The 72089-nt window shown below is 45.5% G+C and overlaps 1 protein-coding gene and 1 pseudogene across 2 annotated transcripts; both read left to right on the forward strand.

Moving 5' to 3' along the window:
- Window positions 1-3531: 3531 nt before the first annotated feature.
- On the forward strand, window positions 3532-33790 carry LOC308640196 (ruvB-like 1; the record flags this gene model as incomplete). Its single annotated transcript, XM_081312188.1, has 5 exons — window positions 3532-3593; window positions 6600-6684; window positions 7667-7753; window positions 12926-13058; window positions 33633-33790. The coding sequence occupies 5 exons, from the start codon at window positions 3532-3534 to the stop codon at window positions 33788-33790; spliced, it is 525 nt and encodes a 174-aa protein (XP_081168314.1).
- Window positions 33791-47797: 14007 nt separating this feature from the next.
- LOC308640197 (zinc finger protein 521-like) lies at window positions 47798-58150 on the forward strand (annotated as a pseudogene). The gene is made up of 3 exons: window positions 47798-47899; window positions 47985-48056; window positions 54046-58150. The product of its transcript is annotated as a zinc finger protein 521-like (transcript).
- The last annotated feature ends 13939 nt before the right edge of the window (window positions 58151-72089 follow it).

Genomic DNA, 72089 nt, shown 5'->3' on the forward strand with positions numbered 1-72089 from the left:
TCTGTCCCAAGAATTGCCCCTCTTTGCAGGAAGCTTTAAGGTGGTTCATTTGTCTTTGGCTCTCTGAACTGCCCTTCCCCCTTCAGCCCACCTGTGTTCCACTTTTGGGCCACCCCACCAAGAATTTCTTGGCCTAGTTCTGGGCCTAGTCAAGGATTCAGGAAGGAGAAAAAAAAAGAAGAAAAGGCATGAGAACAAAGGAAGCCTAGAACACAAAAGAGGACAGAAATCCTCTCTTCTTCGGACACCAGTGTTATCGTTGTTTACCAGTGACGAGTCCTTGCTTTCCCAATGTTGAAGTATAACACCAGAGAAGCACGCCGTGGCAAGGTCAGAGTGGAAAGTAGAAGTTTATTAAAGGACAGCAGAAAAGACTTATTTGGGAGGAAGAAGGGGACCCAAGAGATGGTATCCATGGAAGGGCGATGTCTTCCTCTTTTTATTGCTAAGGTTTTCTTTTAGCTTTCCTGCATTTCTGTCACTGTTCCTGTCCTTTGTTCTGTCATCTTTCAGTGATGGAATGTAGGTGGGAAGGCCTGAAGAGTGGGGCACACGTGGGCCAAAGGTAGCTTTGTGAATCCAGCAAGAAGAGCTGACCAGATTCCCTCTAAGAGTGGAGGAATGTAAGAAAAAAGTTCTCACATCTGTTGAGAATTATCCTCTGAACTATTTAACCAAGTATTAGCTTATCCTGTCCTTGGATAAGTTGTATCCAGCAAAGAGATGAGAAAATTGGGAGGCTATTCTTTTAAATTACATCAGGAGGGGACTTGTTTCTGCTGCAGAGCTCAGAGGGTTCTGTCTGAGAAATCACATCACCATCAGCACACTCAAAGACCGATTTGAGTGCTTTCACAGGGATAATAGATGATATATAGATATACAGATATATAGATATAATAGATATATGATATATAGATGTATGGATCTATAGATAGATAGGTAGATAGGTAGGTAGATAGAGAGATATATATAGAGATTGATATATAGATATAGATATAGATATAGAAAAAACAAGAGGCATTGTTATGCTTGAATTCGGGACCCCCAAAAGACCACTGGAGACCCAAGATCAATGTAAGCAGAAAAGAGTTTATTGTGAGCTAGCTTGGTTCTCTGCATGCACACACAGCAACTGGTGATGCTGAGAGGCCCCGAGCCCAGTTTTGCAGCAGTTTTATACATTCTTTGGAGAAGGCAGGGACCCCCCCCATACATCACAGCAACTCTTAGCAAATCATCACACACAGCGAGAAAATCAAATGACTGTAAAACATGATTAGCACATTCACTGGCGGGAACAAGTTGGGTAAGGGTGATTGGTCAGTACAAAAGGGGTATTCATTTGAACTGATTGGTTTAAGCCAAGAGGGCTGTACGTGCTGAACTACATGGTTTCCCCACATGTTATCAACCACCATAAACTACTGGGAGGGTCATCTGGCATCCCAGGTATTTTCCTGTCTCATGCTGATTGGTGGCTGCTAGGGGGTTGCTATGGTTCCCCACCTAGCCTGACTGAGTCAGGGACACCTGGCTCAGCATATCTCTCCTGTTATTTCTAGATAAACAACTTAGCAGGGTGGGAATGTGCCTAGGAGTGCTCTGTGGGTTTTTCCAAGGACAAAGGTGATGTCCCTTCCTTGGACAGGCTTTGCTCTGAGGTAGAGGCTGGTTTTTCAATATTTTAAAATAAAGTGCATGCATGGCAGGCTGTCTGACCTGAGCCAGGGCTATAGCAAGCATGATTATGGAAGAAGAAATGGTTTGTGTCACCATCACACAGAAGTTTCTAATGGTTCTTCTGCAGGGACATCACCTCTTATTTTTCCAGAGACCCTGTGTGAAGACTTCCAGAGCTGTTGAGAACCTCCAAGGACATGCTGCCTGTCCCAGCCCCCACTTTGAGTGCAGATTTTCTTCTTTCTTGGCAGGATGGTCCAGAAAGAATTTAGACAGAAAAGGCTGGCCAGCCAGCTTCCACTGACAGATCAGAGTCGTTGCAAGGCCACCAGGCCTTGGACAGAAAAGTTGGGGTCCAGGATTCGAATGCTGCTAATGGACCCACCTTCTTTCCTGTTCCTCTTGTGACCACCAAAAGATAGGAGCAGGTTCTATGTCCCTTTCCATGACACAGGTAGGCCCTCTTCCAGTCCCACCCAGGCTGCATGGGAGGTGTCATTAACACTAGAGGGAGTTGGAAGTCTTCCATGAATGCCTTCTGTGACCCCAATACTAACCTATTTGTGCCTCAATTTTCACATGGGTCAAAGGAGCTGGATAAGATGATCTTCAAGGCCCTATCAACTCTGCACATAATAGTGTTTGTTCCTAAGATTCCCTGGATTTTTTTCTGACAGATTTTTTTCAAGAAGCAACTTTCTCTTCTTCTCCCAGGGAAATCTTAGCCACATGTTTCTGAACTGTTCCACACTGCCTTCTCAGGACTAATTTCACTGAATCTTTGCTTTTTTTCTCAAAGCCCTGGTGGCTAGAACTGGTAAGGTCTTGCCCCGGGACACACTGACCTTTATTCCCATGGAACTTCTTCTGTGGAGGGGGAAAGACAAAGGTGCCCCCTCTCTTTGAGCAATGGCTCAGTCCTGGGCCCCAGGCTGGGCTCTTTCATTTGGGTTTGTTAATTCATTAAATTTTCAAAGCATCTCAGAGCCACAGAGGAGTCAGTTCAGATGAGGAAACTGAGGCTCAGAAACCATGGCTTGTGCAATCTCCCAGATTAAGAAAAGTTTAAGCTGGGAATCCAACTGCATCTGTTTGGCCCTAAAGCCAGATTCTATCCTCTGCATCATGTAACATCCTGCCTTCTTCTTGGAGAAAATTTCTGGGTCAAGGACAGGGTGGTCAATTAGCAGAGAAGGGAGAGCACAGAATGTTGCTCTGAAGACATAAATACATCTCAGGTAAACAGGGAAGGGAAAAGGAGACACTCAAGTCTCAGAAACTGGCAATAATTCACTTGAAGCCAAGGTTCCTGGCACGTGACATCACACCCAGTCTGCTCCCCACCCAGATTTGTCAATCTGACTCTTTAGAGAGGACTTTGTACCAAATCCTAGAAGAGCCCAAATGGCAGAGTGCAATGTGCCATCATTTCCATCAGAGAGGAGCTGTGAGAATTTGGATAAGTTTCTCCCATGCTCAGAAACCTTGTTTTATTTTCATGAGTAATGAGTGTGAGACTCTGCACCTATCTCAACAGATTATGGTGGGCAGCAAAACTGAACAGACTTCCCTGACTCAGATGTAAAAACATATTATCGTCTTTCACTCACAGTACCCACACATCTCAAGCATCACCTGTGGCAATACCTGGCAGACATTTTTGAATCTCTAGCTGTCACCAACTTTGAACAGTCCTTTAAAGCTTCATGAGTATTTCCATACTTTCAAGTCTGTAATTCACCCAACAGACCTCTAAGTAGGAAGGGCTGTTCCTGTCTTTGGCTGTAGTTCATAGATTTAGAAACTAAGGCCCACCATTTATGGTTCCCAGCTTGTTGAAGGGTTGACATGGAGTTGGAGCCCTCTGTCAACATTTCTCCATCTTCTTGTCATTTGGAGAGAGCAGGCTAGTAAGGACATCTCTACAGCCATCTGTGGTCCAGATGTGCCAAAAACCCTCCTCGGCCCCGTGTCCCTGCACACTGGCCACGTACCTGAGTTTGAAGCCAGCCTCAGGACTGAGCATGGAGGTTAGCACACAGGTCAGCCCTCCTGAGGCCACCACACCCTGAGGGCTGCTGGTCTTCTTTCCTGTTTTTTTTTTTTTTTTTTTTTTGTGTGTGTGTGTGTGTACTGGGGACGGAACCCAGGGATGCTTCACCTCTAAGCCCCATCCCCAGCCCTATTTTGTATTTTATTTAGAGACTGGATTTTGCTGAGTTGCTCAGGGCCTCATTAAGTTTCTGAGGCTGGCCTCCAACTTTTGAGCCTCTTGCCTCAGCCTCCCAAGCTGCTGGGAAGACAAAATGCACCACCATGCCCAGCTCTGAGGATTCATGGACACCTGTAAATGTACCATGATGCTACCTTGAGTGGGACTCACCCACAGAGCACTAGCCTTTATAGGCATCTTCCTCCACAGCACACCCCCAGGTCCCCTTCTTTCCCACCAGCTGGGCACAGTCCCTGGGGACATGACTGCTGGGAAACTGCCTGCAGAACTGGATGATTTGGAATTTGTTTTTCATGGTCATAGGATCCTGGCTTATTTCTCTGTCTTCAATGCCATTTTGAAACCGAGGTGGTTCAGAGTTCTTTACAAACAGCCAGTCATGAACTCAATTTCATTAAGGCCAATTAATCCTAAATTCTTTATAAATTTGCCCAGAGGAAGTTAGTAGACTTTCCACTTTAATTGGATTTGGGGCTTTAAAGACGCTTTCAGGAGTGAAATGGAAATTTCTCTTTTCTCAGAGGGGACCTACCTTGCCAGCGATTGCCATTAACCCCGTGTGTTCCTCAGTGGGTCATACACCAACTTCAGAGCAGACCATCAGGCCTCCAGCTGAGCTCTCTGTGACCCCCCGAACTGAACAGATCTGCTAATGCCACACTGAATCAGAGGTGGAGGAAGTCTGACGCGGTGGCAGAATCTCATTTCAGCAGGGCACAATGGTACTCGTCTGTCATCCAGGTGGCTTAGGAGGCTGAGGCAGGAGGATGGCAAAAAGTTTTAGGCCAGCCTCCACACCTTAGTAAGACAGTGACTCGAAATAAAAACACCAAGAGAGCAAGGGATACAGCACAATGGTAGAGCATCCCTGAGTTTGCTCCACCACAATCAATGAGAAAACCTGCCGCTGAATTTGGTTTACTAACACCAGATTTTTGTGAGAAATTTTGTGTCTATGTTCATGGGGATATTTACTTGGGTTTTTGTTTTGTTTTTTCTTGTAGAATCTTTACCTGATGCTGTTACCAGGATGACGCTGGCTTCATGGGAACATATTAGAAAACATTTCTTCCTATTTATTTATTTATTTGGTAAAGGTTTGAGATGCATTTTGTTTCATTCTTTGTTTTGGCACTGGAGTTTGAATCCAGGGGTGCTTATACTCAAAGCCCCATCTCCAGCCTCTTTTTATATTTTATTGAGAGACAGGGCCTAACTGAGTTGCTTAGGCCCTCATTTTTTCTGAGGCTGGACTCTAATTTGTAATCCTCTTGCCTCAGCCTCCCCAGCTGCTGGGATTACAGGAGTGCACCACCTTTCCTGGATGGTGTTCATTCTTTAAATATATCATAGAATTCACAATTGAGTCAAGCCATTGGGTTCTGGGCTTTGTTTTTCTTTCTTGGAAATCCCTTGCAGATAACCATAACTTTTTTTTTTTTTTTGGTACTGGAGCTTGAAAACATGGGTGCTTAACTACTGATCCACATCTCCAGCCATTTTATTGTTTTATTTTGAGATTAGATCTCACTAAATTACTGAGGCTGGCCTCCAACTGGAGATCCTCCTGCCTCAGCCTCCTGAGCCCTGTGATTACAAGCATGCACCAATGTGCGCAACTGAGAAAAATAAATAACATCTATTTTGCTTTATCCACCATTGTTTTGAGTCTCTCCATTAATGCAGTTATACTAACATTCTAACTAATACAACATTAGATCATCACTTGCACAGCTGTGAGTGTTCAGCTGAGGTCAGAGGACATGATGACACAAGGGCTCCTGGGGAACCATGAGTGACTTTCTCCTCCTGAGCAGCAGTACAGAAGAAAAGGCAGGCTTGATCCTGGGCTTGGAGGTTCAAAGCTCAGATGGGACAGAGGTCAAGGCAGGAAGGGAGCAGAAGAGTTAAAAAACAAGTGACTGAGGGCCTCAGTCTTGGGCTGGAGAGAAGAGAGGTGGAAGGACTTAAGGTGAAAGTTGATGGGAGTGAGAAACTGAGAGGTGGCAGAGATGGATTGTCCAGTGCATTGTTCTGGAAGGTAGTTCTCTGAATTATCATTGGTGTATGTTTCATTGCATTGATCTGGCACTTTAGTACCTATTAGTGGATAAAAATATAATTGAAGCCAGGCACAGTGGCATATGCCTGTCATCCTGGTGACTTGGGAGGCTGAGGCAGGAGGATTTCAAGCTGTAGACCAGCCTCAGCAACTTATTGAGTCCCTAATCAACTCAGTGAGACCTTGTCTGTAAATAAAATATAAAAACAGGTGGGTATGGGGCTCAGTGGTAAAGTGCCCCTGGGTTCAATCCATAGTATAAAAATAAAGACCATGGATTCAACAGTGTGTGTGAGTGTGCAGGTGGGTGTTTTCTAGAACCTTCTTTGAATTCATAAGAAGTCTTATCTAGAAGCTGGTTTGTAGACTGTGTACCACATTCCAAAATTAAAATTAAAATGGTAAATATGTGTTCTCCACCTTCATTATGTAAAGCAGTAGAGGGAAAGAGGCAAACATCAACTAAATAATGATGTCAATGATCCGAATAAAATAATTACATTTCAAAGTCAGACTAGAGAGGACAAAGAAATCACATGGGCACCAGCAATCCCCCAGCTGGACTGGATCTCAGGCGTGTTTTCAACCTCCTGTGAGCTCATTTATCATTGTGCCACACAGCCATGGGCAGGGGCTGGGGCTCGTGGAGAGTGCCCTGGACAAGCAGGCGGCCGTGGGGCTCCTGGGCCAGAAGAACGCACGAGAGGGGCAGCGGGCTGGGCCAGGGGGGCACGGGGGAGGGGGCCGCGGGGACCATCCAGGAGTTTGCCCAGACTCAGTGTCACTTTGGTGCCCGGACTTTACCAAGGGGCACTGCCCGTGGAGCCACACTGTGGCCCTTTTTTGTGTTTATTCCAAGACAGGGTCTGGCTGAGCTGCTGAGGCTGGCCTCCACCTTGCAGTCCTCCTGCCTTAGCCTCCAGGTGCCCTGGGATGATAGGCCTATGCCACCATGTCCTGACCAAGCATTCTTTTTCCAGTCAGGTCTACTTTTGTTAAGTGGCAACTGTATCAAGTCCCAGTACTTACTGTATATTATTATTATTATTATTATTATTATTATTATTATTATTATTATTATTTTGCAGAAAATAATGACCCATCCATTGGCCACCAAGTTTAGTAATGACAACTTAGGATTTGCACTCCACCGCCTCTAAGCTGCTGGACCCTAGAGTCATGGCCAGTGGTCTCCCTGGAGGCTGAGCAGCTACAGAAACCTGCAATTTATATGAGCTGTTGATTGTGACCTTGGAGCCTCCTATTAAGAGAAAGGGCCAAAGAAAAGCCTCTGGTTTCTTGTCTATGTCTCTTTATTTGTGGTGGAGGATGTCAGGAATTGAACTTGGGGAGTCCTCAACCCCGGAGCCCCTCCCCAGCCCTATTTTGCATTTTATTTAGAGACAGGGTCTCTCTGAGTTGCTCAGGGCTTCACTTTGGCTGAGGCTGGTTTTGAACTGACATCTTCCTGCCTCAGCCTCCCATACCTGGGATCACAGGTGTGGGCCACTGTGCCTAGCAGGCTTTTCTCTCACACCTCCACTGCCAGGGCATCCACAGCAGTGCCTGGAGGGTGCTGGTGCCCAGGGTTAGTTGGACGAGTCTGTGAATCATTTGGACCAGGGACTTCATTTTTTTTCCTCACTGAAACACAGTAATAGTGACCATTTCTTCCCTCTGTGCTGCAGGCATGTGGCGACATAGTAGAGTTCATCAAAAGCAAGAAGATGGCAGGAAGAACCATGCTGTGTGCGGGACCTCTGGGAACTGGAAAGGTCCTTGTGTTCTCGTTGATTTCTGCTGCCCAAGAGGACGAAACTCACGTCGTAGCCAAATGGAATGCATCTTAACTAGTCTTTGTTTAGTGACATGGGTCACATGTGTGTTTAAGAAAGGAATCTAATCTCAAATTCATACTTCTAGAATAAAAATCATCCTGGCCAGAGGGGGAGGAGAGTCCTCTGAGGAGTCTGGTCGCTGGGATGGTCCTTGAACTCTTTCAAGTCTCCTTTGCTTGGGAAATGCATCTCTTTTTCTTTTCTTTTCTTCTTTTTTTTTAAACCAGTGATTGAATTTGGGGGCACTTAACCACTGAGCCACATCTCTTTTTTGTATTTTATTTAGAGCCAAGGTCTTGCTAAAGTTGCTAAGGGCTTTGCTAAGTTGCTGAGGCTGGCCTCCAACTCGTGATCCTCTGGCCTCAGCCTCGTGAGTGGTACGATTATAGGTGTACACCACCGCACCCAGCTAAGAATCCCTTTCTGTTGGTCCAAGGCCTCCTAAAAATTTGTGATGGGCTGTGGCTGTGGCTCAGTGGTAGAGCGCTCGCCTTGCACATGCAGGACCCTGGATTTGATCCTCAGCACCACATAAAAATAAATAAGTGAAATAAAGATATTGTGCCCAACTACAACTAAAATATAAATATTTAAAAAATTAAAACAAAGATATTATGTCCATGAACAATTTAAAAAAATATTTAAAAAATCTTCTGTGGCACATTATTGGAGGAGCAAAAATGAGTCAGCCAGTATTTTTTCGAAGGTGAACTTTGCCCACCACTATTTTGGCTATGCACATGATTGACAAATAACAAAAACACACTTTTGATCTTTAAGGGGCTTCTAGTGTTTTCCGGGCAGAGAAACAGAAAGTCTCCTGATGGCACAAAATGGCTCAGTTGAGTGCTGAGCTTCAAACTGCTGACTGATTTTAAATGCTGGAATTGGGCAGAGGGTTTGATAATTCTTCTTCAGAGTCAGGCTTTCCAGGGCACAGAAGAGGACACACGGTGGAGCTTATTGGGATCTGCAAGGGAATCGGCCAGATCCTCAGGCTTCCCAGAGCTCCTGGTCTGGGCATGGCTTGTTCTCTGGAAGGGCCTCTTGGCACAGGAGAGTAGGAGCCTGCACTGTTGTATGTAAAGAAGTGGGCTCTTACCAGGGGTCGTGGCCCCTGACTGTCATCTTATTGACTCTGGAGGCTGAGACAGGAGAATCACATGTTGGAGGCCAGCCTCAGCACTTTCACCAGGCTCTAAGTGACATAATGCAACCCTGTTCAAAAATAGACACCATAAAGTTCTGGGCTGCATCTTGGTGGGTATTGATTGATGAGCTGGGAGGCCTGGGGCAGGCTCCTGACCTTTCAGAAGCAGAACCACAAGCAGGTATGAAATAAAATCTTGAATTCTAATTTTGAAGTTGTACATATGGAGTTGCCAGGGTGTGTTGTGTGCCGTCTGATGGTGGATGAAGAATTCCTGTGTCTGGGGGAGATTTTTGAGGCTGGAATGCCATACAGTGTGCACTTACAGGAACATTAGCTTGTCCAAGTCGTCTTCCATTTTTTTGGGGTGGGAGCTTACCAAGAATTGAACCTCAAGAATTGAACTCAGGAACTCTTGACCACTGAGCCCCATCCTCAGTACTTTTTGCATTTTATTTAGAGACAGGGTCTCACTTAGTTGCTTCACTTTCACTGAGGCTGGCCTCTAACTTGTGATCCTCCTGCCTCAGCCTCCCAAGCTGCTGGGATGACATGCCTGCGCCACAGCACGAGCATGATAGCTGTTTCCTTCAGTGCAGTTTTTCTCTGTTATTTGGTACTTTTTGTCTTCAAAGTGTTGCTCTTAAGAAGTCTGATTTTCAGGGTTGGAACCTTTCTTTCTGGATGTTTTGGAGGTATTTTTGGATAGGGCACCCTCCCCTGATTTCCATTTCTTGATGTCCCCAGGGCTTTCTGAGTCTCACTGTTTAGTGTTGTTGGTGTAAACAGTCACTAGCTCTGAACCCCTGAGCTGTGGGCTGTTCCTGTTCTCTGTGTGCTCTTTCTGGAAGTCCAGCTAGGTGAGATTAACTCTGTAGTGATTTTCAACCTCTCCTGGTTTTGCCCCCCAAGAGATATTTGCCAGTATCTGGAGAGTCGTACCTTGTGGTTTTCAAAATCTGGTTGGAGGACTCCTGTTATCCAGTGTTAGAGGCCAGCAATGCTGCCAAGCAACCTGCACTGCAAGGTTGTCCCCAAAAAACAGAGGAAAGACTGAGAAATCCTTTTTTTTTTTTTTTAGCTACCAGGGATCAAACCCAGGGGTGCTTAACCCCTGAGCCCCGTCCCCAGCACTTTTTGTATTTTATTTAGAGACAGGTTCTCGATGAGTTGCTCAGGGCCTTGCTAAGTTGCTGAGGCTGGCCTCCAAAGAGCCATCCTCCCACCTCAGCCTCCCAAGCTGCTGGAATGACAGATGTGACCCCCACTCCCAGCTCTCAATTTCTTAATCCATAAAATACAATTTAGCGGGCTGGAATTGTGGCTCAGCTTTAGAGCACTCGCCTAGCATGGGCGAGGCCCGGTTTGATCCTAAGAACCACATAAAGATAAAGGCATTATGTTGTGTCCATATACACCTAAATCAGTTATATCACTTGAGTCACCTATATCAGTTCAATACTTATTGCTAAGGGGAGGGGTGCTTAACTTTATAATGGCTTGATTTTTGAGCATTTTTTAGATTTAAGTTCTTCCCCTAATTTGGGCCTGGAACAAAATTAAACTTGTTTTGAAGAAAAAAATTAAAAATAAATATAAGTAATGTGACCCTGTTCAAAAATAAACACCATAAAGATCTGGGATGCATCTTTGTGGGTATTGATTGATCAGTTGGGAGGTCTGATAATATTAAAATATCAAAAAAATACAAGTTAAGCTTTCAAGATGACAAGCTATGGAAATATCAGTGAGATTTATAGAGCTCCATAGGAAAGGGAAGATATTTGTGCCTTTCTTAGATGAGTTTTTTTTAATAGTATCATATTTTTTTAGTTGTAGTTGGACACAATATGTTTGTTTTATTGATTTACTATTATGTGGCACTGAGGATGAAATACAGGGCCCCTTACATGCTAGGCGAGTGCTCCACCTCTGAGACCCAGCCCCATCCCAGCCCCTTTCATGAGCTTTTAATTGAAGAAATCTGGACAGACATGGAGCCATTCTTACCCAAGTATTTATCCTATTTGGATGCAAGGGTAATGGTCACCCCTTCAGTATTAGGTGGATGGAGGAAGGGATGCTGTTCAGTGGGATGTGATCAGTCTTTCTACACTGGAAACTGAGAATGGGGAGTTGGAGGCTGTGAAAGAACAGGGAAGAGTCATTCTGGGTAGAAGGTGGACATGAAAACCAGGCATAGTGGCTCACACCGGTGAACAGCAATTCAGGAGTATGAGGCAGGAGGATCTCAGGGTGGAGGTCAGCCTCAGCAGCTCAGTGAGACCCTGCCTCTAAATAAAAATGTTGGGCCTGGGGCTCAGTGGTGGAGCAGCTGCCTGGCCCATACAAGGCTCTGGGTTCCATTCCCAGAACCAGAAAAATAAAACAGGTGTTCAGAGCCACCTGTGGCCTCCCCTGGGCCTTGTGGTGTTGGAATCGCATCCCGCTGTGCTCCATTTTAGACATTTTCCCTTTGCTATTAGAACACATGCTTTGGGCTTGCCAACTCAGGTGACTAACCATTCGTGCAGCAAGGTAAGCATCATGACTTGCTCAAGCCCAAAGATGTGGTGCCCTGTCACTAAAAGAGGGCCACTGTGTCCAGATCAGGTTTCTCAAAAGAAGCCAAATAGCTGTATTTCTATATGAAAGATCCTAAGGTTCAAAAAATGGCAAGAGCTGGGCACAGTGGCACATGCCTTTAATCCCAGTGGCTTGCTTGGGAGGCTGAGGCAGGAGGATAGTGAGTTTGAGGCCAGCCTCAGCAAAAGCAAGGCCTTCAGCAACTCAGGGAGACCCTGTCTCTAAATAAAATACCCAATAGTGCTGGGAATGGGGCTCAGGGTTTGAGTGCCCCTGGGTTCAATCCCCCCACAAAAAAGCCAATTTTAAAGGCACATCTAAGACTACATGGTCCCAACCAAACCATCCTGCAGGCACCTTATTGGCTCCTTATAATCTAAACAGTATTTTAATTTGCCAGGTGAGGCCATCAGCATCAGTAATACTGTGTGCTCAAGACCACACTGGAAAACAGGGAGAAGATCAGAACTAGATCCAGCCTCTGCCCCACGGGCTAGTGGATTTTGCCTGACAGTGATCACTGATCATCCCCAGGTTGGCTGCTCAGAGGTTTCACCAAAGGGTATTGAAAAGAAAAATCTAAGAGGAGCCTTCCCTGGGCCATCTTTGAAGCAGTAGCTCCAGTTGACCTTGTCCCAGCAGCTTGGGAGGCTGAGGCAGGAGGAACAAAAGTTTGAGGCCAGCATCAGCAACTTAGTTAGGCCCTCAGCAACTCAGGAGGCTCTGTGTGGCCCACACACCTGGGGTCTGACCTCATTCTCATTTCAGAGATGAGGGAGGATGAAATGGCACTCAGAGGCCATGGCATTTCCCAGTCCTGGGCCCACTTAAGAGCATTTGCTTTCCATAACTTGTTATTTGATGAGATGTCTGTTCCATCTGGTTCTCTTTAGCATCTGCCAACTGAATTTAGGGTACTGAGCATCAATTTATAGTTGAGCACAGGGCATGGTAAGGGGGAGCTTGTGCAGACCAACCCACCACTTCCAGATTTGGTCTCACATATTATCCAGTATTCACCGACTGACTTTTTAACATAAAATGAAGGTCATGTAATAAATCCTTCCTGATTTGTTAGTGTTATTTATTTATTTGGTCCAAGGGATTGAACCCAGGTATGCTTAACCCCTGAGCTCCATCCCCAACCCTTTTATATTTCATTTAGAGACAAGGTCTCAATGAGTGGCTCAGGGCCTTGCTAAGTGGCTGAGGCTGGCCTCCACCTTGCCATCTTTCTGCCTCAGCCTCCTGAGTCTCAGGGATCACAAGTGTGCGACACCATGTTTAGCCTCTTGAATAAATTTTTTATAGATGGCTTTGAATTATGTTTTCAAGGCTATAAAATGAAAACCTTTACTTTCTTGCCTCTGTAGAAAGCCCTGGCCCTGGCAATTGCTCAAGAGCTTGGGAATAAGGTGACTTTCTGCCCCATGGTGGGGAGCAAAGTTTACTCCATGGAGATCAAGAACACAGAGGTGCTGATGGAGTACTTCCACAGGGCTATCCGTGAGTGTCACGTTGGAGTGACAGATGGCTGTTACTTCTCAGGTGCTTTGAATCCTTTCATCTTAAAAATGCTTCTGTGATGTGTTGATTGGACTGCTCATATTATTTTGGTGCTGTTGACAAGACAGGCAAGAGCAGCCAGCCTACCTTGGGAGGCTGAGGTAGAAGGATCACAAGTTGGAGGCTAGCCTCAGCAACTTAGTGAGGCCCTGAGCAACTCAGTGAGACTCTGTCTCTAAATAAAATATAGAAAGAGCTGGGGAAAGGGCTCAGTTGTCGAGGGCCCCTGGGTTCCATCCCTGGTACCCAAATAAATAATAAATAAATAAAAAGACTAAGAAGTCTACTTGGGGAGCTTTTCATTTAATGCTGAAGGAAAGAAAATGCAGTGGAAAGGTGTAGCGTTTGGAAGTGGGGAGATGTCATGGGACCCTGTTTCACCCCCCACAGCCATCTGATTTCCTGGTGGCTGGCAATCTGTCTTCCTGCGGTGCCTCTCTGTGGGACTGGCTCTGCCTTTTGATCTTCCCCAGCAGGTCCCTGTAAGCACTCAACTATGGGCTCTCTCTCTCTCTCTCTCTCTCTCTCTCTCTCTCTCTCTCTCTCTCCCTCTCTCTCTCACAACCATGGCTGCTGAGCCACCCCAGCCCCTATGTGTCACTTATGGTAAACTGAAGAGTTCTAATTCTGAACTGTGTCCAAAAGCTAAGCTTTGTGTCACATTGAACTTAGGCTTTTTATTTTTATTTTTTTGGTACCAGGGATTTAACCCAGGGGCACTTCACCCCTGAGGCCCGTCCCCAGCCCTTTTTGTATTTTATTTTATTTATTTATTTTTTGTAACAATTTTCTTTTTTTATTGTTGGTCGTTCAAAACATTACATAGTTCTTAATATATCATATTTCACAGTTTGATTCAAGTGGGTTATGAACTCCCATTTTTACCCCGTATACAGATTGCTGTATCACATCAGTTACACTTCCATTGATTTACATATTGCCATTCTAGTGACTGATGTATTCTGCTGTCTATCCTATTCTCTACTATCCCCCTTCCCCTCCCATCCCCTCCCCTCCCCTCCCCTTTTCTCTCTCTACCCCCTCTACTGTAAATCATTTCTTCCACTTGTATTATTTTTCTCTTACCCCTCCTTTCCTCTTATATGTAATTTTGTATAACCCTAAGGATCACCTTCCATTTCCATGCGATTTCCCTTCTCACTCCCTTTCCCTCCCACCTCTCATCCCTGTTTAATGTTAATCTTCTCCTCAAGCTCTTTGTTCCTACCCTGTCCTTGGTTACTCCCCTTATATCAAAGCAGTCATTTGGCATTTGTTTTTTAAGGATTGGCTAGCTTCACTTAGCATAATCTGCTCTAATGCCATCCATTTCCCTCCAAATTCTATGATTTTGTCATTTTTTAAAGCAGAGTAATACTCCATGGTGTATAAATGCCACATTTTTTTTTAATCCATTCATCTATTGAAGGGCATCTCGGTTGATTCCACAGTCTAGCAATTGTGAATTGTGCTGCTATGAACATCGATGTGGCAGTATCCCTGTAGTGTGCTCTTTTAAGGTCTTCAGAAAATAGTCCGAGAAGGGCAATAGCTGGGTCAAATGGTGGTTCCATTCCCAGCTTTCCAAGAAATCTCCAAACTGCTTTCCAAATTGGCTGCACCAATTTGCAGTCCCACCAACAATGAACAAGTGTACCCTTTTCCCCACATCCTCTCCAGCACTTGTTGTTGTTGGACTTCATAATGGCTGCCAATCTTATTGGAGTGAGATGGTATCTTAGGGTGGTTTTGATTTGAATTTCTCTGACTGCTAGAGATGGTGAGCATTTTTTCATGTACTTATTGATTGATTGTATGTCCTCCTCTGAGAAGTGTCTGTTCAGGTCCTTGGCCCATTTGTTGATTGGGTTATTTGTTTTCTTATTGTCTAATTTTTTGAGTTCTTTGTATACTCTGGATATTAGGGCTCTATCTGAAGTGTGTGGAATAAAGATTTGTTCCCAGGATGTAGGCTCCCTGTTTATCTCTCTTATTGTTTCTTTTGCTGAGAAAAAACTTTTTAGTTTGAGTAAGTCCCATTTGTTGATTCTAGTTGTTAACTCTTGCGCTATGGGTGTCCTATTGAGGAATTTGGAGCCCAACCCCACAGTATGTAGATCATAGCCAACTTTTTCTTCTATCAGATGCCATGTCTCTGATTTAATATCAAGCTCCTTGATCCATTTTGATTTAAGTTTTGTGCATGGTGAGAGAAAGGGATTCAGTTTCATTTTGATGTAAAAGGATTTCCAGTTTTCCCAACACCATTTGTTGAAGAAGCTATCCTTCTTCCATTGCATGCTTTTAGCCCCTTTATCAAATATAAGATAGTTGTAGTTTTGTGGATTGGTTACTGAGTCCTCTATCCTGTACCATTGGTCCACCCGCCTGTTTTGGTACCAGTACCATGCTGTTTTTGTTACTATTGCTCTGTAGTATAGTTTGAAGTCTGGTATCGCTATACCGCCTGATTCACACTTCCTGCTTAGCATTGTTTTTGCTATTCTGGGTCTTTTATTATTCCATATGAATTTCATGATTGTTTTATCTATTTCTACAAGAAATGCTGTTGGGATTTTGATTGGCATACATTGAACTTATAGAGAAATTTTGGTAATATCGCCATTTTGATGATGTTAGTTCTGCCTATCCATGAACAGGGTATATTTTTCTATCTTCTGAGGTCTTCTTCTATATCTCTGTTTAGGGTTCTGTAGTTTTCATTGTATACGTCTTTCACCTCTTTTGGTAGGTTGATTCCCAAGTACTTTATTTTTTGGGGGGATATTGTGAATGGAGTAGTTGTCCTCATTTCCGTTTCAGAGGATTTGTCGCTGATATACAGGAATGCATTTGATTTATGCGTGTTGATTTTATATCCTGCCACTTTGCTGAATTCATTTATTAGCTCTAATAGTTTCTTTGTATACCCTTTTGGGTCTGTTAGGTATAGAATCATATCATCTGCAAATAGTGATAATTTAAGTTCTTCTTTTCCTATATTTATGCCTTTAATTTCTTTCGTCTGTCTAATTGCTCTGGCCAGTGTTTCGAGGACTATGTTGAACAGAAGTGGTGAGAGAGGGCATCCGTGTCTTGTTCCAGATCTTAGAGGGAATGCCTTCATTTTTTTTCCATTCAGAATGATGCTGGCCTGTGGCTTATCATAGATTGCTTTTACAATATTGAGGTATGATCCTGTTATCCCCATTTTTTCTAGTGTTTTGAACATAAAGGTATGCTGTACTTTGTCGAATGCTTTTTCTGCATCTATCGAGATGATCATATGGTTCTTAGTTTTAAGTCTATTGATGTGGTGAATAACATTTATTGATTTCCGTATATTGAACCAGCCTTGCATCCCAGGGATAAATCCTACTTGATCATGGTGTATATTTTTTTTTAATTTTGTTTTTATTGGTTGTTCACAACATTACAAACCTCTTGACAAATCATATTTCATACATTAGAATCAAGTGGGTTATGAACTCCCATTTTTACCCCAAATACAGATTGCAGAATCACATCGGTTACACATCACATTTTTTACATACTGCCATATTAGTGACTGTTTTATTCTGCTACCTTTCCTATCCTCTACTATCCCCCTCCCCTCCCCTCCCGTCTTCTCTCTCTACCCCATCTACTGTAATTCATTTCCCTCCATGTTTGTTATCCCATTCCCCTCATAACCTCTTATATGTAATTTTGTATAACAATGAGGGTCTCCCTCCATTTCCATGTGATTTCCCTTTTTTTCTCCCTTTCCCTCCCGCCTCATGTCTCTGTTTACTGTTAATCTTTTCTTCCTGCTCTTCCTCCCTGTTCTGTTATTAGTTGCTCTCATTATATCAAAGAAGACATTTGGTATTTGTTTTTTAGGGATTGGCTAGCTTCACTAAGCATAATCTGCTCTAGTGCCATCCATTTCCCTGCAAATTCCGTGATTTTGTCATTTTTTAGTGCTGCATAAAACTCCATGGTGTATAAATGCCACATTTTTTTATCCATTCATCTATTGAAGGGCATCTCGGTTGATTCCACAGTCTAGCAATTGTGAATTGTGCTGCTATGAACATCGATGTGGCAGTATCCCTGTAGTGTGCTCTTTTAAGGTCTTCAGGAAATAGTCCGAGAAGGGCAATAGCTGGGTCAAATGGTGGTTCCATTCCCAGCTTTCCCAGGAATCTCCATACTGCTTTCCAAATTGGCCGAACCCGTTTGCAGTCCCACCAGCAGTGTACAAGAGTACCCTTTTCCCCACATCCTCACCAGCACTCATTGTTGTTTGACTTCATAATGGCTGCCAATCTTACTGGGGTGAGGTGGTATCTTAGGGTGGTTTTGATTTGCATTTCCTTGACTGCTAGAGATGGTGAGCATTTTTTCATGTACTTGTTGATTGATTGTATGTCCTCCTCTGTGAAGTGTTTGTTCATGTCCTTGGCCCATTTGTTGATTGGGTTATTTGTTTTCTTATTGTCTAATTTTTTGAGTTCTTTGTATACTCTGGATATTAGGGCTCTATCTGAAGTGTGAGGAGTAAAAATTTGTTCCCAGGATGCAGGCTCCCTATTTACCTCTCTTATTGTTTCTCTTGCTGAGAAAAACTTTTCAGTTTAAGAAAGTCCCTTTTGTTGATTCTTGTTATTAACTCTTGTGCTATGGGTGTCCTATTAAGGAATTTTGTGCCCGTCCCCACAATCTGTAGATCGGAGCCAACTTTTTCTTCTATCAGACGGAGAGTCTCTGATTTGATTTCTAGCTTCTTGATCCACTTTGAGTTGACTTTTGCGCATGGCAAGAGGAGGGGATTCAGTTTCATTTTGTTGCATATGGATTTCCAGTTTTCCCAACACAATTTGTTGAAGATGCTATTCTTTCTCCATTGCATGTTTTTAGCTCCTTTATCAAATATAAGATAGTTGTAGCTTTGTGGATTAGTCTCTGTGTCCTCTATTCTGTACCATTGGTCCACCCGCCTGTTCTGGTACCAGTACCATGCTGTTTTTATTACTATTGCTCTGTAATATAGTTTGAAATCTGGTATCGCTATACCACCTTATTCACACTTCCTGCTTAGAATTGTTTTTGCTATTCTGGGTCTTTTATTTTTCCATATGAATTTCATGATTGCTTTATCTATTTTTTTTTATTGGATGTTCACAACATTACAAAGCTCATGACAAATCATATTTCATAGATTAGAATCACTTGGGTTATGAACTCCAATTTTTACCCCAAATACAGATTGCAGAATCACATCGGCTACACATCACATTTTTACATACTGCCATATTAGTGACTGTTGTATTCTGCTACCTTTACTATCCTCTAATATCCCCCCCTCCCCTTCCCTCCCATCTTCTCTCTCTACCCCATCTACTGAAATTCATTTCCCTCCATGTTTGTTATCCCATTCCCCTCGTAAACTCTTATATATAATTTTGTATAACAATGAGGGTCTCCCTCCATTTCCATGTGATTTCCCTTTTTTTTTCTCCCTTTCCCTCTCACCTCATGTCTCTGTTTAATGCTAATCTTTTCTTCCTGCTCAGCCTCACTGTTCTGCTCTTAGTTGCTCTCATTATATCAAAGAAGACATTTGGTATTTGTTTTTTAGGGATTGGCTAGCTTCACTAAGCATAATCTGCTCTAGTGCCATCCATTTCCCTGCAAATTCCGTGATTTTGTCATTTTTTAGTGCTGCGTAATACTCCATGGTATATAAATGCCACATTTTTTTATCCATTCATCTATTGAAGGGCATCTGGGTTGATTCCACAGTCTAGCAATTGTGAATTGTGCTGCTATGAACATCGATGTGGCAGTATCCCTGTAGTGTGCTCTTTTAAGGTCTTCAGGAAATAGTCCGAGTAGGGCAGTAGCTGGGTCAAATGGTGGTTCCATTCCCAGCTTTCCCAGGAATCTCCATACTGCTTTCCAAATTGGCCGCACCCATTTGCAGTCCCACCAGCAGTGTACAAGAGTACCCTTTCCCCCATATCCTCACCAGCACTTGTTGTTTGACTTCATAATGGCTGCCAATCTTACTGGGGTGAGGTGGTATCTTAGGGTGCTTTTGATTTGCATTTCTCTGACTGCTAGAGATGGTGAGCATTTTTTCATGTACTTGTTGATTGTTTGTATGTCCTCCTCTGTGAAGTGTTTGTTCATGTCCTTGGCCCATTTGTTGATTGGGTTGTTTGTTTTCTTATTGTCTAATTTTTTGAGTTCTTTGTATACTCTGGATATTAGGGCTCTATCTGAAGTGTGAGGAGTAAAAATTTGTTCCCAGGATGTAGGCTCCCTATTTACCTCTCTTATTGTTTCTCTTGCTGAGAAAAAAACTTTTCAGTTTAAGAAAGTCCCATTTGTTGATTCTTGTTATTAACTCTTGTGCTATGGGTGTCCTATTAAGGAATTTTGAGCCCGTCCCCACAATCTGTAGATCGGAGCCAACTTTTTCTTCTATCAGACGGAGAGTCTCTGATTTGATATCTAGCTCCTTTATCCACTTTGAGTTGACTTTTGTGCGAGGCAAGAAGAGGGGATTTAGTTTCATTTTGTTGCATATGGATTTCCAGTTTTCCCAACACCATTTGTTGAAGATGCTATCCTTTCTCCATTGCATGTTTTTAGCTACTTTATCAAATATAAGATAGTTGTAGCTTTGTGGATTAGTCTCTGTGTCCTCTATTCTGTACCATTGGTCCATCCGCCTGTTCTGGTACCAGTACCATGCTGTTATTATTACTATTGCTCTGTAATACAGTTTGAAGTCTGGTATTGCTATACCACCTGATTCACACTTCCTGCTAAGAATTGTTTTTGCTATTCTGGGTCTTTTGTTTTTCCATATGAATTTCATGATTGCTTTATCTATTTCTACAAGAAATGCCATTGGGATTTTGATTGGCATTGCATTGAGCCTATAGAGAACTTTTGGTAATATCGCCATTTTGATGATGTTAGTTCTGCCTAACCATGAACAGGGTATATTTTTCCATCTTCTAAGATCCTCTTCTATTTCTTTCTTTAGGGTTCTGTAGTTTTCATTGTATAGGTCCTTCACCTCTTTTGTTAGGTTGATTCCCAAGTACTTTATTTTTTTTGAGGATATTGTGAATGGAGTGTTTTTCCTCATTTCCATTTCAGAAGTTTTGTCGCTGATATACAGAAATGCCTTTGTTTTATGTGTGTTGATTTTATATCCTGCCACTTTGCTGAATTCATTTATTAGTTCTAGTAGTTTTTTTGTAGACTCTTTTTGGTCTTCTAGGTATAGAATCATGTCATCCGCAAATAGTGATAATTTAAGTTCTTCTTTTCCTATTTTTATGCCTTTAATTTCTTTCATCTGTCTAATTGCTCTGGCCAGTGTTTCGAGAACTATATTGAATAGAAGTGGTGATAGGGGGCATTCCTGTCTTGTTCCAGATTTTAGAGGGAATGCCTTCAATTTTTCTCCATTCAGAATGATGCTAGCCTGAGGCTTGGCATAGATACCTTTTACAATGTCGAGGTAAGTTCCTGTTATCCCTATTTTTTCTAATGTTTTGAACATAAAGGGATGCTGTACTTTGTCAAATGCTTTTTCTGCATCTATCGAGATGATCATATGGTTCTTCTCTTTAAGCCTATTGATGTGGTGAATAACATTTATTGATTTCCGTATATTGAACCATCCTTGCATCCCAGGGATGAATCCTACTGGATCATGGTGCACAATTTTTTTGATATGCCTTTGTATCCGATTGGCCAGAATTTTATTGAGGATTTTTGCATCTAGGTTCATTAGAGATATTGGTCTGTAGTTTTCTTTCTTTGAGGCGTCTTTGTCTGCTTTCGGAATCAGGGTGATGTTGGCCTCATAGAATGAATTTGGAAGAGCTCCCTCTTTTTCTATTTCCTGAAATAACTTAAAAAGTACTGGTATTAATTCTTCTTTAAAGGTTTTGTAGAACTCCGCTGTATACCCATCCGGTCCTGGGCTTTTCTTGGTTGGAAGTTTTTTAATTGCTTCTTCTATTTCATCTATTGATATTGGTCTGTTTAGGTTGTGAGTTTCCTCCTGACTCAGTCTGGGCTAATCATATGACTTAAGGAATTTATCGATGTCTTCACTTTCTTCTATTTTATTGGAATATAGGTTTTCAAAATAATTTCTAATTGTTTTCTGTATTTCTGAAGCGTCTGTTGTAATATTGCCTTTTTCATCCCGTATGTTAGTGATTTGAGTTCTCTCTCTTCTTCTCTTCGTTAGTATGGCTAGGGGTCTGTCGATCTTATTTATTTTTTCAAAGAACCAACTTTTTGTTTTGTTAATTTTTTCAATAGTTTCTTTTGTTTCAATTTCATTGATTTCTGCTCTGATTTTAATTAGTTCTTACCTTCTGCTACATTTGCTATTGTTTTGCTCTTCCTTTTCTAGGACTTTGAGATGAAGTGTGAGCTCATTTATTTGTTGGTTTTTCCTTTTTTTGAGGAATGACCTCCAGGCGATGAATTTCCCTCTTAAAACTGCTTTCATTGTGTCCCATAGATTCTGATATGTTGTGTCTGTATTTTCATTTATCTCTAAGAATTTTTTGATTTCCTTCTTTATGTCTTCTGTAACCCATTGATCATTTAGTAACGTATTGTTCATTGTCCATGTGATGTAGAATTTTTCCTTCCTTCTTTTATCATTGATTTCCAGTTTCATTCCATTATGATCTGATAAAGTGCATGGTATTATCTCCACCCCTTTATATTTACTGAGGGTTGCCCTATGGCATAATATATTATCTATTTTTGAGAAGGTTCCATGTGCTGCTGAGAAAAAAGTATATCCACTTGATGATGGTTGATATATTCTATATATGTCAGTTAAGTCTAGGTTATTGATTGTGATATTGAGGTCAATAGTTTCTTTATTCAACTTGTGTTTGGAGGATCTGTCCAATGGTGAGAGAGGTGTGTTGAAGTCACCCATGATTATTGTGTTGTGGTCTATTTGATTCTTGAACTTGAGGAGAGTTTGTTTTATGAACGTCGCAGCACCATTATTTGGTGCATAAATATTGATAATTGTTATGTCTTGTTGGTGAATGGTTCCTTTTAACAGTATATAATGTCCTTCCTTATCCCTTTTGATTAACTTAGTCTTGAAGTCGATTTTATTCAATATGAGAATGGCCACGCCTGCTTGCTTACGAGGACCGTGTGCTTGGTATATTTTTTTCCAACCTTTTACCTTGAGCCTGTGTATGTCTTTTCCAGTCAGATGTGTCTCCTGGAGGCAGCATATCAATGGATTTGTTTTTTTAATCCATGTTACCAGCCTATGTCGCTTTATTGGAGAGTTTAAGCCATTAACGTTTAGAGTTACTATTGATATATGGTTTGTACTTCCTGCCATGTTTGATTATTTATCTCTTTTTTTTCCCCTAATTTAGTTTGTTTCTCCATGATTAGCTTTCCTCCCATCTTCTGTCTTTACTGAGGCACTTCCCGCTGATGGTTTTGGTTATTGTTTTCCATTTCTTCCTCGTGTAGAGTTTTACTCAAGACGCTTTGCAATGCTGGTTTTCTGGCTACAAATTCTTTTAGCTTTTGTTTATCATGGAAGATTTTTATTTCGTTGTCGTATCTGAAGCTTAATTTTGCTGGATACAGGATTCTTGGTTGGCATCCATTGTCTTTCAGTGTTTGAAATACATTGTTCCAGGATCTTCTCGCTTTCAGCGTCTGTGATGAAAAATCCGTTGTCAACCTTATTGGTTTACCCCTAAATGTAATCTGCCTCTTTTCTCTTGTAGCTTTTAATATTTTCTCTTTGTTCTGTATATTGGATATCTGCATAACAATGTGTCTTGGCGTTGGTCTATTGTGATTTTGTGTGCTCGGTGTCCTGTATGCATCTACAATTTGTATATCTGTTTCATTTTTTATTTCTGGAAAGTTTTCTGTAATTATTTCCTTCAGTAAGTTACCCATTCCCTTGGCATGAATCTCTGTGCCCTCCTCTATCCCGATGACTCGTAAGTTTGGTTTTTTTATGTTATCCCAAATCTCTTGGATGTTTTTCTCGTGATTTTTTACCAGCCTATCTGAGTTGGCTAGACTCTTTTCAAGGTGATATATTTTGTCTTCATTATCTGACGTTCTGGTTTCTACTTGCTCCACTCTGTTAGTGATACTCTCGATTGAGTTTTTAATTTGGTTTATCGTTTCCTTCATTTCTAGAATTATTGTTTGATTTTTTTTTAAAAATCTCTATCTCCTGATAAAGATGCTTAACTTCTTCTTTTATCTGTTTTTGTAATTCATTTTCAATGTGATCTTTAAGGTTCCTTTCCATCTGTCTAAGGTGTTCCTTGAGTTCTTTATTGTCTTTCATTGTTTGTACTCCTTTTCTTCCTTGCTTTTTTATGCTCATGATACTTCTTGTTCTGTTTGACTGTTGAGTTACTGTTTACTCTTATAAGTTTATTTGATGCTTGGGAGGAGAGGTATTAGAAAGGAAGGGAAGAAGTCACTAAAGACAGCAAGTGTAGGCAGGTGGAGTTCAAGAGAGGGGGAATAAGAAAGTTGAAAAGAAATGAAAAGACAAAATGAAAAAAAAGTGAGAAGAAAGAGAGAAAAAACGAAAAAATAAAAATTTAAAACAAACGAAAAAAATTATAATGGTAATAAAAAATGGAAATTGAAGTTTAAAAAAATAATAGTAATAATAATAGAATAAGAAAAATTAACAAAAAAATTGAAACCATTAGTAAGAATGTTAAAGAACACAACAACATCAACTATAAAATGTGAGAATAAAAAAAATAAAAATACTAATAATAATCATTAAAAAAATACTAATAATAAATGCAGTCATAAAGCTCGATTGACTTCTCTTCCAGTGGGTGGAGCTATGCTCACTGGGCCAGGCTTCTCCTCTTGATAAGTGGGAGCCAATCACTCTGCCTCAGCTCTTCTTCCCAGACTGTGCGAGTCTCCAGTCCTGAATGCCTGGGTCCTTCTCTTGTGGTTCCTCAATCCAGGCCCCACTCGCCTGTGAGGCTTACCGCATTACTGTCTACACGTCGGGTCTGCTGCTCCTGGGAGCCCTGTTTTCATGGATGTCTGGGCACACCCTTTCTGTTTGCCTCCCTCAGGCCCTAAGTTTGTAGGATTTGGGGCTGAGGACCCCCAGCGAATTTGTTTGCCCTCAGGTAGCAACTCCCCTGGTAGGTGGTGCAAGGGACCTCTGTTGTCAGCCCTGGTGGGGGCGATAGCCGGGATTTCTGTGCTGCTAATCCCACTTCACTCCTGATTCCCTGGGTCTAGCTATGGTGCTCTGTTTTTTTTTTTTTTTTTTTTTTTTTTTTTTTTTTTTTTTTTTTTACCTCTGTGAGATCAGGTGGGCCGACTAGTTATTTCAGCTGGGTCGTTAGTGCTGAGTCATGAGAATCAGGCGATCCGGGGCTTAAATGCAGCAGATACGTGCTCAGTGTGTGTTTTCTGAGGGGCCCAAAGTGTACGCCCTAGCTCCACGTCAGCTCAGCATTGCCTAGTGATCCTGAGCAAATAGGCTTTAAATAGCAGCGCCGCCGCGGCCTCCGCTGTTCCTCGGCCCGGTGCCTAGCTCCCAGGGCCCAAGCGGCTGCCGCCGCGGCTCTCCAACCTCCTCCTCCGGAGCACGGGTCCTCTCCCAGGGGGATGCCGAATGACCCAGCCTTCGGAGGACAGGTCTCGGCACGCTGCCCAGTTCTAGTCTCTAGATGCGGCAGCTAGGCCGTGTAGACAGGGCCCTCAAGACAGCATGCCGAAAGCAAATGGCGGCTCCCGCGAAGTGGATTTTCGGCCCCGAAACCCCACCCCAGCCAACAATTTCCGTCCATTAATTCTCCCTGTATAGACAATATTAAAAAAAAAAAAAGGGCGGGGGTGTACTGAGCTATCTTAGCCTCAGGTACTTAGGATCCACTGCTGATTACCCATTCAGCTTCTCTGCGGGGAGCGAAGTGGAAGAGGAAGCAGATAGGTGCAAAGCGCCCGTGGCTCTGAGCAGAAAAGCGTCCGGGAGCCAAGCGTCTCTTTTTCAATCTCTTTGTTTTTACTGCTGTTTGGCCGGGTGGTCCACTACAGAATAATGGTGAAAGGAGCTCTAACAAGCTGCGCAAAGACTCGATTAAAGCCTCTACTTTGAGCTCCAGGCTCAGCACTTCAGCCACCCCCGTACGTAGCCCAGTTCGCTATTTCATAGAGGCTTGGTTAGATTCCCTTCACGTTGCCTCCTGGGCTAGGCGGGCAGGGGGCTGTTTTATGTGTGGGCAGGGGACACTTCTCGCAGCGCCAGGTCCCGCAGCCGGGGGCCATTTGCAGAACCGGGCAGGCGGCAGGGACCCTTCTTGCCGCGCCAGGTCCCGCCGCCGGGGGCCGTTTGTAGAACCGCGCGGGTGGCGCCTGCAGCCGTTTGGCGGCGGCTGGCAGCGGGACTAGTCCTCTGCACCGCGTCGCCAAGATTCACTCGTCTGGGACAAACTGTCACCTCTAATAGACTTACTAATTTCCGGCAGGTCTCTTTTCAGCGGAATTTTGCTCGAAGTTCATCAGTAGGTAGAATCTGGGTGTATTAATGGATCTTTTTGATCCCGTTACTGTAGAGATACTGGACGTGCTGCTTCCTCGCTGGCCGCCATCTTAGGATCGTGCTTTATCTATTTCTACAAGAAATGCCATTGGGATTTTGATTGGCATTGCATTAAACCTATAGGGAACTTTTGGTAATATTGCCATTTTGATGATGTTAGTTCTTCCTATCCATGAACAAGGTATATTTTTCCATCTTCTAAGATCCTCTTCTATTTCTTTCTTTAGGGTTCTGTAGTTTTCATTGTATAGGTCTTTCACCTCTTTTGGTAGGTTGATTCCCAAGTATTTTATTTTTTTTTTTTGAGGATATTGTGAATGGAGTGTTTTTCCTCATTTCCGTTTCAGAAGTTTTGTCACTGATATACAGAAATGCCTTTGATTTATGTGTGTTGATTTTATATCCTGCCAGTTTGCTGAATTCATTTATTAGTTCTAGTAGTTTTTTTGTAGACCCTTTTTGGTCTTCTAGGTATAGAATCATGTCATCCGCAAATAGTGATAATTTAAGTTCTTCTTTTCCTATATTTATGCCTTTAATTTCTTTCGTCTGTCTAATTGCTCTGGCCAGTGTTTCGAGAACTATATTGAATAGAAGTGGTGATAGGGGGCATCCCTGTCTTGTTCCAGATTTTAGAGGGAATGCCTTCAATTTTTCTCCATTCAGAATGATGCTAGCCTGAGGCTTAGCATAGATAGCTTTTACAATGTCGAGGTAAGTTCCTGTTATCCCTAGTTTTTCTAATGTTTTGAACATAAAGGGATGCTGTACTTTGTCAAATGCTTTTTCTGCGTCTATCGAGATGATCATATGGTTCTTATCTTTAAGTCTATTGATGTGGTGAATAACATTTATTGATTTCTGTATATTGAACCATCCTTGCATCCCAGGGATGAATCCTATTTGATCATGGTGCACAATTTTTTTGATATGCCTTTGTATCCGATTCGCCAGAATTGTATTGAGGATTTTTGCATCTAAATTCATTAGAGATATTGGTCTGTAGTTTTCTTTCTTTGAGGTGTCTCTGTCTGGTTTAGGCATCAGGATGATGTTGGCCTCGTAGAATGTATTTGGAAGTTCTCCCTCTTTTTCTATTTCCTGAAATAGCTTGAAAAGTATTGGTGTTAGTTCCTCTTTAAAGGTTTTGTAAAACTCTGCTGTATACCCATCCGGTCCTGGGCTTTTCTTAGTTGGTAGTCTTTTGATGGTTTCTTCTATTTCCTCTATTGTTATTGGTCTGTTTAGGTTGTCTATATCTTCCTGACTCAATCTGGGAAGATCATATGACTTAAGAAATTTATCGATGCCTTCACTATCTTCTATTTTATTGGAGTATAAGGATTCAAAATAATTTCTGATTATCTTCTGTATTTCTGAAGTGTCTGTTGTGATATTGCCTTTTTCATCCCGTATGCTAGTAATTTGGGTTCTCTCTCTTCTTCTCTTCGTTAGCATGGCTAAGGGTCTGTCGATTTTATTTAGTTTTTCAAAGAACCAACTTTTAGTTTTGTCAATTTTTTCAATTGTTTCTTTTGTTTCAATTTCATTAATTTCAGCTCTGATTTTAATTATTTCCTGCCTTCTACTTCTTTTGCTGTTGTTTTGCTCTTCTTCTAGTAGGATTTTGAGATGAAGTATGAGATCATTTATTTGTTGGTTTTTTATTTTTTTAAGGAATGAGCTCCAAGCAATGAATTTTCCTCTTAGAACTGCTTTCAATGTGTCCCATAGATTCCGATATGTTGTGTCTGTGTTTTCATTTAACTCTAAGAAGTTTTTAATTTCCTCCTTAATGTCTTCTATAACCCATTGATCATTCAGTAACCTATTGTTCATTCTCCAAGTGATTCATGATTTTTCCTTCCTTCTTTTATCGTTGATTTTCAGTTTCATTCCATTATGATCAGATAAGTTGCATGGTATTATCTCTACTCCTTTATATTGTCTAAGAGTTGCCCTGTGACATAACATATGATCTATTTTTGAGAAGGATCCATGTGCTGCTGAGAAAAAAGTGTAAGTACTTGATGTTGGGTGGTATATTGTATATATGTCAGTTAAGTCTAGGTTGTTAACTGTGTTATTGAGTTCTATAGTTTCCTTATTTAACTTTTGTTTGGAAGATCTGTCCAGTGGTGAGAGAGGTGTGGTGAAGTCTCCCATGATTATTGTATGGTGGTCTATTAGACTCTTGAACTTGAGAAGAGTTTGCTTAATGAACATAGCTGCACCATTGTTTGGGGCATATATATATTTATGATTGTTATGTCTTATTGGTGTATGGTTCCCTTGAGCAGTATGCAGTGTCCCTCTTTATCCCTTTTGATTAACTTTGGCTTGAAATCTATTTTATATGATATGAGAATGGACACTCCTGCTTGTTTCCGCAGTCCATATGAGTGGAATGAATTTTTCCCAACCTTTCACCTTCAGTCTATGTATATCTTTTCCTATCAAATGCGTCTCCTGTAGGCAGCATATTGTTGGGTCTTGTTTTGTGAGCCATTCAACTAGCCTGTGTCTCTTAATTGGTGAGTTTAAGCCATTAACATTTAGGGTTATTATTGAGATATGCTTTGTTCCTCCAGCCATATTTGTTTATTAATGTTACTAAACCTGATTTGTTTTCCTCTTTGATTACTTTACCCCTTTACTGTCCTACCTCCCACTGTTGGTTTTCAATGTTATTTTCCATTTCCTCTTCCTGTAATGTTTTGCCAAGGATTTTTTGAAGAGATGGTTTTCTAGGTGCGAATTCTTTTAACTTTTGTTTATTGTGGAAGGTTTTAATTTCATCTTCCATCCTGAAGCTTAATTTCGCCGGATACACGATTCTGGGTTGGAACCCATTTTCTTTCAGTGTTTGAAATATGTTATTCCAGGATCTTCTAGCTTTCAGAGTCTGTGTTGAGAGATCAGCTGTTATCCTGATTGGTTTACCCCTAAATTTAATCTGCTTCCTTTCTCTTGTAGCTTTTAAAATTCTCTCCTTATTCTGTATGTTGGGCATCTTCATTATAATGTGTCTAGGTGTGGATCTCTTATGATTTTGCACATTCGGCGTCCTGTAGGCTTCTAGGATTTGGGTTTCTGTTTCATTCTTCAGGTCTGGGAAGTTTTCTCATATTATTTCATTGAATAGATTGTTTATTCCTTTGGTTTGGAGCTCTGTGCCTTCCTGTATCCCAATGACTCTTAAGTTTGGTCTTTTAATGTTATCCCATATTTCTTGGATGTTCTGCTCATGGTTTCTTAGCAGACTTGCTGAGCTGTCTATGTTCTTTTCAAGTTGAAATACTTTGTCTTCATTGTCTGATGTTCTATCTTTTAAGTGTTCTTCTCTGCTGGTAGTATTGTCAATTGAGGTTTTAAGTTGGTTTATTGCTTCCTGCATTTCTAGGATTTCTATTTGTTTGTTTTTTATTACCTCTATCTCCCTGTGAAATTGATCTTTTACTTCCTGGATTCGTTTATGTAGTTCCTTGTCAAAGTGATCTTTCATTGTCTGATTTTGCTGTCTCAAGTCTTCCTTGAGACTCCAGATCATCTGAAGCATGTATATTCTGAACTCTTTATCTGCCATTCCCTCTGTTGCAGCTATTACCTCTTCTAAAGTTGAGTTGACCTGCATTGCTTGTGGTCCTTTCTTTCCTTGTCTTTTCATACTGCTTGCGTTTCTTTCTGCTTGGTGAAACTGTTGTGTTTTTGAAATTTTCCCCCTATTTATTTATATTGCTCTTGTATAGTTGGGAGATCTCCCTTGCAGGGCAGGTAGTGGCTGTGCTCCTCCTCTAATTAGGGTGATCTATCTACCACGCTGGTTGGTCGCAAGTCTGCCCACCCTGCAGGTGCAGGTGGCGGCTCTCCTCTGCCCCCACTCCAATTGTGGTGACGTAACTACCACGCCCTCGGGTCATTGGTCCTGATCCGGATGTGGGCAGCAGCTCTGCTCCGCCCCTACTCCAATTGGTGTGACGTGTCTACCACGCTGGTCAGCCTCTAAGCCTGTTCCACCGGTGGGTCGCAGTTCTGCCTACCTTGCGGGCTCGGGCAGCAGATCTGCTCAGCCCCCACTCCCAGTGGGGGTACCTGACTGCCTCTCCAACGGGTCACTGGGCCTTTTCCGGACACGGGCGGCGGCTCTGCTCCACCCCCACTCCAACCTGTGTGACGTGACCACCTCAGTGCCACTTGTCCACCACACTGGCAGGCTGCTGGGCCTGTCCTGCCAGTGGGTCGCAGGTCTGCCTACCTTGCAGGCTCAGACGGTGGCTCTGTAAAGCCCCCACTCCAAATGGGGTGATTAGGCTACTGCGCCGTCGGGTTGCTGGTCCTGTTCCAGGCGAGGGCGGCTACTCTCCTTGGCCCCAGCTGCAGTTGGGGTGTCGTGATACCACGCCGGTTGGTCACTTGGCCTGCTCTGGGCGCTGGCGGCAGCTCCACTCTGCCCCCCAGGCCCCCACAGCACCCAGCAGGACCCGGACCGAGAAGCAGTCCCCGCAGGTTCCCCAGCCCCAGGCCAAAGCAGCCCTGGGAGCCCGAGCCCGGCCGCTCCAAACTCTCCCAGCTCGGTGCATGCTCCGCTAGGAGCAGGCCCAAAGACGCAGTCCCCGTGGGCTCCCCAGCCCCAGGCCAAAATTGTTCCAGGAGTCAGAGCCCAGCTGCCCCTCAGTGCATGTTCCACTTGGAGCTGGCCTCAGCACGCAGTCCCCGCAGGTTCCCCAGCCCTGGGCCAAAGCAGCCCTGGGAACCAGAATCCGGCCGCTCAAAGCCCAGCGCATGCCTTGCCAGGAGGGAGCCCCGAGGAGTATTCTCCTCAGGTTCTCCAGCCCCGAGCCTGAGCGATCTGTCTGTGAGACGCAGGCAAATACCAGCCTGAAATCACCTGTCCCGTAGTTGAATGAGCTGAGATCAGTAGAAAACAGGGATGATTACATCAGCTCTCCAAGATGGTGGCTGCTGTCTTCCTCCGTGGTCCAACCGGTGTCGAGAACCAAACTGGACTGCTTCTCTCCTCTGTCTCAAAGCCGAAACTCAGCACTAAGCACGGCCATTGCACCAGTGGCAGGAGCCCCCAGAATCTGCATCACTGTACTCCCGCTCCGGTACCTCGCCGCTACTCAGCGTGCAGCGCAGACCGCGGGGCGGTCCGCCGACCAGGCTCTGCTACCCTCAGTGCGGAGAAATCGCCCGTGACCGAGCCCCCGCAGCCGAACCCCGCACGATGTAAATCCGTCCTCTAGATTCTGGAGCACCTCAATTTCACTGGAAATTCCCAACAAGGTAGTTTTCAGCCATTTCACCTCGTCTTTCTCCCGCACAGTGACGCAGCGCACTGGGGTGATGCACTCCCATCGCCGCCATCTTCCCTTCCTCCTTTTTTGTATTTTATTTAGAGACAGGGTCTCCCCAAATTGCCAAGGCTGGCCTCCAACTCTCAATCCTCCTGCCTCAGCCTCCTGAGCTGCTGGGATTATACGTGTGTACAACCACACCTAGGCTTTACATTTAAAATTTTTCTCTCTATTGTTTTTTCTTAATTTATCTTTTTCTTTTCCCTTTTCATTTCCTATTTTTCAGGGTCTCACTATGTTCCCCAGGCAGTCCTGGAACTCCTGGGTTCAAACCATCCTCTTGCCTCAGTATCCAGAGTAACTATGGCTAAAGATGTGTGCTATGGTGCCTGGCTTACTTTTCCTTATTTAAACATGTGCCAATGATTTTATTTATCTCAATAATTAAACATATGAACCATATTCCAACAGCTCAGGAGGCTGAGGCAGGAGGATAGAAAGTTGGAGGCCAGCCTCAGCAACTTAACCAGACACTGAGCAACTCAGTGAGATGCTGTATCTAAATAAAATATAAAAGGGGCTGGGTATGGGGCTCAGGGGTTGAGGGCCCTGGAATTCCATTCCTGGTACCAAAAAGAACCAAAAACTGTGACCAATAAGATATCACAACCTTTCAAATACCTGGATATTATTATTTTTAAGAACTTAAATTTAAAAAAGGAAACACCATTTTTCTGGGCTGGGACAGGGGCTCAGTGGCAGAGCACCCACCTAGAATGTGTGGGGCCCTGGGTTCTATCCTCAGCACCACATAAAAATTAAAAAAAAGGTATTATGTCTATGTACAACTTAAAAAAATAATTAAAAAAAATTTCTGTGAGACAAAAACTTGATAAAATGGCCTTCACACAGATGCTTGTGTGGCTCAGCAGGAACTGAAATGTTTCAAAATTTGAATTAGTATTGGTCACCAGGCACATTTGATGGGAGTCGCCCTTGGGATTGGGGGGGTGGGGACACAGCAGGGGCTTTTGATGGCAGCTGGTGAGGAGAAATTTCTAGATCCTGCCACAGAATGAAAGGGCAGGATGTGGCCTCCCCTCAGACAGGAGCCTTCTGTCCCTGCACTTTTGAATTCCTGCAAAGCTGCAGAGGGAGGGGGAGAAGGTCATCTGTCCCCATCTGTGCCACTCCTTTGATGTGATAAAGGTCCCTGTCAGGGACTTAGAAACCTGAGCCAGCAGATGAAACCTGTGTCCTTTGTGCTGACATGGCCAGAGACAGCATCTGCAGCCACTCTACTGGCCACCAGCTGGGCCCACTGTCCGCCAGGCCTTTCTTTGTCTACTTGTCACCATCGAGACACTTCCAGAAAAATATGAATGGTTGAGAGACGGGGATGCCTTTCTTCCCCTCCTGAAGGAATTTCATGTCACTGTCCCCTGACAGTGAGTATGGGCAGGCATTCCATTTGGAGGAATTTCCTCTTTGCAGAATAGAAAAGGTTCTATTAAAAACATCAAAGTAGGCTTAATAGCCCAGAATTTTCCAAGATTGACACAGTTTTCTGATACCTTTATGTTGTCTGGCTAATTTCTTTCTTTTCTTTTTTTTTTTTTTTTGGAGCGGGGATTGAACCCACGGCCCTCGAACCCTGAGCCCCATCCACAGCCCTATTTTGCATTTTATTTAGAGACAAAGTCTCCCTGAGTTGCTCAGGGCCTCAGTGTTGTGGATGCTGGCCTCTAACCCATGATCCTCCAGCATCAGCCTCCAGAGCTGCTGGGTCTCGAGGTGTGCACAGCTGCTCTGGTCTTTGTTTGGGAAGTTTGTCTTGGTGTTCAGGAGCTGGGAATTTGGTCCATCAAACACAGAATGTGGCTTCTCTTTTGGGTGTCTTCCAAAAGCCCCATTTATAGGCTCTCAGGTGGACCGCAGGCAGAGGAGAGCTGGTCCTTAGCTTCCTGTCTTGATTGTCCTTGTCCTGGTTGAGTTTCTGGAGAAGAGAAGGCAAGGGATGGCTTGATAAGATAACATCCCCCTTGAACAGTGAGAAGTGGCCTGAGTGTCTGATCCTGTGGTCATGTGTCTCTGCCTTTGGGACATTTCCCTATCACCTCACAGGGAGCCTGATGGCCACCTGCCAGCAGAAGTCCTCTGTGGCCTTCCCATTTGTCAGGAGAGCAGTGACCCTCAACTCTTCCTTTTTTTTTGTTGAGGAGGGGCAAAGGGATTGAACCTGAGGCATCTAAACATGGAACCACCTCCCAGCCCTGTTTTGTATTTATTTGGAGACAGGGTCTCACTAAGTTGATCAGGGCCTCACTGAGTTGCTGAGACTGGCCTCCAGCTCACCATCCTCCTTCCTCAGCCTCCCAAGCTGGGATGACAGGCGTGGGCCACAACTCCCTGTAATGTCACTCTCCACCCATGGTGGTGTCTCCGCATTGTATATTGGAGGGTGACTTCTCAGTTCTTGTGCTTTTTGTGTTTGAGGTAAGATGGTTGTTGTTGGGGAGGAGATGGATGTGAAGAGAAGGATGGTTCCGCTTCTCACCATGTCCCCATTGGCCGTCCCTCCCAGGACTGCAGATAAAGAGGCTAAGGAGGTCTACGAGGGGGAGGTGACAAAGCTGATGCCATGTGAGACCAAGAACCCCATGGGCAGCTATGGCAAGGCCATCAGCCACGTGATCATAGGGCTCAAGACAGCCAAGGGCACCAAGCAGCTCAAGAGGAGTCCATCCTGAGCCCTGTCCTCAGCACTGTGGCACTGGGCAGGTAGTGTGACCTCTGTGTTCCTCTTTCCTTGGCCTCTGCACTGTTCATGCCATATGGGACACTCAGGATAACACTGTGTAGTATAAAGTGACACCTTGTAGAGGGCTTGGACATAGGTCCCTTCATGAGGTAGCTCTTCCTTCTCTCATTGCTCCTGGGAGTTGTGTGGTGAAGTCAAGAAATTGCTTCTGCCATCTCGTCCCCCACATGATGACCATTGGGCAGCCAGGCACATTGGAGCATGCCTGTCATCCCAGCTGTTCAGGAGGCTGAGGCAGGTGGATCACATGATGGAGGCCAGCCTCATCAACTTAGTCAAGGCCCTGAGCAGCTCAGGGAGAGCCTGTCTCTAAATAAAATAAAAAATGGGGCTGGGGACAGGGCTCAGGTGTCTGTCACCCCTGGGTTCAATTCCCAATTCTGCCCCTTCACCTCCCCAAAAAGTCAAAGTGGACATAATTTTTTTTCTTTCTTTTTCATTATGTTTTTACTCATCCACTGTTGTTATGATTGACTCACACTAGTTCTGTACCTGTCCCCTGTTGCCTGGCCAGGTCCCTAGGTGTAGGCTTGGGGAGGTATTTTACCTGTGGCTCCTCACAGCTGTGTGCCCGTGTGTGTAGGCACCGTGAATCTCATTTCCCCTGTTTTCTTGATCAAGGCCTCAGGCTCAGAAAGAGGCTCCACAGTCATTCTGCGTCCAGTGTTTGGGGCAGGATTATTGCAAGTCCTCTGGTGCTGGGTGTCCCCTGTAAGTCTTCTGAGCTCTCTGGAACTCAGTTTCTCACCTCTAGACCACTATCCATCCACCATAGAATCTCTCCATCTTTGCCCCTTTTAAAATTTGATGGTTCTTTGATTCTCTGAAGTGGTTTCTAAGTCACTGCTTTATGGAGATCATGAATATGTCACTTCTTCCAAGGGCTATTTCTCTGTTTCCTAACGGGGCCTTCGTCTCAGGAGCTTGGCTCCGCAAACCTCTCTCTCTCTCTCTCTCTCTCTCTTTAATTCCTCACCACATCCTGTCCACCCTGTGTTAATGAGGTTATGAGAAGTTGGCCACTTCTCCGGGATGACACCTTGAACCAGTTCATCTGGAAAATCAACTGTATAAAGTGCCAGAGATGAAAAGAGAAAAACTGTCCTCTTCAACGTAGGAGAGAGGACACAGGAACACAGTGGAAACTTGAGCCATCCATTGGTCTGCTCCATCCAGCTTCTCTAAGAAAAGAGCCTAATGGAGAAGAGGAAAATCATCTTCCAAAACAAAGGTGGTACCCACCTCTGATCCCAGCAGCTCGGGAGGCTGAGGCAGGAGGATAGCGGGTTCAAAACCAGCCTCAGCCAAAGCGAGGCCCTAAGAAACTCAGTGAGACCCTGACTCTAAACAAAATGACATACAGGGCTGGGGATGGGACTTGGTGGTTGAGGGCTCCTGAGTCCAATCCATGGTAGCTCCAGCCCCCCCAAACCAAAGTCTTTCTGGGCAGTTTCCCACATGGATGAGATATTGGGACAGAAGGACCTCAGGTGCATTGTGTGGAGTTGTGAAGTGTCTGAATTTGAAGGAGGCTTGTGAATCCTGGCCTGGGGACTCCCCAGCCCTGACCTTGTTTGCACAGTGCCCCAAGGAGGCCAGAGAGGCTGGGCCCTGGTGAGCTCCTGGCAGCTCTGTTGGGGTGCAGTTGTGAACACAATCCACCCATTTTAAGTGTGTGTGGCCCGCAGGATTTTAATGCATAACATAGTTTACACCCCCATCTTATTTCTAGAACATTGTCATGACCTTCCAAGGGACCTCATTCCCATGAATGGCCAACTGCTGTCTCTCCCCCTGGCCTGTGGCCACCACATACCTACTTTGTTTCTGGATTGACCTTTTAGGGGCCCTGTCCCATCAAGGGAGCCCTGCACTGTCCATGTCGTGTCCCCTGAGCCCCCGTTTGACTCTGGACTCTGTCTGAGAAAGAGCTCACATGTGTTTCCACAGGGTGGCCATCTGTAACAGCTGCTCTGAAAGCTCAGCCTCAGGACCTGTCTGCCAGCCAGGTCCCGAAGAGGTTGCTGTGCTTGCGTAGTGCACACCCCTGGGGAAGAGCAAGGCCCTGTCGAGCACCGTCACTCTGAGATGTGTGTGGTCATCCTCAGGGGCCGGAGGGCACTAGGATTTGCTTTTTTTAAAGAGAGAGAGAAAAAGAGAGAGAGAGAGAGAGAGAGAAAGAGAGAGAGAGATAGAGAGAGGATATATATATATATATATATATATATATATATATATATACACACACACACATACATATATTTAGTTTTCCGTGAACACAACATCTTTGTTTGTATGTGGTGCTGAGGATCAAACCCGGGCCGCATGAATGCTAGGTGAGCACGCTACTGCTTCAGCCACATCCCCAGCCCCTAGGATTTGCTTTTTTTGTGGTCCTGGGGCTCAAACCCAGGGCCCTGGCCATAGAAAACTAGCGATCTGCAACTGAGCTGTGTCCCAGCCCCAGGGCCTAGCTCTGTGGTCTAAACTGGCCTCCAGCTGTCACATAGAGGAGGAGACCAAGGCCCAGAGAGCTGGAATCACAAGCCACGTCAAATGCAGCCTCAGGTGGCTAAGCAGGAAGCTCTGGTGTCCCTAAGCCAAGGACTGGAGCTGCAGTGGTGATCCTGGAGGGTGCCGTGGGGCATAGCCACGGACACATGTCCCCTCTAAGGGCAGCTGGGTCCCTGTGAGAATGCTCCTACCACTTTGCAACCCCTGAAGGCAAGGCAAGGAAGAGTAATGGTGACGTTCTCTTGTCCCCTGCAGGCACACACGGTCACCCTGAGGTTCACCTCCTGGTGTGCTAAACCCTCAGTCCAGGCTCTTGTGCCCTGGCACATACCTTCATACCCACCCACTCCTAGGGTCACTGGCTACCTCAGGTGTCTGTCTGTCTCTTGTGTTTAGTCCTGTGAACTGAACCCATAGTGCTTAAGCAGGGAGCCAGAACCCTGTCCTTTTTATTTTGCTTTGTATTGTTTTGAGAGTCTCCCCTTGCTAAGTTTCTGAGGCTGGCCTCCAACTTGGCAATCCTCCTGCCTCAGCCTCCTGAGTCCCTGGAATGACAGGTGTGCACCGCTGTGCCTGGCCCCTCAGGTCTCTTATGGAAAGGAGCCTTCCCTCGGGGTCAGAAGGAACTGGAACATGCATCATGGATGTCTGAGTCCCCCTTTGTCTGGTTTGGTTTGGTTTTAGCTGAACCCCAGCATTTTTGAAAGTCTGTAGGAGAAGTGAGTAAAGGCCAGGGACATCATCTACATGGAGGCCAACAGCGGGGCTGTGAAGGTATGCTCCCCGGGGACAGTGGCACGCCAATGTGTCTGCCAGAGGGAGACCTGGGTGACCAGGGCATCACTTTGCTCAGCGGGGATGGGTGGGGGAAAGTCAGCAGCTGTCCCTTTACCTAAGTCACCATGGTTTTTCTCTGTCTTCCTCTCCCAGTGACTTAAGCAGGCAGAGTGTGCAAAATCCAAACCCTGTGGGGGACAGGGACCAGACAGCCTTTATCCCTTCCCACTGCACCAGGCGGCATCTTCCATCTTCCTTTATCTCCCTGGTGTCCCTCCCTGAATACCGAGCCTGGGGACACTGCCAGGTGGCTCCTCCTGTATCTGCTGCTGTGTCCCATGGTGGCTGCACATCCCTGGTGCATGGATGAGCCTAAGGCCTCATGTCACCCATAAATCACCACCTAGAAGAGCCCGGGCCCCTGGCTCCAGTGAGTCCCCTGGATGCTCCTTTATCAGGAGTGAAAAGAAAGGGGAGAGAATCTTCCAGAAAGTTTCAGGTGTTGCCCGGGTGGGTATGGGAGCCCAGCATGGCACCAAGCTGCGGGGCGCAGACAGAGGGCACCATTGGGGGCCCCAGGTGGGCAGCGGGGACCTTTCTGTCACTGAGCTCTGTGTGGTCCCAGTGCCCCGTGGTGTGCTGGCAGAGGCAGGGCAGGTGCGACTCCTAGGCCACAGAGTTTGCCCTGGAGGCTGAGGAGGACATGGCCTGCCCAAGGGCAATGTACAGAAGGAGGAGGTCATCTAGGATGAGACGTTGCATGACCAGGACGTGGCCCACGCCAGGCACCAGGGACAGGCCCTGCTGGTCCAGCGCATGCCCAAGGCCCTGGGAACCAGTTGTCAGGGCTGTGCTGTCCTCCTGGAAGCACTCTGGGAGGCTCAGCAATGAGCACAACATGAGCTTTGGCCCCTTTGTTCCAATGTCCAGATGCTGTCACAGCTGATCTCTGGGCATTGTCTGCCCCTGGCTCCCTGCCAGCCTTCTGGGGGCTTCTCTCCACCTTGGGCTGGGGGTTCCTGCTGGGACCCTTCACAGGGCTTCAGACAGCCTCTTGGAGGCTCTGGCCTCTGCAGATCCTGAGCCCTGAGTCCTCCAGCTCCCAGCTGGTGCTGCTCTGGGCCCCACTGGACAGAGTCAGGTTTGTGCTTCATCCTGAAGTGGGCCTCCTCCTCCCCACCAGGAATGGGCTTTCTGCTGGGAATCTGGTTTTGCTTTTTGTCCTTTGAACCTTTGCCCAGGAGAGGCAAGAGACTGTTGGGATTGGAGTTTCATCCTACCTGGCCGGAGGTTTTTTTTTTTTTTTTTTTTTTTTTTTTTTTTTTTTTTTTTTTTTTTTTGTACTGAAGCTTAAACCCAGGGGTGCTTACCCATGGAACCCCTTCCGCAGCCCTTTTTATATTTTATTTAGAGACAGAGTCTTGTTGAGTTGCTCAGGACCTCACTAAGTTTCTGAGGCTGGCTTCCAACTTGTGGTCCTCCTTTCTCAGCCAATCAAATTGCCAGAATTTTTAAAGATATGTGCCACCACGCATGACTCTGCTTGATTCTTGCAGGTCAGGGGAACCTCAAGGGGATCCTTCTGAGTTCAGGAGCCCCTCATCCTTTCTAGGGGAGCTGTGCGTGGCCTGTTCACCTCAGGCTTCCAAGTTGAGTGACATCAGGGACCCGCAGGAGGCAGGAGGATGGGCTTTGGTAGCTGCCTTAGAAAGTCCTCTCTCCTAAGGGGGGACAAGACATCCTGTCTATGATGGGCCAGTTGATGAAGCCAAAGAAGACAGAGATCTCTGGGAGGACACGTGGTGAGGCCTGAGCCTGGAGCCGAGTTGAAGCCCAGCCTCTGACGTGGTCCTGGCTCTGAGCACCCCCCACTGCATGGTGCTGAGTCTTCACTCCCTTTAGAAGCCGTGGCCACACTGTGTGCTCTGGCCCCACTGAGGTCAGCATCTGTTTCCTTTGAGGTCCTAGAAAGGTATCGACTTTGACACAAGGCCATGGGTCTTCCTTGCTCCTTTGTGGACTTATTTATTTATTTTATTCTGGTGATTGAACTTGTGGGGCCCTCGACCACTGAGCTCCATCCCAGCACTTTTATTTCTTATATGCCTGTTTTCTTTGTTTTTTAGATGAGGGTACAGGGATTCAATTCAGGGGTTCTTGACCCCTGAGCCCTGTCCCCAGCCCTATCCTGTATTTTACTAATAGACAGGGTCTCAACTGAGTTGCTCAGGGCCTTACTAAGTGGCTGAGGCTGGCTTCCAATTTATGATCCTCCTGCCTCAACCTCCCAGGATGCTGGGGTTATAGGCGTGTGACACCACACTTGGCATGATTCTTGTTTTAAAATGATGACATCAAACCTGGAATGGGTCCACTACCCAGCCTGGGGTCAGAGAGCCAGTAGGAGAACCAGCCTGCAGGGTTGGATCTGGAGGGAAATGAGGTGTGGAGAAGAGAGCAGGTGGCATTTCCTGCACTGGCTGGGACCTTGTCTGAGGCGAGATCAACAATGTGGTGAACAAGTACATCGACCAGAGCATGTCCGTGCTGTTCGTGGACGAGGTGCACATGCTGGACATCGAGGGCTTCAACTCCCTGCACTGAGCTTGGAATCTTCCATTTCTCCCATCGTGATTTTTGCCTCCAACCAAGGCAATTGTGTTATCAGGTAGGTGTTGCAGGTTGTCCCTTGTCCCTGGGCCTGTCCCCACCCAAGACGTCACAAGTCAGGATGGGATGAAGGGAGTGCATGTTGCCCCTGGGAGGAGACAACAGGGCGACTGAAGGCTGCAGCTGCCCTGTCCTGATGGGCAGGGTCTCCACGGACCTCTGAGGCTCGACATTCCTGTGGGGAGCAAAGGCCTGAGGGGGTGGGGCCAAGCTGGTGACCTGAGTGTCAGCTCCCTCACACTGGCTCATAGGTGGGAACACAGGTTTTTCTGTGAATTTGTTCTCCTTAGCTCCCCCGTGAAAGCAGTGTGCATCCTGCCATGTCACCTACAATGGGGTGTGATTTTCATTCCTGTGGCTGGCCCTGCTGTGGGGTGTCCCTGGTTGTGTTCCTATGTGAACATGGAAAAGTGACGTCCATTCATTTCCCTTTCTCCCAGTCCCGCCCCTGCCTTCCATTTGTCTCATTGAATGAAATTCTATTCTCTTCCTCCACCTCTGCCCACTATCTACTTCTCCACTCTGGCCCATGTCCCCACACCCTGGCAGCTAAGGTCCTGCCCATGTGGGGGATGCCTCCATGTGCTCATGCACACTGTGCTCAGCCTACTGGGGAGGAACCTTCTGGAATGGCCAGCTGTCAGTGGCTGCCCCCTCCCACTCACTCAGTGGCCCTCTAACCCTGAGATGATGGGCAGTGATGGGGATAGGCTGAAGGGACCAGGAGCCAACAGAAGGCTCTCAACGGCCCAGCTGGAACAACCTGAGCAAACAGAGAGAGTCGTTCTGGGTTGTCACCCAGTGTGCAGTGATGTGAGTCACACTGACATTAGAGGAACTTGGTTAACACAGGGGCTGGGCTCGGCCACCTGTGGGTTCCAAGTCAATGAGGTAAATGTGCACCCCAGCACACTGAGCCCATGACGCCACCCTCCACAGATGGACAGGAGAGGAGGGACCATGTGGTCTGAAGCATCCTCTCAGCCCAACCAGGAGGTGGTCAATGCCAACTGGACATGTCCACAGCAAGTGCCTCAGCAGACACAAGGGTATAGTGGACTCCCCAAACCCAGGGTCCCTGTCAGGCCATGAGCTCAGCTGAGGGTCATGAGCAGAGCACCTGACCAGTCCTCCCCCAAACTGTTGAGGTCATGAAAAACAAGGGCCATTGAAGAAAAGGTCACAGCCCAGAGAAGCCTCTAGAGATGGGATAATAAGGTCCCTGGCTGGTATTTTAGGACAAAAAAAGGGGCATCAGGTAAAAAGGAAGGCGGTGGGTGCAGATGGTGACTGGGTGCCAACTACAAAGGATGATGGGTGACACACAGGAATGCACTGCCACCATCACACTGCTCTGCAAATCTAAAACAGTTCTAAAATTCTAAGTGCCCCCCTTGTGGCCCTGGTCATCGATCCCAGGACCTCACATGGTTGTAAAATGTTCCAAGAAGCCGTTGCAGTGGGGCTTGCCTGTCATCCCAGCAGTTCCGGCGGCTGAGGCAGGAGGATTGCAATTGGAGGCCAGCCTCAACAATTTAGCCAGGCTCTAAGGAACTCAGCAAGACCCTGCCTCTAAATAGAATATAAAATAAGGCTGAGGATGTAGCTCAGAGGTTGAGTGACCCTGGGTTCAATCCCTGACACGCCCCCCAAAAAATGGAAGCCGACTGGCCGTGAGAGCCAAGCGCAATCTGGGCCGCACCCCCTCCCTTGGTGCGTGGAACTGGCCTCACTTAAGTCCTGGGTATTTGGAGGTTGATGCACGTCTTCAGATTTGACCTCTAAGGGCAGGTTTTGCCCCGGCCCCTCTTCTGACCCAGGCCTCAACCTTTCCCAGAAACAGGCCAGAGGCTGCAGTGACAGCAGGCCCCAGCTGTGGGTTAGGACAGAGATTTCCTGGTGACCAGAGGGGTCTTCTCATTCCTGCTCCTCAGGTGTCCGGGAGGTGGCCCACTGGCTCTGGGCAGAGGTGGCCCTTGGTGGGCAGGTGGGTGGCCAAAGGGCCTGATGACCACATTCATTTCCCAGAGGAAGTTTTGACGAGTGACGATCGCCCAAGGTGGGCAGTGTCTCCATCCATTATGGGCAGGACACAGCCTGGGTGGGAACAGGGGATTTGTCACATCTTATTGCGCTGACACGCCATCTAGCGGCCATGACAGCATCCCCAATTTTTGCACCATTTCAGCTTGAGCCTGAAAAATGGTTGTGATGTTTAGGTGAAGGGGGGGTGGGAGGAGGGCGGTGGTCCCCGGAAATGTTTGAGGTGGTCACAGCTGGGCCCAGGCTCTTCGGTGCCTCCCAGCACGGGATTGGGTGGCCCAGCAATCCCAGCTTCTTGCCAGCTCTCAGGGGCCCCTGTGGGAGTGGGAACGCAGGACAGGAAGGGGCTTTTTTTTTTTTTTTTGGCACCAGAGACTGAACCCAGGGTCCCTTACCAACTGACCCCCGTCCCCAGCCCTTTTTATATTTTATTTAGAGCCAGGGTCTCTCTGAGTTTCTCAAAGCCTCTCTAAGTTGCTCAGGCTTGCCACCCACTTTTAATCCTCCTGCCTCAGCCTCCCAAAATGCTGGGATGAAAAGTATTTCCAATCCAGCCAGGCTCCTTTCTATTATTGAGCCTCAGTTTCCCCGTCTGTAAGATGGGCCTCTGTCTCCTATCACTCGAGGTGTGTGATCATATCCCATGGACCTGGGAGGTGATGTGTGATCAGCCACCCAAGCATCCCGGATTGAGAGGAGCCCCCAATCCGGGCCCCTCCTGGAAGAGGACCTGGCAGTCTGTCAATAAGGAGACTCTCACCGGTCAGCTCCAACCTCCCCTCCCAGATGCTGGGCTTAGAAGAAAAATCTCCATTTGGGGGATAAGAACCGGAGGCCTGAGGAGGGCCCCAGAGCCTAGGATCAGACCAGGGGAAGTCACTGGCTCCACCCAGTGTCCCCACTGGGAGAAAGACCCTGGGATGCTGCCCCAGGGCTGCACCGAGGGGAGGGAGCAGCGACCTTCCTCTGTCCCAGGCCTTGGGAAGCAGAGCCTGGGACAGAGGGCAGAGGCCATCCTTCTCCCCGCTCACCCATAGGTCAGCACTGTGCCTTGGCCCCTCCCCAGGGTGATTCACCAAACTAACACCTCCTATTTGGAGGACTGCACGCAGACTGCAGGGTGAAGGAGGCCACCGGCGGGGCCTCTGTCACCCTCCTCACCACAGCAGGCGGTGATTAATGGGCGGCTGGTGGCCAGGCGATGGATGCAGCTGTCACTGTGCCCAGCTGTGTTGACTCCCGGCCCAGCCCCATGAGATCAATGGGCTGCAGCGGCTGGGCCAGTGATAAGATGGGTCCATGTAAGCCCGACAATTGCCTGCTCCATCACCTGCCCTCGTTGTCACCGTCACTCCGCAAGTGGGCAGATTGGCGCCTTCAGAGTCACGTGATTCATGGGAACACTGGTGGCATTGGAGAGAGATGTCGCTGTACCCTGTGCGGGACGCAGGGGACACAGGGGACGCAGGGTGGCTGTAGGCCTGGGGACACGCAGAGGGACCCCTAGAGCTCGGGAACCGTGCAACGCTCATCCAAGGACCCAACGAACTTCAGCAGGGGTGGGGGCGGGGGTGGGAGCGCAGTGACAACCAGGCAGGCTTCCCGACCCCACCGCTGCCTGCGCGAGACTCAGCCACCATCCTTGTCCCTTGTGGACCACTTTCCCCATTGCTTAGCCATTGGAGAACGTCAGATCCCAGCCGGGCGCCTGTCAACCTAGACTGGAGGCTGAGGCTAGAGGATCGCAAGTTCGAGGCCAGACTCCGAACTTAGTGAGACCCAGTCTTAAAAATTGAAAAGGGATGTGGTGTGGTGGCCAGCGCCCCTGGGTTCAGTCCTCGGCACCCGAATTCTGTCGCAGGGGGTCTCCACCGCAGGGGCGAATCCCACACCCACTGCACCCGCTCTCAGCCACCAAGAGGCAGCTCTGGCCGAGGGCCCCCAGCACTCTTCACCCTAGGCGGGAACTTGTCGCACTCAGGATGTGGTGGCGATAAGCTGCCAGGGTCTCAGGGCTCCCACGCACCATACTCCACTACTGTGCCGTTCCTCCAGGAGACCGGGGAGACCCCTGAGGTGACCTGACCCCTAGGCAGTGTCCCTGCAAACCAGCGGCCTCTTGGCTTCCCGAGCCCAGTTCGACCCGCGTAGCAGCAGCAACGGCCACCGGGCGGGGGATAGCCCGGCCCCCTAGAAAAGCCGAACTGCAAGCGTGGACGAGGTGGGGACCTCGGCCTGGTCATCTGGGTCTCAGGCAACCCGCAGCAGAGACGTGCTATCCCCTCCTCGCGGTTCTCACGGGCTCTGCCACTGCCTCCGAGAAGCGACGCGAGGCCAGTGACGCAAGGCTGCAGCACCCCCTCGCGGACGCACAGGCACAGCGCGGTCCCGGCTCTGCCCATGCCCTGAGCACTCCCCCCGCCCCCCCCCCCGGGCGTGGCCACACGCGCCCAGCTCTTGCGCCATCCGCTCCGCATCAGGACCACAGCAAAGCATAGAGAGGTGCCCCTGGGGGAGCCGTCCAGGAAGGCCACTCCTGCAGTAGTTGTGCGCAGGCTTAGGGGTGGGGTTTGGCTTGGAATATGGTTAATGTTTAAGAAAACATCGGAGGAGCCGGGCGCGGTGCGGCGAGTGGGGTGTGGCTGTCATCCCAGCGACTCTGGAGGCTGAGGCAGGAGGGTCGCCAGGTGGAGGCCAGCCTCAGCAACTCAGCGAGACCCTGTCTATAAAGAGCTGGGACAGGTCGGCTGGTAGGCGCCCCTGGGTTCAGTCCCTGGGACCACAACCCAGGAAGGCACCGAAGGGGTTCTCAGTGGAACTTGCCTGGTGATGCCTGCCCTCTGCCTCTGGTCCCCAACCACAAGCTACCCAGGCCTCCTCTCTGGAGACCCCAAACCAGATCAAGGCGTCTGTCCAACATTGACTTTGAGACTTATCAAGTGCAAGGCTGAAGAATCTCCGTTGAACCCTAAGATCCTGCCGTCAGGCACTCCCTGTCATCCCATCATCCTCTGCGCTGTGCATGCCAAGTCCAATGTCCTGTGTTTTGGAACTGCACACGCAATACCTCAGTCCCTGAAGACTTCAAGATACACGCCATCACCGGGTGTTCAGTGTATTCTCTTTAATTTTTAGGGACTGGAGATTTAGCCAGGGGTGGACGATCACGGAGCCACATCCCAGCCCTATTTTTTGAGACAGGAGTTTGCTAAGTTCCTGAGGCTGGCCATGAACTTGTGATCCTCCTGCCTCAGCCTCCCAAGTTGCAACACCTGTGTGTGAAACGGCAAAAGGCAGGTCGCATTTTCACCAGGACTGTGCTGAAGGATCAAATGGGTAAATGGGGCAGAGAGTCTGAAAGGTGGACAGATTTGAGAGTTCCCACAGCCATAGGCTAGGTCTCATCATGAAAATACACTGAAGTTTCAATGCAAAAATAAAGTTATCCTAGTGCAACTTACCGCCATGCTGGCCAGAGAGAAGGCCAAGTTTTTCAAGGGTACCAGGACTTCACTCTGCCCACACTCAAGGACAGCTGCAGTGTAAATGGCCATTTCTGTCACTGTTTCTTCAAGGCTGTCAGCACCAGGGCAAGTGCTCAGCAAAGGCAGAATGTTGGCCACGAGGGATGCTGCCAAAGGCCTGACCTCCGGAGGAGAAAGGATCCTGCTATCTTCAATTAACCTGCTCACAGCCTCACATTGCTGACACAAAAGAAGTTTTTCATGTTAGGATATGTCAAAAAGGAATACTATGTGAATTTGGGGTTTTCTCTTTGAAAGTCACCCATTTCAATACTGAGTACACATCAAATATCAAGGTAAATACAATTAAAGTATCACTAATGGAGAGGAAATTCTTCAAGAAAGAGAATTTTCATATAGAAACACAACAACCACATTCCTGTACAGATCTTGATACTCTGTTTTGGTAAACATTAGATAATGTTCCTGAATCTGTAAGGTTTGGGTTAAACAGAAAACAGTGCTTCCACACAACTAGGGTACACCCTCTATTCTAGATAGGAAATTACGAAGGAGGGCATAATTCCTATTATCCTGATAAGAATAAAAGTTTGTGACTTCTACTATGCTCAAAAAGTCCCTCCCAATCATGAGACTGAAAGGAAGCCTCAATGTGTCACTCACCTCTGGCTTAGGGTGGAGTTTTGCATTGTGAGAACAGTGTAGAGCAGCCATTCTCTGAACAGCGCCAGCAGCATATAGACCACCTGTTGAGCTCTGGAGCTTCTGCAGGCCTGGGGCAGAGCATGGAGTGGGCATTCAGAAGCTACACAGCACTACCAGAGAAACCTTCCCTGGGCCATACACCATGGGCCTCCACGCACAGGACTGGGGCTACGAGTTCATAAGACTTGCTCAGGTTAACCTCAGTGCACAGGGGTGAGACAGCCATGATGGAGCAACAGAAGTCAGCACCTATTCTCCTCTGACTACTTCACTGGTCTTGGAAATGTTTCCTGAGAAGAGATAGAAATTTCTATTTTCTCTTCCTGGCATGAGGCCAGGATAAATAGGGACTCAGAAAGCAAGACCAGAACAATTTAAAGATTAGAATCCTGGGGCTGGGGATGTGGCTCAAGAGGTAGCACGCTCGCCTGGCATGCGTGAGACCCAGGTTCCATCCTCAGCACCACATACCAACAAAGATGTTGTGTCCGCCGAGAACTAAAACATAAATATTAAAAAACTCTCTCTCTCTCTCTCTCTCTCTCTCTCTCTCTCTCTCTCTCTCTCTCTCTCTCTCCCCTCTCTCACTCTCTCTTAAAAAAAAAAAAGATTAGAATCCTGGGGCTAGGGTTGTATCTCAGTGGTAGAGTGCTTGCCTAGCATAGGTGAGGAACTAGGTTTGATCCTCAGAACCACATAAAAATAATTAATTAAATTAAGGTATTATGTCCCTCTACAACTAAAAATATTTTCTAAATATTAGAATCCTAAAACTTTGTATCAACATCAAAATAGACTCATAAGCATATATGTGGATTGTGAATTACATAGCTATACATTTTGCTAATTGTGCTGACGTGTTTCATTCACTAGGGAGGCCATGGGTATCTGCCTCCTGGCACATAGTGTTACTCTAGGGGCTGTTCAGAGGATTTCTCCACAATACCTGCATCCTTTGATACATCAGGGAAGATAAAGGTGTGAGGGGCTCCACCTGGCATCAGGGAGAATCTTTCAGGCCATGGAGGCCTTGCACCAGAGCATGGCTTAGCCCACTGCATCACAAAGTGCCTTGTACTTGTCCCCATGCACCAAGTATCAGTCCATCTGGCCTGTGTGGTCCTTCTTCAGCCCAGGAGAAGAGGGTTAGTCATGGTTGGGTGAGGTGGGGTGTTCTGCAAAGACCCTTCCCCATAGGTGAAGAAAGATGGCAGGCACCATTGAAGGCTAGAGGCAAATGACCTGGAACTCCCTGTGGGGCCCAGGCATGACAATCCTGGGGGTCTTCAGGAATATGGCCTCAAAAGGGATGGAGAGCCCGAGGAGGAGGGAGGCCGACCCTAGATTTGCTTGCTTTCTCTACACATGGTACCATACCATGCAAGGAGACAAAAACATGTCATCTCTGAGTCCCAGTTGGTCATCTTAAAAATGCCAGGATTTTCAGTGCCATTTCTTAAACTTCAGGACAGTTAGAATTTACCAGTTTCAGACTACTGGGAATGTAGAAGCCTGAAAGCCAAACTCATTGCACTTGTCTCAATTCTTACCCACCTCTGCCTGGCAGAGACACCAAGACACAGCCTGCAGGCTGTTACCATTTAATTTGCTGGAAGCAGATATTGAAAGAAATAATACTCATTCACTTTTCCTATATCCAAGTCAATTAGAAGTGAAGCCTAAATAAAATTCAGGTAAACAACAAACCAGAAACACATGTGAGTGTGCACACACATGTGTCCATGCCTACCTTTGCCCTACAGCAGATAGCCAAAACCTACCCTGAAGCAGAGACCAAGGACCAGATGCCTGCCTTTGTCCTGCCTGCTGTGAGGGCTGGGAGGGTGAGGAGTGGTGCCTTCCACTTGCCTGCTCTTGCAGGGACTTGCATCTCACCTGTGCAGTGATCCCCTTGGGAAACACCCACAGACACCGATGGCCCTGCCTGGAGAGGCTCTGCACAAATTCTATCCTGTGCAGTTTCGCGAGCCTCCGGACCAGGTATGCACAGTGCCAGTCCTTCCCTGTCTGGGTTCAGAACTGCTCTATGCATCACATTTGGTACTGCTCTCCCTCAGTCAGCTCTGAGAGTGCAAGGAGAAAACTGGTCAGTGACTGGGGACTGAGGGCCTTCTTCTGGGGAACTCAGTATAAAAACACCCAGAAGAGGGGAACATGGTAAGGGCCAGCAAGATCCTTGACAGTTTCTGTCCTTCTGAACCTGTAGCTAACTTCTTCAAGGTAGAGAAGACCTGCCTGAGCCCTCTTGAAGCTCCTAGAGGAGGTCAGAAGCTCTGTCAGGACACTGGTGGGTTCGTGCAACCTCCTGCAGGTACTCGACCAACTCCAAAATGGCAAGTCTGTAGGAAATGACCTTCCTCCCTCTGGCAGTCGAGTTTATTCCTTGTGCAATAAGCACCGGTCTTCTCATGAATTGAATCCTAAGGAACAAAGAAAAAGAAAGAAAAGAATATTATTATTTGTAACAGGCAAGTCCCCAACTTTCTAAAATTGCCAGTGAGAGTTAAAGGGAAAATAAAGGCCATCATTGTAGATCTGATTATAAATTTTTTGAATCATAGTAAACAACTGGAAAAAAAACAAATCTATAAGGAAAAAATGTGTATAACCTTAACATTTTTGAAGAAAAATATGAAGACATTAAAAATAAAAAGGATTCATCATCTTGCCAGCTGGGAATGACCATTGCTAAGCGTGTGGTGTACTCATCCAGGCTGTGGTTTCTTCTGCTCTGCACTTACATGCACATGTCAACATAGTCAAACACTGTTTAACAATAGGGACTCCTGCAAGAATGAATCCTTAGGGAATTTCACTGTCATGCAAATATCAGACATGCAGTGATGGAAACATCACCAAGTGACTTGTGACTGTGTGTGTGACATATAAGGGCAAAGCAATGTCTTTGAAACTTCTTTCTTTTCCACATGGAAAAGAAGCATCTGTTAATTATACTGAATAAAGCTGCATTCTGTCAGTTTTCAGAAACTCTGCTACTGCCTAAACCATATGGTTCAGATGTTTTGCAAAATAAATCAATAAAGAGGCAGCCAGCTTACTTCTAGGCAATTGATGAAGAGCATGTAGAGTTTGGTCTTACCTCTAATGATGAACACCTTCTTCTCTAACAGGGACAAGTAGGCCTGGATGTATTCTTTCACAGCATGGAAGCTGTGAAAAGAGAAATATTATTCCTGGTGATGTCAGGATGGCAGAATCACCCTACCAAAAAAAAAAAAAAGAACATCTATTAACCAATCATCTGCCCATATATTTCTCTGTGTGTATAAAGGTAAAATACAATATAAAGGTGTAATACAATATGTAGGTAATAGATTTAACACTTTTCATTAAAAGTATGTTTGCACAGTCTTGGATGAATATGAAATTCCATATTACAGAGAAGCTTTTCTCAAACATTTTGGTTTCAGGCCCAATTACAGGCTTAAAACTTACTGAGAGCTGCAGAGACTTTTTGTTTATTTGGTCAAACCTACACAAGCCAGAAAACAAAGACAAATGCTGAACAATTTCACTTAGGTGAGGTACCTGTGGCAGTCAGAGTGACAGACAGAATGTAGAGTGGGGGGTCTGCCAGGGCTGGGGAAGGGCTAGGGAGTCTGTGTTAGGTGACAAAGGTGAGGACACTCTGGAGCAGGATCTGGTGGTGGTGCAATACCCAGTGTTTGATGTCGACAACTACACATTTAAAAGTGGTTACACAGTGCATTTTGTGTTATGTATATTTTAGCACATTTTAGAAAAAGAGCAGCAGTGGCCCAGTAGTGGGGTGCTGGTTAAGGACATTAGGGATAGCACAGAAGGGAAAACCAGTTCCCTGTGACCTGTGGAAAAATTGCATGACAGATAAGCCACAAGAATTGGCCTTCCTAGCATCTTTCTCTGTAGCTTCCCTACCTGCTTAACACCTCTGGTTGCCATCTCTAACCCTTCTGTCAGAACTGACAAGAAGACTTGAATACCCATCATGTACTGACTACTTTCATCTTTCCAATATCCAGGGAGTGTAGTCTAACTGGAGAAGGCAGCTCTGAAGTGGCAGCCTGCAGGAGGTAAGACTTGAGGCCCCTGGCAATCCCTGAAGTTGCACTTAAGCTCCCAACCACAGGAGGAGAGCAGCAAAGATCAATGTAGGGCAGCAACCTTTCAGGCATCGCATAGCCAATGAATGGCCCTGGGGATTCCCTGGAGCTGGAAGGGGCACACAGAACAGAGACCAGTGTACACCACAGGCTTCAAGCCTGAGAACTAACTGGCCAGCATCTGTGGCTGTGGTTACTTGCACAGGGATCGTATTAAAAGGAAATGAACCAGAAACTTGTGAAGTTTTTGAGGTCATTAGATTGAGGAAAAAGTCTCCCACTACCTACAAATATGCCCATGCCAGCTTGCAGAGCCAGAAAACCCATCTCTCAGCTAGCAAGCTTCTTGACCATTGGAGACCACACTGGACCTGGCTGAGTGGCCAGTGTATCCCCAGAGATCTGAGGGTCCTGGATGGGACAGGAAAGACTTAGAGAGAGCTTTGTCCAGGCCATATGGGAAGATGGTCCAGGATGCCTGTGGCCACAGGGACACACACACACTCCTTTCCACCATTTTTCTTTACTTTTCCTTAAAGAACCTCTGTAACAGCAGTTCACGTCATGCTTTAAAGATAGCTTTACTGCTCTAAAGCAGGCCTGTTTTTTTCTCCTCCCTGATCTCCCTAATCTCTCCTTCCTAATTTCTGGGAAAATAGGATTTCCCTGAATTGCCTCTTTAAAAAACCCTGTGTTCCCCCTTAATAGGGAAATCACAGCCTCTGGGACAGAGACCCTTGTGTTTCTCCTTTGCTAGCAAAGCAAAAAAAAAAAAAAAAAAACAAAACAAAACAAAACACTTCTTTTTCCTTTTTCTAAAATAACAACAACAAAATGCCTCTTAAGTTCCATGGCACATAAGCACATTCTGTGCAAGTTTTCCCACTGCCTTTCAACTAGATGCGGCCAAGGGACTTAGTTTAGGGCAATGAAATATGAGCAGGTGTGTGTGTGTGTGTGTGTGTGTGTGTGTGTGTGTGTGTGTGTGTTTTGGGGCTATATTCTTTTTTTTTTGTACTTGGAACTGAGCTCAGGGGCACTCAACCACTAAACCTAACCCCCAGCCCTACTTTGTATTTTATTTAGTGACAGGGTCTCACTGAGTTGCTCAGGGCTTTGCTGTTGTTGAGGCAGATTTTACATTTGCAATCCTTGTGCCTCAGCATCTCAAGCTCCTGGGATTACAGGCATGTGCCACCAGCCTGGGATGTGTTCTTAAAGGTATTGTGTGCAGGGGCTGAGGGGAGGCTCAATGGCAGAGTGCCAGCCTAGCATGTGTGAAGCCCTGGGGTCCATCCCTGGCACTGCCACCCCTTCTTTTGCTCCCTAGGCTGTGACAGCAGGGATAGACTTTGAAGACAAGTAGCTGGAAGGTGTTTGTTGAAGAGGACAGAAGGTCATTTGAGAAGAAATGTGGGTACCAGGCACCTGGGAGCTGTGATCAAGCCCTGGCCTGTATAGACCATCCTGCACAAGGCCTCTGATATTCTAGTCAAGTTTGGATACACTGGCATCTGGTGTCTCTGCTAATCTCTGTCTGGTGTGCCTGCCTGCATTTCAAAGGCTGCACACCTGTCTACAGCGGCCTTTCTCAGATACCCCGACAGTGGGCACTTTGAAGGATAATGATTTTCTACCCATGGGATGTGCTTATGTGATAGTCACCCTAGCCCAAGATCACAGGGTAAAATAGGTGGAAATGGTGTTGTGCTGAGTGGCTATTTTTGCTGGACAGCCTGGCCACAGAGATAGTGGCTTTCTCTGAGGGGACTAGTAGCACTGTCATCAGATTTATCTGGCGTTGAGGACAGAGGCTCAGTGTTTTTCTGTTCCTGTGGTCCCTTTATAGTATGTATTTTGAAGTCCCCAGCTTCAATGGCACTCTCCTGCATCACTGCCATCCTGCCTAGGGTGAAGGTGATTTTACCTCTGAGGGCTAGGCTGCTGGCTTGTTCTAGATCATCCTGGGTGTAAGTGAAGCCCACTCCTCCAGCCCTTGAAAAGCATCCATAAGCAAGTTCCCTGCAGAAGTTCTGTTGTGTAGAGTCATTGCTATCCCTAAGTGGCATGCCCTGACTTAGCAATCAGGGAGGGCCAACTCTTAAACAACTGAGCTTATCCATGCTATGGCTGGCCAATGTGTCACATCCCCCTGTGTGACTCTGTGAAAGCCCAGCACTTACCTGCAGGTGAGGGTGGAGTGGGCTCCTGGTCTCTGTGTCCCAGTGCTTACCTTGTCTAGTGAGAAGATGTACTTGGTCATCAGCTGGCACAGCTCCAGAATCTGGCTCTTGGTCCCCAGGAACACGTGCTCCAGAAAGAATGCAATTGATAAAACCGAATTCCACTGGATTCTGTCAAAAGAGTGTGTCAGGGACTTAGCCTTGACAGAGGAGTCTGAGACAGGAGGAGGGCATGAAGAGTGCATGTGCAAGGCAGGATGGGAAGGTGAGGTGACAGAAGAAATTAACCACCAGCTCTGCCCTCAACACTCCTCCAGCTCTCCATGAAGGTAGGACTCAGGGTCTCACTTTGCTACCTCAGCATGCACTGCCACTGTGCCCACTCTGCCACTGTGCCCCACTCTCACAATCCTGCACAGAGCGAGTCCCTCTTGACTCTCATAGCCCAGCATGGGTTGGGACCCTCCTCAATCCTGAAGGCCTGCTTGCTCTGATCACCCCCATCCTTTCTAGTGGCTCCCTGCCAACTCAGTGATTCTCATGCTGCTGCCTGCCTTTCTGTGGCCCTGGGGCACCATGGTTTCGCTGCATTGGTTTTCCTCTTTCTCCCACATCTAATGAGATGGCTGGCACTTGACATGGTTCATCAAGTGCAGAGTGAGTGCACAAAGAGCCCCTGCCATGGCAGGAGAACCTGCTTGTCCTGCTGCCAGGGGTGCCACAACCCATAGTCCGTTGATGAGCACAAGCCGAGCATGCCAGGAAGAGCTAGGCTCTGGGTCTCACCTGACCTCTTCAATGACAACTCTGACTGTGATCCTGCTATCTTGCAAGTACCCATCTGAGCACACGAGCTCCAGCGGTATAGACATCTTCTTAACCAGCTTCAGCCAGGCCTGGGGACTTGGCTTCAGATTATCTCTTGTCAGCATTTCAGCACAGGCCATTGCAGCCAACACATCTAGTATCTGGGAAGGGGAGAGTGAACTCCAAATGTTCTCTGCCCTTCCACCCATCCTCTTCATTGGCTATGGCTCCCTTAGGCCAGAGGTCCTGGCAGAGGCATTGTGTCCTTGCATTCCAGGCTTGGAATACAAGTACACAATGTATAACCTGCTCCTTTGGGTCTTGGGATACAGGAAACACTAGCCAGCTGTTTCCAATATCTCTGGGCTATGCTGGCTCCCTTCCCCCTGAAGGGTCTCTCCTCTGGTGGCAGACCAGGGCCTGGGCCTCCCGAGGGGTTGTACCATCTCACAGCCAGCCATGTCATGCTTCTGTAAAGCTTCAGTGAGGCTCTGCAGAAACTGCGGTTGGATGGTCAAGATTCTGGAGAAGTTGTGCAGCTGGTCCTGAAATGCTGATAGGCCAGGTGCACCCATGGCAAGCAGAGCCCATCCTCAGGCCTCCCTGAGGCTGCTTCCAGCTCAGACACAGAACCACAGGGCCCTCTGCAAAAACTGGTGTTTCCAAGCGTTTTCAGTATGTATTTTTGAATCATAAAGAGATTTTTTCCTGTGGGAATTCAGAACTATTCAAAAACCACACACACAAAAATTACGAATTAAGGGCAGGGTGTGGGGCGCTCGGCCGCTGCCAGGCTCTGGATCCGCGCGCCACAGCTGGCGCCTCCAGTCTGGGTTTTGGCGCGACCCCTCCTCCCTCTGGCTCCCCGTGCTCTAGCCTTTTAATCATGCCCCTCTGTCTGTGTGTGAGTGCATGCAGGCTGGGCTGACAATGATTTCCTCAGTGATTACATACAAAGTGAGTCCCTGTGGGTTAGGGCCCCCTCTGGAGCCATCCTGATGGCTTTGGGGGCCTTGCTTCCATTTTCTATTATTATGTGGACTACCTGAGTGCCAGTGCAGTCCAAGACCTTGCAGGATGTCTTGCCGCCGCAAGCAAGTGAAACCAAGGTCCCTCAAATACCCAAACTGTAAACTTGAAGACAAGGCTGAAGATAGAGACATAATAGATTGTAAGAAGAGGACAGAAGACCGGGAGGACAACTGTGACAGTTGCCTCCAGGTGTTTGAATCACTGAGCTATATCACAGAACACACGATTAATCAATATCAGCTGACAGATGGAGTGGATGTTGAAGATGATCCCACATGCTCTTGGCCAGCTTCCTCACCTTCTAACAAGGACCAGACTTCCCCTAGTCATGGAAGAGGTTGCAATTTTAGAGAGGAAGAAGGTGCCCCTGGACTGCCATACCAATGTCAGTTCTGTGACAAGTCGTTTAGCCACCTCAGCTACTAAAGCACCATGAGCAGAGTCACTGCCTTTCAAATGCACCTACTGCAGTCTGCTGTTCAAACACAAGTGGAACCAAGATCTCCATATAAAGCTCCACACCGGGTACAAGAAGTACCACTGAAGTGAATGTGATGCTGCGTTCTCCAGGAGTGATCACTTGTAGATCCACTTAAAGACTCACACGTCCAACAAGCCATATAAATGTGCCATTTGCCACCATGGGTTCCTGTCCTCTAGCTCCTTACACGGACACATGCAGGTTCATGAGAGGAACAAGAACAGTTCCCAGTCTAGTTCCAGGATGGAGGACTGGAAGATGAAGGACACTCAGAAATGCAGTCAGTGTGAAGAAGACTTTGACTTCCCGGAAGACCTCCAGAACAACATTGCAGAGTGCCACCCCGAATGCTCCCCCAATGAGGATCAAGCTGCCCTGCAGTGCATCTACTGCCACAAGCTCTTTGTGAAGGAGACCTGCCTCATGAACCACATGGAGCAGGGGCACAGAGGGGACAAGAAAAACTCTTGCAGCATTTGTTCTGAGAGTTTCCACACAGTCGAGGAACTGTACAGCCACATGAACAGTCACCAGCAACTGGAGTCCTGCAATCACAGCAACAGCCTTTCCCTGGTCAAGGTGGGCTACATCTCCGTGTCCATCCCAACTCCAGATTCCAACCTCTCAGTGGACAGTTCAACCATGGTGGAGGCTGCCCCACCAATCCCAAAGAGTCGAGGGAGGAAGGGGGCTCCTCAGCAAACCCCTGACATGACCGGCCCCTCGAGTAAACAAGCAAAAGTTATCTACAGCTGTATTTACTGCTACAAACAGTCATTCTTGAGTCTTGCAATTCTGCAGATTCACCTAAAGACTATACATTTAGATAAGCCAGAACAGGCCCATATTTGTCAGTATTGCTTGGAGGTATTACCCTCACTTTATAACCTAAATTAACATGTTAAGCAAGTGCACAAAGCTCAGGACCCAGGCCTGATTGTTTCTGCAATGCCTGCCATAGTTTACCAGTGCAACTTCTGTTCTGAAGTTGTCAACGACCTCAAAACCCTTAAGAAACACATCCGATGTTCTCACAGATTTGCAAACCCTGCAGCTAAGGACAGTAATGCATTATTTTGTCCTCATTGATATATGGGATTTGTCAACTGACTCTTCCCTTGAAGAGCATATAAGACAGGTGCATTGTGACCTCAGTGGCTCTCAGTTTGGATCCCCAGTGCTTGGGACCCAAAAGAACCATTAGTGGAAGTCTATTCCTGTATCTATTGTACAAATTCGCCAATATTCAACAGTGTTCTTAAGCTGTACAAGCATATCAAAGAGAATCATAAAAACATTCCCTTGGCCCTGAATTATATTCACAATGGGAAAGAATCCCGGGCCTTGAGCCCCCTATCTCCTGTGGCCATAAAGCAGACATCTCTTAAGATCATGCAGGCAGTAGGGGGAGCACCTGTGCATCCCGCCGGAGAATATATCTGTATTCAGTGTGGTGCTAAGTACACATCCCTAGACAGCTTTCAGACTCACTTAAAAACTCATCTCGACACTGTGCTGCTGAAACTGACCTGTCCTCAGTGCAACAAGGAATTCCCCAACCAAGAATCCTTGCTGAAGCCTGTGACCATTCACTTTATGATCACCTCAACCTACTACATCTGTGAGAGTTGCGACAAGCAGTTCACATCAGTGGATGACCTTCAGAAACACCTGTTGGACATGCACACTTTTGTCTTCTTCCGCTGCACCCTCTGCCAAGAAGTTTTTGACTCAAAAATCTCCATTCAGCTGCACTTGGCTGTGAAGCACAGTAATGAAAAGAAGGTCTACCAGTGCACGTCTTGCACCTGGAACTTCTGCAACGAGACTGACCTGCAGCTCCACATGAAACAAAACCACCTGGAATACCAAGGCAAATTGTACAAGTGCATCTTCTTTGGTGAGCCCTTTGGCACTGAGGTGGAGCTTCAGTGCCACATCACAACTCACAGTAAGAAGTACAACTGCAAGTTCTGCAGCAAAGCCTTCCATGCCATCATTCTGCTAGAGAAACATTTGCAAGAGAAGCACTGTGTGTCTGAAAGCAAGACGCCCAACTACAGCAAAAATGGAGCCTCTGAGCAGGTGCAGAAAGAAGAAGTGGAGCTGCAGACCCTACTGACCAACAGCCAGGATTCCCACAACAGTCACGATCTGAGTGAGAAAGATGTGGACAGCTCTGAGCCTATGTATGGGTGTGACATCTGTGGGGCGGTGTACACTGTGGAAACTCTGCTGCAGAATCACCAGCTCCAGGACCACTATATCAGACCTGGAGAAAGTGCCATTGTGAAGAAGAAAGCCAAGCTCATTAAAGGGAATTACAAGTGCAACATGTGTTCTCGAACCTTCTTCTCTGAAAATGGCCTGCGTGAACATATGTAGACCCACCAAGGCATGGTCAAACACTACATGTGCCCTATTTGCAGAGAACGTTTTCCCTCCCTTTTAATTCTTACAGAACACAAAGTCACGCACAGTAAGAGCCTTGATACTGGAAACTGCAGGATATGCAAGATGCCTCTGCAGAGTGAAGAGGAGTTCTTGGAGCATTGCCAAATGCACCCTGACCTGAAGAATTTTCTGATGGGATTTTGCTGCATAGTATGCATGAAGACTGTGACCTCCACCTTGGAACTCAAAATCCATGGGACATTCCACATGCAAAAGACAGGGAATGGGTCCACAGTCCATACCACCGGGCATGGCCAGCATGTCCAAAAACTGTACAAGTGTGCATCTTGCCTAAAAGAATTCTGTTCCAAGCAAGATCTGGTGAAACTTGACATCAACGGCCTGCCATATGGTCTGTGTGCTGGCTGCGTAAATCTCAGTAAGAGCAGTAGCCCAGGCATCAGCCTCCAGCCCAGCACAAATAGACCAGGTTTTGGCCAGAATGAGAATTTGAGTGCCATCGAGGGCAAAGGCAAGGCAGGAGAACTGAAGACACGCTGCTCCAGCTGCAATGTGAAGTTCGAGTCTGAAAGTGAACTCCAGAACCACATCCAAACCATGCACTGAGAGCTCATGCCAGATAGCAACAGCTCACAGTTGAAATCACCATAAGTGTCGCCCATGCCCAGAATCAGTCCCTCCCAGTCCGATGAGAAGAAGACCTATCAGTGCATCAAGTGTCAGATGGTTTTCTACAATGAATGGGAAATACAGGTTCATGTTGCAAATCACATGATTGATGAAGGACTGAACCACGAGTGCAAACTCTGCAGCCAGACCTTCAACTCTCCTGCCAAACTCCAGTGCCACCTGATAGAGCACAGCTTTGAAGGGATGGGAGGCACCTTCAAGTGTCCTGTCTGCTTTACACTATTTGTTCAAGCAAACAAGCTGCAGCAGCATATTTTCTCTGCCCATGGACAAGAAGACAAGGTCTATGACTGTACACAGTGTCCACACAAGTTTTCCATCCAAACAGAGCTGCAGCTTAGTGTCATCCAGAAAATGCTTTGAGATGTCAGCCCAAGCCCATGCAAACTGTTAAATGTCAAATGAAAATGCATCACTGTCTCTAATCACACGATGACCCAACACAGCAGTTAGTGAAAGTATAGTCTCTCAAGGAGAATTACTTTTGTGGCACAAAAAGGGAACTTGTTTTACTCTTTGCAAGAAACTTTTATTGTTAATGTAAATTATTCAGAACATTGTATTTTACCATAACACTTGTATTATCAAAACTGTTGGATGTTCATGTGTTTGAACTTTTGAGCACCTGATAGACTCCTTGTATATAAAGTGTTGCACATGTATTATGTCATCTGATACTAAAGTGGTCTTATAAAGACAAGTGGACCTGGGCCCTATTCAGGAAAGATTAAAAAAAAGTGAACAAGATGGCTTAAGAGAAAGTATTTTTAAGAAAGACAGATTAGAAACAACTGTTACACATGGGACTATGGTTAGACTTCCTTTTATATACTCTTAAGCCTAGAATTTCTCTTTTGGTATATCAACAGTTAAAATCCAAGACTATTCTTTATTGCTGAAGATTCTTGCAAACCATGAAGAGATGTTCTCACAGAACAGAACCCCAAGCTGGATACGGCCCATATATATATTCGTAAGCCTTGCGATGTGACAGGTAGCATCACTATATATGCAATAGTTGTTATGTAGACTGTCAAAATAATTTTTTCCTGGATACATTTGAAGCTTTGAGTGTTCAAGATTTTCCTTAATGATTCACACAGCCAAATTCTTAAATCAGTTGAACTAACCTGTATGTTACTCTTATTAATGCTTACTCTGTGGTCTGAACATGGAGATTACTGGAATTGTTTTCCAAGAGGAAATAAATTCAGTTTACCATTAAAAAATTACAAATTAGACTTCATATCTCCCAACTGCTTTTCAGTAGAGCCTCTAGACATTTTCCTAGCCATTCCTTTCCTCAGAATCATTCTCAAATCAGGATCACTGTGTTCCTGATTTTTTCAATCAAGATTAGATTATGAATATTCCTTTATCACTCATTATCTGTGAAAATAGTTTTCAATGGTTGCAAACAACCATTTTAAAATAGTCATACTTTGTCCCTTCTTCATTTATTTGGACACTTAAATTGTTTCTATTTCTTTGTGATCAGAAACAAAGCTGGAAAGATTTTCTGTGAGCATCTTCCCAGCACTCACAGTATGGTCAGCAGCTATGGGGGCAGGCTCTTCAACCACCCTGCCATGTGACCACTGCTAAACACCTGCCAAGGAGGCCTATGAGCCTGCCCTTCCTTTTGCAAACTTGGTTTTGACAGATGAGCAGATAAAAGTGGTATCAGAAGACTGTTTACATTCTCTTGACTTCCTGGGGGCGCTGAGCATGTGAGCAAAATTTTCTAGATGCCCACACAATTATGCTCTATGTAGCTGGCTTATAATTTCTACCCACTTTTTCTTTAAGAGAGAGTGAGAGAGGAGAGAGAGAGAGAGAGAGAGAGAGAGAGAGAGAGAGAGAGAGAGAGAGAATTTTTAATATTTATTTTTTAGTTTTTGGTGGACACAACATCTTTGTTGGTATGTGGTGCTGAGGATCGAACCTGGGCCGCACGCATGCCAGGCGAGCACGCTACCACTTGAGCCACATCCCCAGCCCCTTCTACCCACTTTTAAACTCAGGGTAAATTCTGATCTTTTCTAAAAACACTCTCTAACCTTCCATTATGTGGGCTAGAGTATGTTCTCACACATTTGTCATCTTCTTTATCTGTGCTATGTTTGACTACTGGACAGCTGAGTTTCCATCTTGGGCTGGGCTGCAGCTCTATTGACAATACTAGTCTACGGTGCCTGAGACTCTTGGTTTTCTCCCCAGATTCATAAACAAAAAGTATCAACCTTTCCACTGAATTTCATTTATTATTCTTAAGAGCTCAGTTACATATTTACCTTAATGTTGTCAAGAGAAAATCAACAATTTAGAGGGTGCTACAAGGAACATGGAGAGCTTCTCAAGATAGTAGAAATGTCCCATTCAAGGAGGCCTTGGGGAGTATAGAGGGTTGGCCCTGTGTTCTAAGTAGCTTGGAGGATGTTCTCAGCCTAGTGTCTTTTGTGGCCTCATTATGTTCCCCACAGCAGCACCAGCTCTTGGAACCTGAGTTCCCATATTTGTCCCCAGTCCATACTGTGGTCCAATTTCCACATTTGACCTTGAGTGGATACCTACTTTCAGCTCCTCCCAGGTGGACACTTTCATGGTAAAGAACATGAAATCCCTCAAGTAGCACTGAAACAACTCATGCTGCTGATCTCCAGGAAACTGGGCAAGAAAAATGCCCAGGGAAGTTTACTGGGAGATTAACACTAACTTCTCTGACCATCCTGCATGGAGGAAGCCAGAGTGACTTGAGACCTGTGAAGCCACAGCTGAAAGAAGCTCACTTCTTTGGAAGGGGAGCCCCAGGCTAGTGCAGCACCCTAGGGTGACTCAGAGACAAAATGCCATTGGCTGCCTTATGGGAATAGAGAATGGTGGATGTATAGACTAGGGGACACAGAAAGGAAGACAGGATCAACATTCAATTTAGGTCACAAAAGCCACACTCACCCAAAAGGAAAAAAAATTCTAAGGTAGCCTGAGTTTTGTGCTATACTTGTGCTATACTATATATATATATATGGGTTTCCAGGAAATCAGGACTGAGTGGGCTGCTCTTTAGGGCTGGGATCAGAGACTATGCCAAGCAGAGAGATTTACCTACCAGCAGATGGGGAGTTGCTTCCTAGCTGCATATTTTGCTGAAAAAGCAGGGCCAGGAAGGGCATACCCCAGGTGAAGAAACATCCTCTCAGCAGGAAACACACTGCTTCACTTTGGTTTAGGACAAGTGGCAGAATGAAGACCCAGGAAAGAAAGTTTACTTTGAACATACTGGTTATCTAAGGAAATGTTGATAAGATGATATCACATGTATGTGAAAGATGACTTCCAAAACACATCACTGCCACTAGCTTTTCTGGAATGACTATGTCTAAACCTCACCCCTAGCATATGATAGCAGAGCACACACTGTCTAGCTTGTGTGACTCAGGAGGGACCAACAGCTCAGTGTGGAAGAAGGGGACATTCTCTTTTCATTGCTAGCATTTGCTGAGAAAGTTTAAATGGAGTGTTTACTGGGTGTGAGCCTCAGGATGTGAATTGTCAACTTGGAGCAGATAGCAATCTCTGTCCCTGCTGGAATATGCTCCAGTCCCCAGCCTGCTGGATGGTGTGACACCAGAAATCACCTCATAGTCTCCCTTCATGGTGTAACATAAAGGCTTCTGACCTAGTGGATATTATCACTTCTTTATTGGAAATTTCAAAATGAAGGCAGGACATGGTTTGAGCTCATTCACAGCAAAGCGTAATATCTACAAGTCCCAGAATTTACCAGGTGCTAGCTGCTGTCAGCCAACTGCTTGTCAGGCAGTGTCTTTGTGGGTAAAGGCTGCTTCACCAGGGCTGCATAAAGCCCATCTTGAGAAGGGCTCACCTTTTGTATCTGTGATGTACTGGGCATGGACCCAGAGCTCTTCCACATAGTCCCTGATTCTCCAGCTGAAGGGGACACTGTTGTAAGCACCCTCAGGAAGGCTCATATGGTTCTGCAGTGAGGTGAGGTGAACTGAAAATCAGTTCCTGATATGGTGCTCTGAACACCAGAGAACATGTGCTCAGAAGGCACTGTGGGCCAGGAGTGGCTCTGCAGCAGGGTGCTTGCCTGACATGTGTGAGGCCCTGGGTTCCATTACCTGCACCACATCAATGTTTTAAGCAGTGCAATTCACAATAGCTAAACTGTGGAAGCAACTTAAAAGCCCTTCAATAGATGAATGGATAAAGAAACTGTGGTATATATACACAAAAGAATATTACTCAGCATTAAAATAAAGTAAAATTATGGCATTTGTAGATGGATGGAGTTGGAGAATGTTATGATAAGTGAAGCAAGGTCATCCAAAAAAAAAAAATCAAAGGCTGAAAGTTCTCTCTGATAAGTGGATGCTAATCCATAATGCAGGGGCATAGGATGGGTGGAGGAACTTTGGATTGGGCAAAGGAGAAGGAGGAGAGGGAAGGGGGCCTGGTAGTAGGAAAGATGGTGGAATGATGTACTTCATTACACTGGATAAATGTATGATTACATGAATGGTTTGACCCTACATTCTGTACAACCAGAGAAGTGGGAAAAAATGTGCTCCATTGTGTACAATGAATAGAAGAGTATTCTGTTGTCATGTATAACTTATTAGAACAAAGAGAAAAAGGACAAAGTCAAGGTGCTGAGGCTGCAGAGTCAGCTTCTGTCTGCCTTCCTGGCTAGGGCTCCTGTGTATAAGAACTGGAGGGCCCAAAGTCTTACACAAAACCAAGTCTCCAGTGCCTGCACCTGCCCCTTATTGGCCAATGTTCCAGAATTGAAGTCCCTGCAATCTGCACAGGAAGCCTAGGGAGGTCCCCCAGAACTGGGAACAGCATCAGGGAATCTGAGAATGCTTAAGGACATGTTCTCTCCAAAGGGCAATGTTCCTACTGAACATGGAGTCCAACCTGGCTTTCTTCACTATAACAGGTGCCCTGAGAGAAGGAAATGAAGAGAAAGGAGACAGAACAAAGACCTGCCAGGATGCCATGTCCCCTATGCAATAGAAGGAGGTGGACCAAACATTCCTTGGAAAGCAGAGAGTCTATGTTCTCAAGCACAGGAGAGGTAATAAGGGTGCTATGTGGATTTTCATTCATCTTATGTTATTCATCACAAGTGGAATGTTCAGCAACTTGGTGACATTTAAAATAAATATCGACAGGTCATGGGCCCAGGATGGTGAGTCTGGTCTGATCAGAAGCTCAATGTTGCCATCTCTATGGATGAGAGATATGATTCTGGCCAGCAGAGAGGTGACAGCACCTTTGACCTTCTTCCAAATGGTGTGCCTGTAGCAGAGGTGGGACAGGGGACAAAGGACAGTAGACAGTGGCTCAGCACCATAGCCAGTGCCCCCAAATCTTGAAACCTCTTTCCTCCATTGCAAAGAGCCTTCTAGCCTACAAGTCAGGGCTGTAAATTGAAGTTTCCATCACTTTTAATACAAGAGACTCGAGGAAAGACGCCAGGCGCCCAGCCAGATCGGAGGAGGAAAGACGCCAGGCGCCCAGCCAGACCGGAGGAGGAAAGACGCCAGGCGCCCAGCCAGACGGGAGGAGGAAGACAGCAGGTGCCCAGCCAGACCGGAGGAGGAAGTCCGGCCCCGCCCCAAGTGCTAGTCCAGAGGAAGCCCATCAACCCTTAAAACCCATCAAAGTGGGTGTGGCTACCAGCACAGGTACCCAGTTTCCAACTCCCCCACCCTTAGCTGCCATAACTCAAAATATTTCCCACAAACTTTTGGGGGTTGTAGCTATCAATGCAAAACGACAACTGTACAGACACCTGGTTTCTACCTCAGAGACTAGAGTAGGGAAGATACAGGTGGAAGCTCATTTTCTTTCACACTGGCTATACCCACCACCCTGAATACAGAGGCTCAAGCTAGGAATAGACAACACCACCTACTGGAAGCAAGGAAAACAGTGTTCTGAGAGACTTTTTTTTCTCTTTCTCTCTTTTCTTCTCTCTCTTTCGTAACTTCAACATATGTGAAACCAAGAACTGTGCATGAACAACCGAATTACCAAAGTAACATAATATAGAGGAATTGCATATACCCCACCTTTCCCCTATTTTTTCTCTATTTCTATATTACTTTCCTTTTCCTTCTTTCTTATTTCTCTTTTCTTCCTTTTATTTTCTTTTCTTCATTCGTATTCCCTCTATCCCACTTTCAACCTCCTAACTTTTGCTATCTATACATAGGGTAACTATCTAAATACAGATAGGAGGTTGAGTCTATACATTCTTCCATAAATTACCAGTCTATTGGTTAGAATTCTCCAAAATTGCTAAGTTAGTTTAGCCTCATACCCTCACTCCTTTCCCTCTAAGTATAACATATTTCATCATCTGAAATTAAGTTTTCTATATGCCACCAGATATGGTATGCCTTTTATAAAACTAATGACTATATTCTTAAATAATAATTGAAACCAATATCTATAGACTTAGAATCTAACTATAAATGTATTCATAATGAAAACTTGTGTTTAGATGATGTACTGTTGTTATTGGGAACAGTTAACATTGTCTTTCTCCGCAAAAGAGGGATTTTGGTGCTATACAAGAACAATATAAATATATAAGGGGAAAATGATTAACACACAATTTAACAATGCTAGAAAAAAACATGAGCAGTATGAAAAGACAAGGAAAGAAAGGACCACAAACAATACAGGTCAATTCAACATTAGATGAGGTAATATCTGCAGCTGATGGAATATCAGATAAAGAGATCAGAATATACATGCTTCAGATGATCTGGAGTCTCAAGGAAGACATTATCCAGCAAATTCAGACAATGAAAGATCACTTTGACAATGAATTACATAAACAAATCCAAGAAGCAAAAGATCAACTCTCTAGGGAGATAGAGGATATAAAAAACAAACAAGAGATCCTGGAAATGCAGGAAACAAAAAAAACAATTAAAAACTCAAATGAGAGTATTACCAGCAGAGTAGAACACTTAGAAGATAGAACTTCAGACATTGAAGACAAAGTTTTTCAACTTGAAAAGAACATAGACAGCTCAGCGAGAATGTTAAGAAATCATGAGCAGAATATCCAAGAATTATGGGATAATATAAAGAAACCAAACTTAAGAGTTATTGGGATACAAGAGGGTATAGAGGTATAAACCAAAGGAATGAGCAATCTATTCAATGAAATAATACTAGAAAACTTCCCAGATTTAAAGGATGAAAAAGAAATCCAAATACTAGAAGCCTACAGGACACCAAATGTAAAAAATCATAAGAGATCCACACCAAGACACATAATAATGAAGATGCCCAATATACAGAATAAGGAGAGAATCTTAAAAGCCATAAGAGAAAGGAAGCAGATTACATTTATGGGTAAACCAATCAAGATAACTGCTGATCTTTCAACACAGTCTCTGAAAGCTAGAAGATCCTGGAACAAAATATTTCAAATGCTTAAAGAAAAAGGGTTCTAACCAAGAATCATGTATCCAGCGAAATTAAGCTTCAGGATTGAAAATGAAATAAAATCTTCCACGATAAACAAAAGTTAAAAGACTTTGCAGCTAGAAAACCAGCTTTTCAAAACATCCTTGGCAAAACATTACAGGAAGAGGAAGTGAAAAATAACAATGAAAACCAACAGTGGGATGTAGTACAGTAAAGGAAAAATTAATCATAGAGGAAAAACAAAACTTGTTAAGTAACATACATAATCAAATATGGCTGAAAGTACAAACCATATCTCAATAGTTACCCTAAATGTTAATGGCTTAAATGCACCAATCAAAAGATATAGGCTAGTAGAATGGATTTAAAAAATATCCAACAATATGATGCCAACACGAGACTCATCTGATAGGAAAAGACATACACAGACTTACGGTTAAAGGTTTGGAAAAATCATACCACTCATATGGACCCCGGAAGCCAGCAGGGGTGTCCATACTTGTATCAAATAAAATAGACTTCATGCCAAAGTTAATCAAAAGGGATAAAAAAAGACACTACATACTGCTCAAGGGAACCATACACCAACAAGATGTGACGATCATTAATATATATGCCCCAAACCATGGTGCAGCTACGTTCATCAAACAAACTCTTCTCAAGTTCAATAGTCAAATAGACCACAACACAATAATCATGGGAGATTTTAACACACCTCTCTAACCACTGGACAGATCTTCCAAACAAAAGTTTAATAAAGAAACCATAGAGCTCAATAATACAATTAATAACTTAAGACTTAATTGATATACACAAAAAATACCACCCAACATCAAACGGATACACTTTCTTCTCAGCAGCACATAAATCCTTCTAAACAATAGACCATATATTATGTCACAGGGAAAATCTTAGTAATTACAAAGGAGTAGAGATACTACCATGCATTTTATCTGATCATAATGGAATGAAATTGGAAATCAATAATAAAATAAGAAAGAAAAAAAATCCTACATCACATGGTGATTAAACAATATGCTACTGAATGACAAAAGGGTTACAGAAGACATAAAGATAAAATTAAAAAAATATTAGGGGTAAATGAAAACTCAGAAACAACATATCAATATCTCTGGGACACTATAAAAGCAGTACTAAGAGGAAAATTCATTTCATGGAGTTCATTCCTTAAAAGAAGAAAAAGCCAACAAATAAATGACCTCACACTACACCTCAAAGCCTTAGAAAAAGAAGAACAAATCAGCAGCAAATACAGTAGAAGACAGGAGATAATTAAAATCAGAGCTGAAATCAATGAAATCAAAACAAAAGAAAAAAATGAAAAAATTGACAAAACTAAAAGTTGGTTCTTTGAAAAGATAAATAAGATTGATAGACCACTAGCCATGCTAACAAAGTGTAGAAGAGAGAGAACCCAAATTACTAGCTATGGGATGAAAAAGGCAACATCACAACAGACAATTCAGAAATACAGAAGATAATTAGAAATTATTTTGAAAACCTATACTCTAATAAAATAGAAGATAGTGAAGGCATTGTTAAATTCCTTAAGACCAATGAGCTACCCAGATTGAGTCAGAATGATATAAACAACCAAAACAGACCAATATCAAGTGAGGAAATAGAAGAAGCCATCAAAAGACTACCAAGCAAGTAAAGCCCAGGACCGGAAGGATATACAGCAGAGTTTTACAAGAACTTTAAACAAGAACTAATACCACTACTCTACAATATATTTCAGGATATAGAAAAAGAGGGAGAACTTCAAATTCATTCTATGAGGCCAATATCACCCTGATTCCCAAACCAGATAAAGACAACTCAAAGAAAGAAAACTAAAGACCAATATCCCTAATGAATTTAGATGCAAAAATCCTCAATAAAATTCTGGCAAATCGGATACAATAACATGTCAAAATGATCGTGCACCATGACCAAGTGGGATTCATCCCTGGGATGCAAGGCTGGTTCAATATACGGACATCAATAAATGTAATTCACCACATCAATAGTCTTAAAGAAAAGAATCATATGATCATCTTGATAGATGCTGAAAAAGCATTCATCAAAATACAGCATGCCTTTATGTTCAAAACTCTAGAAAAATTAGGGATAACAGGAAATTACCTCAAAATGGTAAAAGTTATATACACTAAGCCTCAGGCCAGCATCATTCTAAATGGAGAAAAATTCAAGGCATTCCCTTTAAAATCTAGAACAAGACAGGGATGCCCTCTCTCACCACTTCTATTCAATATAGTTCTTGAAACACTAGCCAGAGCAGTTAGACAGATGAAAGAAATTAAAGGCATAAATATAGGAAAAGAAGAATTTAAATTAGCACTATTTGCCAATGACATGATCCTATATCTAGCACACCCAAAAAATTCAACTAAGAAACTTCTAGAACTAGTAAATGAATTCAGCAAAGTGTGAGGATATAAAATCAATACCAATAAATCAAAGGCATTCCTGTATATCAGTGACAAATTCTCTGAAATGGAAATGAGGACAACTACTCCATTCACAATATCCTCAAAAAAAAAATACCTGGGAATCAACTTAACAAAAGAGGTGAAAGAGCTATACAATGAAAACTACAGAACCCCGAAGAAAGAAATAGAAAAAGACCTTAGAAGAGGGAAGGATTTACCTTGTTCATGGATTGGTAGAATTAATATTATTAAGATGGCCATACTACCCAAAGCACTTTACAGATTCAATACAATTTCCATCAAAATCCCAATGACATTCCTTACAGAAAAAGAAAAATCAATCATGAAATTCATCTGGAAAAACAAGAGACCCAGAATAGCTAAAGTAATTCTATGCAGGAAGAGTGAAATTGGTGGTATCACGATTACAGATTTTAAACTATACTATAGAGCAATAGTAACAAAAACAGCATGGTACAGGCATCAAAACAGGCTGATAGACCAATGGTACAAAATAGAGGACACAGAGAAAAATCCACAAAATTAGAACTACTTTATATTAGACAAAGATGCTAAAACCATTCAATGGAGAAAGGATAGCATCTTCAACAAATGGTGCTGGGAGAACTGGAAATCCATATGCAACAAAATGAAATTGAATCCCTTTCTCTCACCATGCACAAAAGTAAACTCAAAATGAATCAAGGAGATAGGAATCAGACCAGAGACTCTGCATCTAATTGAAGATAAAGTTGATCATAATCTTCATCACGTGGGTGCAGGCACCAAATTTCTTAATAAGACACCTATAGCACAAGAGTTAAAACCAAGAATCAACAATGGGATGAATTCAAACTAAAAAGTTTTTTTCTCAGTAAGAGAAATAATATGTGAGGTGAATAGGGAGCCTACATCCTGGGAACAAATTTTTACCCCTCAAACATCAGATGGATCTCTTATCTCTGGAATATACAAAGAACTCAAAAAGTTAAAAAATTAAAAAGCAAATAACCCATTCTGTTCAAGTCCTTGGCCCATTCAAATGGGCCAAGGACTTGAACAGAAACTTCTCAGAAGAGGATATACAATCAATTAACAAATACATGAAAAAATACTCACCATCTCTAGCAATCAGAGAAATGCAAATTAAACTACTCTAAGATACCATCTCACTTCAATAAGAATGGCGGCCATTATGAAGTCCAACAATGATAAGTGCTGGTGAGGATGCAGGATGCAGGGAAAAAGTTACACTCATACATTGTTGGTGGGACTGCAAATTGGTGCAGCCAATTTGGAAAGCAATATGGAGATTCCTTGGAAAGCTGGGAATGGAACCACCATTTGACCCAGCTATTCCCCTTCTCGGAATATACCCAAAAGTCCTAAGAAGAGCATACTACAGGGACATAGCCACATCAATGTTTATAGCAGCACAATTCACAATAGCTAGAATATGTAACCAACCTAGATGCCCTTCAATAGATTAATGGATTAAAAAATGTGGCATTTATACACAATGGAATATTACTCAGCACTAAAAAATAATAAAATTATGGCATTTGCAGGCAAATGGATGGCATTAGAGAAGATTATGCTAAGTGAAGTTAGCCAATCCCTAAAAAACAAATGCCAAATATATTATCTGATATAAGGGGGGTGACTCAAAATGGGAGAGGGAGGGAGAGCATGAGAAGAAGACTACCACTATATAGGGAAGAGAGGTGGGAGGGAAAAAGTGGGAGAAGGGTAGTTACCCAGAAGATGGAAGGATAACCTCATTGTTATACAGAATACATATATGATGTAGTAATGAGAAAAAGAAAAAAAAGTCTGTCACATTCGATTGGATAGAGAGAAAGGATGGGAGAGGAGGGGAGGAGTAAGGAGGAGAGGAAGGGCAGCAGAATAGAATAGACAATATAATTGATGTATGTACATCCCATGTTGTATTATATATCAAAATGCATTCTACTATCATTTATGACTAAAAAAATAAATAAAAATTTAAAAAAAGAATTAAAGTAGAGGGGACTGGCACTTCCAGGTGGGAGACCCCTCCCACCTGGGTGTCAGGAGAGATTTTATACCACCAAAGCCAAGGTAGAGGTGACTTGCCAGCTCATGCAGAAGAAAACTCCCACCTGTGTGTAGTGGGGCACTTTTATACTGCCTTAGCCAGGGTAGGGAAGACTCACCACTGCAGGTGGGAGACCACTCCCACCTCCTGGGTGTCTGAGAGACACTGTGTATCTCCACAGCCAAGGTGGAGGTGACTCATTTCTCCAGAAAGGATACCCCTCCCACCTGGGTGCAGGGGAAATCCTTTACCACAGCATCCATGGTACAGGGAATTCTCCCATCCATGGGAGACACTCATCTATCCTGGGTGTCAGGGAAAGCTTGTATACCACTACAGCCAGGGTGGAGGAGATTTGTCCTTTCAGGCGGGAGACCCCTCCCATCTTGGTATGGTAGGTGAATTCCTATTTCACAGCACCAGAATAGAGGGGACTTGCCCCTCAAAGCTGGAGACTCCTCCCACATGGGTGTCAGATGGAGCTCATATATGCCAGCAGCCAGGATAGAGGCAACTCGCACCTCCAGGCAAGAGACACCTCCCAACTGGGAGTGGGGGTAATTCCTATACTGCTTTAGCCAGGTTAGAATGGACTAGCCCCTCCAGGTGAATGACCCATCCCAGGTGCATATCTGGTGAGCTCATATACCCCAACAGCCAGGGTAGAGGCAACTCGCACCTCCAGGTGAGAGACCCCTACCACTTGGGGATGGGGGTAACTCATATAATGCCTTAGCCTGGGTAGAGAGGACTGAACCCTCCAGTCTTGTGACCCCATAACCTGGGTGTCAGGGGGGGGGCTCCTATACCACCAGAGCCAGGGGAGAAGGGACTCGACCCTCCAGGTGGAATATCCCTTCCACTGGTTGTCAAGGGAATTCATATACTCCCACAAGCAGGGTAGAGGGGACTTGCCACTGGAGGCTGGAGACCCCTCCAACCTGGGTGTAGGGGGGACCTAATATACCACTGCAGCCAGGGTAGAGGGGACTCGCCCCTTCAGGCAGGAGACCCCTCCCATCTGGATATAGGGGGGAGCTCCTATTCCACAGCAGCCAGAATAGAGGGGACTTGCCCTTGCAAGCAGGAGACCCCTCAAACCTGATGTCTGGGAGAGCTGGTAAAACCCCACACACAAGGTAGAGGGTACTTTCCCCTTCTGGCGGGAGTCCCCTCTCACCTTGGTGTTGTGGGTGCTCCTATACACCCATAGCTGGTGTAGAGTACTCTCCCTTCCAGGCAGGAGACCCCATAACATTGGTGTCAGGGGGAGCTCCTATGCCGCCAGTGCCAGGAGACAGGGGATTCAATACTCCAGGCGGAAAATTCCGTCCACCCGGTTGCCAGGGGTGTTCATATATTGCCAGACGCAGGGTAGAGGGGACTTGCCACTCCAGGTTTGAGACCCATTTCATCTGTGTGTGGGAGGGTACTCTTATACCACTGCAGCCTAGGTAGAGGGGAATCGTAACTCTAGGCCAGATACCCTCCCACCTGGTTGTCAGGGGGAGATCCTTCACTGCCACAGCCAGATTAGAGGGGACTTTCCCCTTCAGGCAAGAGACTCATCCAACCTGGGTGTCAGGGAAAGCCAGTACACCACTGCAGCCAGGTCTCCCCTTCAGGCCGGAGACCTCTCCCATCTTGGTATAGAGGGGAGATAGTATACCACAGCAGCCAGAATAGAGAGGACTTGCCCCTCCATGCAGGAGACCCCAATCACCTGGGTGTCTGGGAGAGCTTGTACACCACCTCACCAGGATAGAGGGGAGTCACCCCTCTAGGTGAGAGACTGCTCCAACCTGGGTCTCAGGGGAGCTGGTGTACCCCAGGAGCCAGGTTAGAGGCGACTTGCTCCTCCAGGTGAGATACACCTCTCACCTGGGAATGGTGTTAACTCCTATATCGCCTTAGCCAGGATGGAGGTGACTCACCCCTCCAGGCAGATGACCTCTCTCACAGGGGTGTCTGCCATGGAGGGGTTTGTATACAGCTGCAGCTGGGGTAGCAGAGACTCCCTTCTGCAGGTGGGAGACCTCTCCCTCCTGGGGGGTAGGAGGGGGCTTCTTATACCCCTGCAACCAGGGTTGAGGTGACTTGCCCCTTCATGAAGAAGACCCTTCCACTTAGGTGTGGCGGGGAGGAGCTCCTATACTGCTGCAGTTGGCGGTAATAGAGACTCGCCCCTCCAGGTTGGAGACCCCTCCCACCTGGGTTTAACAGGGATCTTGTATATCACTTTAGCCAGGGTAGAGGAGACTCACCCAACCAGATGAGAGACCCCTCC

This window comes from Spermophilus citellus (genome assembly GCF_964194105.1).
Source record: "Spermophilus citellus genome assembly, contig: SCAFFOLD_36, whole genome shotgun sequence".
Lineage (NCBI taxonomy): Eukaryota > Metazoa > Chordata > Mammalia > Rodentia > Sciuridae > Spermophilus > Spermophilus citellus.